General features: G+C 48.8%; 1 protein-coding gene across 2 annotated transcripts; it reads left to right on the top strand.

The window, feature by feature from the left end:
* Positions 1–15,819: 15,819 nt before the first annotated feature.
* Positions 15,820–70,364, top strand: TBX5 (T-box transcription factor 5). 2 transcript variants are annotated; one of them, XM_065904464.1, is made up of 9 exons: positions 15,820–15,926; positions 21,824–22,008; positions 23,674–23,768; positions 25,870–25,989; positions 26,832–26,979; positions 30,787–30,939; positions 39,789–39,880; positions 57,751–57,977; positions 69,782–70,364. In XM_065904464.1, the coding sequence occupies exons 2-9, from the start codon at positions 21,862–21,864 to the stop codon at positions 70,357–70,359; spliced, it is 1,560 nt and encodes a 519-aa protein (XP_065760536.1). In that variant the 5' UTR covers positions 15,820–15,926; positions 21,824–21,861; the 3' UTR covers positions 70,360–70,364. The 2 variants fall into 2 exon arrangements, with proteins under 2 accessions (XP_065760536.1, XP_065760535.1); XM_065904463.1 differs by lacking the exon at positions 15,820–15,926 and adding an exon at positions 19,588–20,105.
* Positions 70,365–70,916: the final 552 nt, after the last annotated feature.

Here is a 70,916-nt window from a genome sequence, read left to right as displayed (position 1 = left end):
CCCTTCCAATCACCAACTAGACTACTTATATGATTGAATGAATTCCAAAACATTTCTTAATTATGATTACCAATCAGTGTCTATACATTTTACCCACATGAGCTGTGAACGAAGTTGGCAGGATAGGGTATGCAGTGTCAAATACCAGGGATGTTTCATGGTTTGATCCTTCTGGAATCAGTGGTCAATGAAGATTCATGAAGGAGTGTGAACTTGGGCTGGCCCCTCTAAGCCAGAATGAGATGAGAATTTGGATAGGTAGGTAGAAAAAAAGAGAGGCTATTTTAAGCAAGGAGGAGAGGTTGAGGAAAAATCAGAAGGCCTTGTATTGTAAATGTTTTATGTCCATCTTCTTATTAGACTGTGCTGAGACCATTGAGAGTAGGAACTGGATCCTATTTAGCAACACCTGTTGCTAAGCTGAGTGCCTGCAACCTAGTGGTCGCAGAACATGGCAATAATTGTCAGGACCCATGCAGTTCTCAACTTAGTCCACTCAGATGACTGAAGCATAACTCAAAGTGGCTTAACTGAGAAAAAAATTAGAAGGAGAGGATTTTATTGGCTCATTGCATTGGAAAGTCTAAGGGTGTGTCGGCTTCAGGCACATGTGCATCAAGGACCTCAACGATGTCTCTTCGTCTTTTGGCTCTGTTTCCTTCTCTGTTGGACTCATTATTAGACCAGGTCTTTCCAGATAGTAGTTACTGGATGCTCTGGGTTTATAGCTAACCAGGGCTCACTTTCCCCCTCTCTCTATCTGTATATGTTCCATATATATGTTCTTATCCATAAACAGGAGACCATGACAGTATCCAGCTCATAGGTGGTTGTGAGGATTAAATTTTAGTTAAAGTAAGTGGCACATTTAGTAAAACGCCTGCTCAATGGCCATACTCAAATCCTTTTCTGTGTCTTGAACTTTGTGTTTCTGTGCCGGTATCTCTATTTACCTCTCCATGTGGACAGATTCCATCTGGTGGTTCAGACGGTAAAGAATCTGCCTGAAATGCAGGAGACCTGAGTTCGATCCCTGGGTTGGAAAGATCCCCTAGAGAAGGGAAGGGCAACCCACTCCAGTATTCTTGCCTGGAGAATTCCATGGACAGAGGAGCCTGACAGGTTACAGTCCCTAAGGTCGCCAAGAGTCGAACATGACTGAGTGACTAACATGGTCCTGATAATAATGGTAATAAATAGATTCCACCCTTTATTTGCAAGTAAAGACCCACATGAGCCTCTCCAGATCAACACTAGAGAGAAAACCAGGGAGGATGCAACTGATACAGAGTTGTCCAAGCCCCTTTTTCATTTGTGGTTGAGCAGCCTCACATTAGAATTTGTGCTTCTTGAGGGCCGAGATGTTTACTGATTTTGGTCACTATTGCAGCTTCAGCATGAAGAATAGTTCTGGACACACAATAGACACTCTGCCAATATCTATTGAGATCACAAGCCCCTGCTTGATAGCCCTGAAGGTTGGAATAAGATGGGGTTAGAGTGTTACATGAATTTCAGGTATAGCTCAAATCTCTTCCAGCTGGTCCAGAGAAATGGATGGAAAAGGTAGTCTCAGCTTTAGACTCATGGGGCATTAACCAAGTGCCAACATTTGAGCTGAAGCGGGGTGTAAAAGGAACAGCAGTGACTAAAGCTTAGCAAATGCAGTCTCATGGGTGCCTTGATCTGATTCACCACTTAGGTTTGAAATTACACTCAATTTCCTGCCTTCGTGCTTTTCTCCACGTGGTGTGCCAGGCACTCCTCAAGCCTTACTTATAATCCTCGAAATCTCCCTACAAGGTGGGTGTTCAAGTCTCATCACTTGGGAAATAATCTACTGAGGGCTGGCTTTTTTTTGTTTTTGCTTTCCATTAAAAGGCCTGAACGCTTTGTTGTGGGTTAAAGGAAACAAGCTTTCTCAGTTCTACACATGGACCACAGAGAGGAAGAAGGATGATTCTCGACACATCTGCTGGCCCTCTGTCGGTGGTGTGCTAAGTGATAAATATGAATATCTTACTTAATCCTCTCAGCAATCCTAGAAGGGAGGTATGAGTTGGTCCATTTCGCAGAAGAGGAAAATGAGGCTCAGAGAAGTTTAGTAACTCACCCACGGTCACCCAAGTCCACTAACGCCTTTCACAGGGCATTCAGCTGTGTCACAGGAGCCAGAGTCGGCACAAGAATGAAAGCAAGCGCCCGGGGCTGCTGAGATGTGAGAACTGGACTGTGGCTGTGTGAGCGACCACTTGCTTGGCCCTCTGCCCACCCAGATCCAAACAGACGGTAATGACTTTCAGCCAGAATGTAGCCAGAGGGATGAAAGGGCTTAGTTCAGATTTCCCAACCTGTAAGTCAGCCACCTTGACTTTTGGACCATTTTTGCAAATATAATTTTGTTTATTTATTTAGGTTGTGCTGGGTCTTCATTGCTGCGCGGGCTTTTCTCTAGTTGTGGTGCGTGGGGGCCATTCTCTGTTGCGGTGTGCAGGTTTCTCAGAGCAGAGGCTCCAGGGCACCCGTCTTCAGGAGTTGCGGCACGTGGGCTCAGTACTTGGGGCTCCCGGGCTCTGGAGCACAGGCTCAGTATGTGGCATGTGGAATCTAGTTTTCCAACCAGGGATCGAGCCTGGGCCCCCTGTATTGAGAGTATGGAGTCTTAGCCACTGGACGACCAGGGAAGTTCCCGGACCATTCTTTGAGCCATCTTCAAGATCCAGTGGGAGAGAACCTATAGGTCAATTCTGAGCAAGATCATCCCCTAGCTTAAAAACTTCCTGGGGGCCTCTTGGTATATTACAGCCCCCAATGGTTTGCTTTTCCTTTTTAGGGGTGTGGAAGGGGAAATAAGGCTTTTGATATAAATAAATGGAGACTAACATTCCTGTGAAAAGAGGATGTTGTCCTCGTGATCCATACAGGCTGTGCAAACATCTTCCTTTATTGAAATGCAAGTTGCTCCAAGTCCATTACAGAGATCTTGCAGATGGGTCAACACATTCACTTCATTATGTAAATCGAGACAGGGCTACTTGATGAACTATGGGGGTGGGGGTGTGTGGGCAGTGGGAAAACTGAACCGTGAGAGCCTGCAGCTGTGTTGTCCTAAAAACGATCCCCAGATCTCTCCAGGTGTTTGAACCAACAACATCTTTTCTTTGGGGTGTTGAGCTACTGGAGACATTTTGCCATCTTAGCTTCATTCACTGCCACAGGGCAGACACTTCCTTGGGAACACAGCAGGAGCTGATGTCTCATCTGGAAGCTTCCTCTTTCCAAAGAGACATGCCCCTCCTTTCCCTAGAGGCTTGAGTTGAGTGATCCAAGGCAGAAATTTAGGCTGATGTTTCTTGCTTGACAAGTGACATCTCCTAGACTGGCTCCAGGACTCTGACATAATACATTTCTGCTGTATAAGCCACTCAGTCTAGGGTACTTTGTTGTAACCTCCCTCGAAATAAACACAGCCCTGGAGGAGAGGGAGACACTGAGGATGACTCTGTGAATAAACCTAACCCAAACTCAACTGACCCTCTGCAGACGGTCCTTTCTTCAGTGGCCACATCTGTGCCTCTGGTGACCAAGGAGAGTTCAGGGTGGCTCATTTCAAACCTCTCCTTCACTAGAGCAAGTCAAAGGACGTGCCTGATTAAAAGTTAGGATTCCCTTTGCTTGGAAAGACCAGGTTGGAATTGTACTAGCTCATCTGGAAGTAGATGCCATACAATATGTTTACTGGCATCCATGTACAGATGGAAAGCATCATTATATAGATCTGTTTATTTTTAGTTACAAGTTAAATATCAGATACAGATTTAGGCCAATGGTTACACCAAATTCATCACAATAGCTAACATTTACAGATCATCCTACAGATCACTTGCCTGGTAGCTTTTCATGTATTATCTCATTCAAACTCTCCTAGTAATTCTAAGAGGGGACACGATTATTAACTCTTTTTACATGTGGGAACACTGAGTCTTAGCAATGTCAGGAGCTTGTCATTTTGGGCAGGCTTTCCCCTGGTGAAGCAAGATGATTATCAGCAGTGCTAGGCATTCCATCCTTAAAATTCTAAGTCCAGTAAACAGAGATCTTCTTTTTTTTAATTGAAGTGTAGTTGATTTGCAATGTTTCAGGTGTCCAGAATATTGGTTCAGTTTTATATATATATATATATATATATATATATATATATATATACACACACATAGGGGCCCACTCTAGTATTCTTGCCTGGAGAATCCTAGGGACAGAGGAGTCTGGCGGGCTACAGTCCATGGGGTCTCGAAGAGTTGGACATGAGTGAGCAACTAATATATATAAATTATCTTCCATATTCCTTTCCATTATAGGTTATTGCAAGACACTGAATATAGTTCCTTGTGCTATATAGCCAGAGACCTTCTTTTCTCAGTATTTCTGGCCAAAGTTCCACAGTAATCTCTGATTGGATAGAATTTGGACACATGCTCATTGTTGAACCAATCACTTAGCTGGGGGATGGAATATGCTAATTAGTGATGTCTTGGGTAATTGAAGCAGGAGTTGTTTCCTCTGGGGTATCAGGATGCTGTATACAGAGGAGTGAATGAATGCTGTCTACTCTGGCCTGATCATCTGGGCTGTGGAATAACTTGCCTTAGTGTTTCTCAGAAGAAGCTCACTCATCTTGCCTCATTAAACCCAGATCTGTGTGTTCCGCATTAACTAGGAAATTGCTTTGATGTAGACCTGACTTAACAGAAGTTCTCCCTTACTCTTTGTCTGCTCTAGTTCCATGGTTTGAAGCCAGAAGCACCAATCTATTTCTCATGCTTTAAATAATCAAACCTTGAAATTAAAACCCAAGCCTGAAATTTTGTAATTGGAAATTTAAAATAAATGCCATTTCTTTCTAAAAAAAATATTTTTTAAAAAATTTATTTTATTTGTTTGACAGTCCCAGGTCTTAGTTTCAGTAAAACACCTTTTCTTAAAAACTGGAATGTGGGAATAGTCAGGGGTGGATTTGGCGCAAGACCTCATATCAGCTACCTACTGCCATGATCGGACTATGTAACAAAGAACTATTAACACCCGTGGCTTACAACAAGAATGTTTATTTTTGCTTACAAAATTTTAATTAACCAATTAATTTAAATTAATTTAATCTTAAAATTGAATTAAAAATTTAAATTTTAGTTAATTGATTAAAATTAATTAATGCTTGATTATTTTGGCTGCAACTGGGTCTTGGCTGCAGCATATGGGATGTAGTTCCCTGACCAGGGATCGAACCCAAGCCCCCTGCATTGGGAACTCAGCATCTTAGCCACTGAACCACCTGGGAAGTCCCTCCATTTAGTCTTTTAGCCATTCACTCCATGAGCATTTCTTGATGGCCTGGGAGCTGGGGGACAACAATTATACATCTCCTGCCCCAGAATGGATGTATCTTATGGGAATCGACCTGGAAGTCAATGGTTACAACTTAAGTTCTTAAGCACCAGCAGCCCAGGGAGGACCCCTGTCCGATGATAATGAAATTGCAAAGGAGAGTCACTCCCTTCTCCTCAAGCAGGAACTGGGGCCAGTGGTCTCTGGGCCCTTCAGACGGGTCATGAATAGCTCTTGCCTCGTTCTTCTGTCCTTTCCCTGCCTCCCATGCCCCCAAAACCTTAATCATCGGAGGCCCAGCTCCTCCCTCCAGACACTATAGGTTGGTACTAATGCTTTCCAGGAGAGTAGCTACGCATATGGCTCTTGAGTCTGGTACGCATCCTTTTCTCCCTCTTCCTCTTCCCATCCCAGGCTGCACCTTCACTGAAGCCTGACTCTTCTCTTCTAGAAAGGACTGGGCTTCTTCAGAACAGCGCTTTCATCAAGCCCTACTCGAAGCCTCTGCCAGATGATTGACATACACTAAATCATATCTTCTTCTCTCAGAGGGGCTATCTGAGGCTGGTATTCTTATGAGTCCCATTGTACAGATCAAGAAACTAAGGCTGAGAGGGGTGAAGAGACTTGCTTGGTTGGTCCACAACCAGGAAGTGACAAGGTCAGCGTTTGAACCTACGGTGAGGCCTGGGAGCTGAGCTACCCACACACCCAGCTTCCTCTCCAGGCCCTTTCTAGCCCAGGTATCTGCACTCTCCTCAGTTCCTGGTCATAGTTTGGGTCTAGATTTGCTCTGAATATAATTGAATACAAGAATAAAAATATAATACAAGTGTCCTTCTCCATGAACCTGCAAGAGAGAAGTGGAGAGACTAGCCTAGAAAATTTGGATTGAAAAAGGCCCAGCAAATGTGCCTTGTAAGCTGATTTTTCTCTCAGCTCTCTGAATCTCCCCATCTCACTGGGAGCCCAGTTCTCCTCCTCTGGCTTCTGGGAGCCTCTACCCAGGGCAAAACACGAGGTCAGGGAGTGGGCAACGGGCCAGCAAGATCAGCTAGAAACAGCTCTTTTTTTTTTTCTGCCAGTGACGGGTCCACACCCAGGGCACATAAATCCTTTCTTTTATTTTTATTATTATTACAGCTCAGGGTCTAGCATGGGCCATAAACGGATTTAAGAGGCTGCAAGAATATAGAATTTAATATAGTTGGCACCATTAAATAGTGGCACAGCAAACCCACTTGGAGAAGTGTGACCCCCTCCCTCAGCACCACCCCCTCCCCCAGGTCTTCTCACCTTCCTCCTGATCCCAAAAATCTTTCTGGCAAAGGTTTTCCCCTCCCCTCCCCCGGTAGAGGGGGGAAGGGCAGAGGGGGATGGGGCAGAGGCAAGAGAGGAGAGTGCCTGCAGCCCCAGTGGAGAGGGCATTGGGCAAATGGCCAATTAGGGACACTTGGGGAGATGGGACAGAGCTTTCTAGATAAGCATGGTTTTTTATCAGCCTATAAAAATACCACTTTCACTTATCTGCTGGCTCCTTGTCCAGGCTCCTGGGAACAGATGGAAGGGGGCACTGAAGAAAGGCCCAGAGGACAAGGCAGGGACAGTCCGGGGTGGGGGCACTGGGAGCAGGGAGAGAGGAAGCGGCCCTGAAAGCCAAAAATATGCTGCCGGGAGGTTGTCTTCCCTCTCGACTCACCGCCCTTCAGACTTCTGTTCTTATGTTATTGCAGGGAGCAGGGATCCTATAGTCCTGTGCGTCTTGTGCATTTTAGTGGTTTCTTATATATGCTTTGTCTATGTCTTGGGTCTGAATGCACATGCTATGTGCATTCACATAAATCGATATTTATCTAGCACTGACGATGTAAAAAGGGATGGATGCTGTGTTGAATAAGGCAGTCAGGATCTCTGTCCTTGGTAGTTTAGAGCCTGTGGTGGACGTAGATGATAAACAAGCATGTAACAAAGATGATAGGAGGAGACAGTCATGAGGAGAGCTGGGATCAGAGGCAATAGCACATGCAAATGTCCTGGGGTGGGAACAAAGGTTGGTGCAAATGAAGAACTGAGAAGGAGGTGGATAGAATGTGGTGTCAGAAAGGGGGCAGGAGATGAAGCAGGAGGGGCAGAGAAGGGACTTGCCTTAAACATACAGAAATTAATTTTTTTTTTCTTTTTTGCACTGAGAAGCTTGTGGGATCTTAGGCCCCAGAGCAGGGATCGAACCTGGGCCCTTGGCAGTGAGAGCATGGAGTCCTAACCACTGGACTGCCAGGGAATTCCCAAAGAACCATTGACTTTTTTTTTTTTTAAAGCTATGTGGGTGGCATGGCTTGCAGGATCTTTGTTCCCTGATCAGGGATGAAACCCATGTTCCCTACAGTGGAAGCACAGAATCTTAATCGCTGGACCATGAGGAAAGTCCAGGAGTTGGAATTTTATCACAAACTCTTTGAGCTGCCTTTGTTATTATTTATTTATTTATTTTTGAGAGTTAGCAGCAGGAATGGGACATGATCCGATGCCTCATTTTTACCTACGGGCAGGTCGCTCAGGCATCCTTGGGGGCTGGACCAGACCAGTAGGCAGAAGGGTGGTGATGGCGTTCCTGGTGGGTGGTGGTGGTGGTAGGGTATCCAATAATCTTGCAGTGTGGTTTCCACAAGGAGCAGAAGATGGGGGTCCCAGTCCTAGCTCCGCTTCAAAATCTTTAGGGAATTTGTCAGTTTCCTTCCTGATCTTTGTGCCTCTAGACCTCGTTTTCCCCATATATAAAATCAGAGAGAGGGACTAGTTGTCGCTGAGGGCTCCCTTGGGTCCCACCCTCTAGACGGGTCTATGTCAGAGTTCGGGGTTTTCGGAGGGGGGTTGACAGGCAGCTTGGGCGGAGAGGGCTGCAGGGCTGAGGGTGGAACTGGAGGAGGCTTCTCCCTGCCTGATGCAAACCATCCCCCCTCCCCGCTCCCCAGCATCCTCTTCCCGATCTGGTGATTCCCTGCCTGGGGAGGGATGCTGAATCAAGAGCTTCTCTCTGGAGAAGGTGTTACCTTGGTAATGCCCCCTGATCATGCCCACAATGTCTTCTGCCAGGCTGGGCAGGCAGCCTACCCGACGGCACCGTGTGCAGGCTACAGGAACGGAGACGTGGGGTCCAGGGTGGGTATGGACACAGTGATGGAGTGCAAATCATGGGTGAATGGGTGTGAAGATGACAGTGTGAAAGTGTGTGTGTGTGTGCATGTATGCACACATCTGGACTGGTGTGTGACTCAGGGCGAAGGATTGTAATTGTGTGACTTTCTGTCCAGGACTGTGACCGCTTGTGCCTGAGCTAAGGTGCACATATGTGCAAGTGTCGACGTGCTGTGTGCACAGCCATGATTGTGTGTCTGTGTGTGTCTGACTCTGTGTGAATGTGTGTCTTTGTGTGACAGTGAGCATGAGAGTCAGTGTGTGACTGAACAGATGTGTGTGTGCCTGGGGGAGCTGGTGTGAGACTGAGGATGGGCGTGTGCCTGTGTGTTTGTGTGACAGAATCAGTGTGTCTGTATGTGTGTGTGTGAATGTCTAAGGGTGGGTATGGCCACTGTGGTGTGCAGGAAAATAAAAAAGCAAAATGCTGCACCAAGATGTGTAGGGGGTGACTCTCCCTGACGCGAGTGTATGTGTGTGTGTGTATGACATAGCTCCTGCTCCTATACATGCAGTGGGTGGTCCCGTGTGGCTGTGTGTGCTCTAAGTGACTCCCAAGTGGCTGGGAGTTGGGAGCGTTTTGTTGCTTGACCCCTTAGGGTCAGAGGGCCAGGACAGTGGCATCAGCCAGGGGCCAGGACGCCAGGCACAGGCAGGTCAGCTCCCTCCAGCACCGTGGGGCAGAAGTGGCCAGAAACCTGCTCTCCAGGCAGGGATGGCGGACGTGGGCGCTCACTAGCCCTGGGAAGGGCTGTGCCCCACCTGGACTCCAGGCGGATCGGCTGCGAGTGGCTGTGACCCTGGGCGGACTGGGATCCACCCTGGAGCGAGCCCCCCGGGGCCACGGCCTTGGTTGTTGTTCAGCCGATGGGTCGTGTCTGACTCTTTGTGACACCGTGGGCTGCAGCATGCTAGGCTTCTCTGTCCTTCATTCAGTTCAGTTCAGTTGCTCAGTCGTGTCCAACTCTTTTTGAATCCATGGACTATAGCACACCAGGCTTCCCTGTCCTTCACCATCTCCCGGAGTTTGCTCAAACTCAGGTCCACTGAGTCGGTGATGCCATCCAACCATCTCGTCCTCTGTCATCCCCTTCTCCACGGCCTTGGGGGACAAGGTAAAGGCCACTTGGGGGGGGGAACACCTGGGAGTGGGCAACCAGATGGAAACACCTGATTTCTTAGAACCAACTTCTGAGAACCAACACTTCCTCTTCCTTCTGGGGCTGGGGCAGAACCTGGAGGTGTGTGCAGGGCGCATGTGCACATGGTGGGGGGCGGGCAGGGTGTGTGTGTGTGCTGTGGGCCAGTGGGTGGGGCATGCTTGTGAATCAACTCCCCACCTCCTGAACTCTGCCTGCAGAGGAAGTGACCGCCCTGCCTACTGTCCAGGTGTGCATCTAGCACATTATTACACTTGACATTTCCAACCTGCCAGGAGTGGGGGGGGGGCTCCCCCGGAGGCCCTGGGGTGGGGGTAGGGTTGGGAGGGGACTTCATTTGCCACACTGTTCCCTCCACTTCCGCCCAGTTCCCAGGAAGTGACTGTGGAATTTGTTTCCAAATATAGACTCCGGTGGCCCAGGCTGCCTGTACACGGCCCCTCTGGCCTCCTGGCTGAACGGCCAAGTTGTGACTGCCTTCCAGGCAGCCCAGGCGCACAGACCTCCGCTTGGAACCGTTGGTAAAAATAATAATCATAAAAGTGGCCCATAAAAAAAGGAGGGTAGCTGAACACTGGGTTATGAGCCCAGGACACCAGTTGCCCCGCGATGATGTTTGGGTGGTGGCTGCCCTGCAGGCTACACACACACACAGGGCATTCCACAAGGACACACGGACTCACACCAGCCTGCGCCACACACACTCAGGACCCCAACGCTGGATACTCGAGAGTGTTTTCACATAAGAAGGTGCACAAAAATATGTATGTGTGTGTGTGTGTTCTCAGTGCTCCCTACAGGAAGGCCACACAATGACACACACACACACACACACACAAACAGCAGAGAGACACACATAGTCCCTCCTCAAGTAACACACTGCCATTTAGGGAGATTTAAAGATACTGTCCTCTTCAGCCACATGCAAGGAGACAGTCAGCCCACCTCTCCAGGTGGGGAGTGGCAACTCCAGCTTTGTTACAAGATGGAAACTGGGAAGGAGGTTGGGGGATGAGCTAGGACCAGCCCTTGTCTGTGCACAGATTCAGGTGTTGTGGGATCAGGCACCCACTCCTGGGTCCTGGGCATCCCTCAAATGCACCAGGAGCTGGTAACTCTCCTCCTTGGGGCAGCTGTTGTTGGAGAAGAACTGGCATGGCAGAGGTCTGGGAGAAAACGCAAACAACCCAGCTGGTGTCTGGTCCACCACGGTCCTGGAAGTTGGGGGTGCATGGGAGTTATCGAGGATCCTGGAGACATGGCAACCCAACAGAATGAGCATTTTCCATGGAGGTGGGAGGCATCGGCCATGGTGGCCGGCCATGGCAGCTGGCAGGTCCAGAGAGGAATCTGCCTGAAACTGAAGACCACTTGTGCCTGCCTTGGGGTAGTCGTGGGGCTTGGATCTCATTGGATTTCAGAGTTGCCCCATTTCTAGAGAAGTCCTTCCCTTCCTAACTGGGATTCGTGGCAGCCAGCGCTGCGCCTGGAGCCAGCTTGGGAGAGGTATGCTTTTGGGCAAATAGGCAGCAGGAAGAAGGGTCTAGAAGTGGGAAGGTGAGGCAGGCATGACTGGGGTGGCTGTAGGATCAATGCCAGGTGCAGGCTCCTCTGGATCCCAGGTCCGGGGTCCCTAAGACATCCGGGGCTTCCCTGAGACCCACCACTGGCACACCGTCTCCATCCTCAGAGAGCGTGGAGCGTCCGGGGCACCCCAGGCTGGCTCCACCTTCAGTCAACTGAGCCTGTACTTCCAAGCACCACCTCGCTGTTCCCTGGAGAAGCGGCTGAGGTCCCTTCTAGGGCTGTACCTAAATGTGGGACGCCTAGGGATGAGCAGGTAGCTGGGTGAATTTCCAGCACAGGCTGTGTGACTCTCCCTACCCTCTCGGAGCTTCATTATGTGTTTCCAAAAATGGAGCCAGGCACGTCTCCTCTCCCCCTCCATCCCACTCACCCTGTTTCTCTCCCTCCAGGGGACAGAGTGTCCTGGCTTGAAACTGTGTGGAATATGGGCCAGGGAACAGGAGGCTGAGGTTTGGAGAGGAGGAGGCAATGGATTCCCATCCTCCTCCCCCGCTCTCCCCATCCTGCGAAATGCTCGGGGGACCTGGGGCTGTGTGCCCAAAAGCCCTCTTCTGAGTCCCTCTGCCTCCTCCCTGAGAGTGGGGGAGAGGAGAGAGACACAAAAAGAGATCTAAGTCTTCTCCCACAAGTCAGGGAGCAACTGCCTGACTCTTCTTTTAGATGCTTACAAAGTGCTCTTTGCACCCTGCCTCCCACCATCCTGTTCCCTCCCTTTCCCTGACTTGTCTCCTAAAAGAGGAGCTCCTGGCTTCTGGAGTGTGAGTGCCTGGGTTCAGGTCCCCTGCCACTAGCCAGGAGCCACCGTCTCATGGAGCTATTTAGAAGGAGCTGAACTAGTGAGACCATGTTACTCCCTGGCCTGCCATGAACGTTAGCTCTGATGGCACCTCCGGTACTAATGACTTGAATGGCTATTTGAGCCTGTCTCCTGGTGATTGTGTGGACGTGAGCAGGACTCTTCTGAAAATATGAATGGAAAATGCTGGGGAGGAAAGAAGATGGGGTTTCGGGTGTGCTAAGGGAGCCATTGCAGGCTGTATTCCAGACTCAGATGGGGGAAAACTGGGTGGGGGCTCTGCAAGGCCAGCCAAGAGCTTTTGGGGACAATCGTCGCCCCCCCTGGAAATGGAGAGAAGTTTTGGCTTTCCTGAACAGCTAGGAGATGAATGAGGTCCACAGCAGAGAGTGAAACAAGGGAAGGCCAGACGGACCCAGAGCAGGAACTGATCTCCTCTAGAGGCCAACCATTTTCTGGCTCCCTCCATCCCGCCAAACCCCGCTGCCCAAGATGGTCAGCACCTCAGTTCTTTCTGAGAGCTTGCTGCCTCGGAAAGGAGAACAGAAAAGCCGCCCTGTTATTGTCCATCCGCAGCCCCACTAACAAGGAGGGGCATTTCCCTTGCCAGCAGTTTTGAGAAAGCACTGACTGCAACCTCCAAATATTATTTAATGCTCTTTATAGTACATCCACAATCAAATATTTTTCTCCTTTAAAAAGGAGTATAGTTTATTTTTTTTTCTCAAGATCTTGCAAACATTAAAGCTGCCCCACGTCTCTCCTCCTTCTTAGGAGACCTTATTCCAGGCAGGAGGAAGGGTTGCCTGGAAAGGACGTGGGGACCCTCCGGTGCTGATGGCGGTGACCAGTGAATGTTAAGAGACCCCAGATTCCTCAAAGCCCAGCCCCCCGCCCCTCCTCCATGTTCAGGATGCGGGCTTGGATGAGTGCATCCAACTCGCTGTGTGGGTGTGCATCTCGCGGAAGTCATTGCTCTCAGTTCAAAAATGGGGAGCTTTTGCCGGAGACCCCCGAACCGACCCGGCAGAGATTCTACGAAATCCTAGATTTTCTCCCCCGTTTAAAAAAAGAGAGGACTTTTTCAATCCCTGCCGTGTTGAATCCACAGAAGAGCCTCCGGAAAGCCCAGAGCAAAGGGCGGAAGCGCCTTGCAGGCCTCAGAGCGCTGCGGCCAAAGTGCCCGGCGATTGTCCTCCGGGCGCCCGGTGGTCGAGAGTGTTGGAGGGGGGAACTCCGGGGTTGCCATGGCGACCAGAAAACCCAGGACCCTTGCGGAAACAATTGCCGGGAACTTTTCCACTAAGAACCTGTCAGTCGCACCCCACGGCCAGCCTCTGTCGGTTTCACCCCAGTGTTTTCCGGATGTGACTGTGGGTGTGATGGAGTGAGATGTTCGGGGTCCCTACTTCCGGACCCTTCTGTCGGGGCTGCCCCCAGAAGCCAGAAACCCAGCACCAGGAGGCCAGAGGAGACCCGCGGCGGCACTCGCGGCCCTAGCTGAAAGGGAAGAAAAATTAGAGGTCTCGACCAAGCAATCCTTTCGGTGACGGATCCTTCCAGTTTGGGGGTTGGCCGCCCTCGTCATCCACACCCCCCACCCGCCTCCCTTCACCTCCTCAAGGTCATTACTAGAGTTTTCACTCGCAGCTCCAGGCGGGGTGGCCTCCTTCATTCTCCACCCCCTTATACCCCAGCACAGCTCCTTTTCCGGAAGTTTCTCCCCTAAAGAGAAGAGGCGGCTTAGCTCCGCAAATGAACTTGGTTATTCCTGCTGCATAAAACAGCCTTTAAGTTTCTCTTAAAACAGGTAGGCCCAAGGCTTGATAAGAATTTATTGGTCCCCCATAGCACTGGCCTGACTCACTTTGGCCATAGGGTGATGATGACCTGAATCACTGGGTTGACTGGGAGATAGCAAGCTGGGCTTTCTTTAACGAGTTCATTATTCTCACAACCGGCCATCTCTTTTTTTTTCTGCTACATGTTCTGCCTCTCTGCTGGTAGACAGAGAAAAACCATGTCCCTTCCCCCTTAAATAAAATGCTTTATGAAACATAGGATCGAATTCTTTCTGGTGGGGACGCTGGGCTCCAGGAGGCCGGGGCTGGCTGGAAAGAGGCCCCTCGGGCTGCCAGCACTGGAGGACTCCAGAGTTTTGTCTCTGGTTTTGAATTTGGCCCTTTGAGCAAGCTTAACACGTGTGGATTTAATTTCCCTTTCTTTCTTGCTTTCTTTTCTGCCCCCTCCCTCCTTGTGAGGAAACAAGAAAAATAGTCTGCCGTGTCGACAGCGCGACACCGTTCCTTTTGCCAAAGAAAATTTGTCTTTCCAGAGCCCCGGAGAGCAGCAAGCTCCCAAGTTTCCATTGCACCCTCCAGATGAGGGAGGGGGGTATCCAGACAGCCCCCCTACCCCACTGCCTGCATCCCAGACCTGGAGGTATTACCCTAAATCTCCATCTTTACAGAGCCAGAGCCCTGGAATGTAATCTGTCCCCCCCTCCCCTTCTGGGGACTGTGGGGACATTCTGACTACAGACCTGGTGGCTAAATGCAGAGGCCTTTCTGCACGTTTTTGGGCTGCATATACAGTTGAAGTTTTCAGGCTCAGAGCAGCCTACGGGATAGGGCTGGGGAGTGGGGGTTGTTCCAAGCTTTCTCAGCTCAAGACCTCACCTTTCTCTTCCACTGTGGACTTGCCAAATCAGAAGGGGGCAAGATCTGGGGCTCCTTTGCATCCTTAGTGTAATGCTGCCTTCTCCGATCTTCTGGAGCTTGGGAATCTCCACCACTGATAGCTCTGCTGAGTCTCTAGAACAGTGTTCCCACAGCCATTTCTTATTTCATTAACCTGTTGGGGGGTGGTGGTCGTCGTGGGGAGGAGTCTCATCCCCCAAATTTGAGGGAGTGGGGACGGACACTTCCAAAGTACAAGAAACAACATCAACATGCCTAATTGGTAAAGTAAGTAGCAGTGCTAATTCTTGGTGGAAATATTGGAGAATACCAGATATTCTGAAATAATAATAACCGCCAGTATTCACGAATTCTTCTGGTCAAAAGGCAGGAAACTGAGAACCGAAGAAGACATTGGGAAGGATGATACTAAAGTCCTGGAAAAAAAACATAATAAAGCCAGATTTAAGTAGGCAGCAGGCAAAATGACCCCTTGAGAAAGGAGAGATTTTCCCACCCTCAGTCTGACCTTTTTTTTTTTTTTTTTTTTTTCAAAACGAGTTGGTCAAAGTTAACTTTTGCCATCATTTCCACTGTTGTTACAATTCTTACTAATTTTCCCAGCCCTATCCGCACTTCTACCTACTTTCTGCCTTCCATAGAGATCTGAGTCAGGCGGGGACACGTCGGGGGAGAAACGGAAACGGAGTGAATTCTTAAGCGAGTTCTTTTCGGGGAGGAAAGAAATACGGTGGTTTGGGATGCGGCTTTCTTAAAAGTAGAAGGCAAGAGTGAAGGAAAAAGATCCACAGAGGACGCCCTGGTTTTATTGTTTTCGATTTTTAAACTGGGAAGCTCTGTTCTCCTAGGCATGGTAATATTAAAATCTGGGCAGGAATTTTGCAAAATGAGGAAAACACATTTCGGGAGAAAACCGAGCTGGGGGTGGTTCGGGAAAAGCCTCAGTGCTCCGGAAGAAGGGAGGACGGTTGTATCTCCAAGTGTCTCTTTCCCGTTAACTGTCCAGTCATTGGGCAAAGAATGGAGCTTCTCAAGCCTAGTTGAGGTCTCTGGTTTATTCTATCCGTGGTGCGGCCTCCGGACTCTCTGGGACAGCGGGTTGGGAAGGTGAGCCTGCGGAATCTTTTGTGAGTCGGCCTGGGTGATTGCGGGGCCCGCGCTGGGGATGCGAGAGAAAGGAACTAAGCGGAAAAGAGCTCGCTCCGCTCGGAGTTTCGCTTTCTCCTTCGGGGCCCAGGCCTCCGTTTCCGGCTCACCTCCGCCCAGAGGTCAAATGGGAACCCGTCTCCAGGTTTTGGGCGAAGGATTTCGGGTTGCGCTCTTGGGCATCCGCGGGCGCAAAAGCTGCACCCAAAGGGCCTTGCATTGGGTAAAAGATAATTATTAATGATTTGGGAAATGAAAGCGATGCTCGGGAAAGTTTTTGCGGCCTGACGGAGAGAAGACACGCGGGTTCTGTTTGCTGGAAGCAGCAGAGTTTGCGGCGCGCCCGCATCCGGCGCTGGAAACCACGGCTCGGTTTCCCCGCGGGCCTGACCTTAGCTCCTGAAACTGCTCGGTCGACTGCCTTCCTGCACATTTTGCTGCCGCTCCAGCCCCAGATGGACGGGGCCTGGAGCCAGGCCATGCTTCGGAAAGCCCTGGGGGCTGGGCGCGCGCGGAAACCCAGGCTCGAACCCCGAAGCTGGGGGGAGAGTCCAGATCCCGAAGTTTGGGCTCCCTCGGAGCCCCTCGGCGGGGAACTTACCCTTTCCGGAAGGTCGGACGCTCGATCGCTCCGAGTCTGGTAGGCCTACCTCTCCTCTCGGCGCCGCCGGGGGCGTCTATGGGGTGCGTTTCGCCCCTGAACCTAGTGCATTTCCAACTGCGCGCAAAGGCTTATGCGCATCCGCCATTGGGCTGTTTAGAAGCTATGTCCACTGATGAGACCAATAATAATAATGATCGTTATTACCAAACAAAATAGAGCGCCTCGTCCTTCTACAGGATCCGGCACTGCAAATTTTCTCTGCAGAAATCACCCTTCTCCACCCCCGTCCTTCACCACCCAATCGCACCCGCCCCCGCCGGGCCACGCTGGGACTAGCTGCATCCCCAGACCCAGCTAAAGAAGGATTTGCAGAATGCGGCTTTTTCTCAGGCAGAAACACTGGGGACGACTCTTCGTCCTAACGTCTCTGTCTCTTTTCCTCTCTGCGATAACCCAGTAATTGCTTCTATGCACGTCTGCAAAAAGGCACTGAGTTATCGCGTCCCAGACTTAACCAGCTATAGAGGCGCCTCAATACGCCAATGCTGAGAGCTCCTCCTGGGAAAATTAGAAAAAAAAAAAAAAAAAGATTCTCTCAACCTCCTTCAGGAGACCTCGATTCCTGCCCCCCCCCCGCCCCCCCAACTCGATTTCTTTCTAATCCTTGGACTGAGGTGGGATTCTCAACTCCCTTCGCCCAAAGCTCCCCTCCTCCCTCCCTAAGAAAATCGATCTTGGCTCTATTTGGGGATGATGTCCGCCACCCCCATTTCCCCAGAGAGCGTTGGATTTGTTTATTTCTTTATTTTTCCCCTGGCCCAGGCGTCTGGGACTTGTGGTTGAGCAGACCCCTGGCGGGAGTCGTAGGGGAAGTCGGGGATTCGAGAAATCAACATCCCGCCGCTGCCCCCCTATCGAGCGTGACAGCGCGCGGGCCGGTTGCGTGACTCGTGACGTCTCCACGTCCTATAGGTGCAGCGGCTGGTGAGATAGTCCGTATCGCCTGGTCCTCTCTTTATTTTATTGGGGTATGCCTGGTAATAAACAGTAATATTTAATTTGTCGAGGACCACAAACCAACTTCGAGCTGGGAGGTACCTTACTACCCTTGACAGACGCTGGAAGAAGGCTTGGCCTAGAAGGGGTCTCTCTTGGGGGGGTCCTTTCCACACTCTCCACCTGAACACACCCTTTCCAAAGAGGCGTCACTCCCCGCTTTTGCGCTGGAAAGAAGAGGCAGGATTTTTGAAGGTGAGTGTTACTCTGGGGGTGAGGGACAGGATTGCCTCAGCACTGGCCTGCCTGCCTTCCCCTGGGCTTACTGCGCCAACTTGGCCCCGCTGAATGCCTCCTCTCCCAGCCTCCCGATTTTTCGCTATCTAGATAAGAATGCACTCATTTTGCCTTCCAGTGTCACCTGGCACAAATGGATTCTCCCTTGAGTTTTCAAATCCCAATTTCGCTCAGTGACCCGCAGGATCTGCACTTCACAAACTAAGTGAATCTGGCCAGGCAATTACTCCGGAGAGTACAGATTCTCCCTCTCGGGAGGGGCCTGCAGATTATTTATGGGAATTTCTTTTATCCGCAAATCTCTAAGAATTTAAAGGGATTGGAGAGCTCTTTCTGGATTTCCCCTTCGTTTCTGCCAGAGATGCTTAGATGCCGGCTCCTCCTAAAACCATGTTTGTTTTCCATCTTTGACCAAGGGTCGCCCCCTGAGAGAGCCCAAAGTCCTCTGAGCTGACATCTTGGAAGGTGAGGGTGTTTTCACAAATAAATAAACTGTCTCAGGGAAAGGCTGTTTGAAAGCAAACCTGGAAGGTGGAGTGAGAACTCGAGCAACTGCTGGGGTTGGTTTGCTCGCTGGTTGCCCCGATTTTAGGGTTGGACAGTCCTCCACTCGAATTCTGCAGTGATGCGTCAGGCCTGCCGTGGGATTGTAGCTCCCAGGGGCCACAGAAGATCACACTTCTGTGGTCTCCTCGGTGGCCTCCGATCTCCAGGGTGGTTCTCCTCCCTCAATCCTTCTCCCCAGACCTTGGCCTGCAGGCCTGAATCTCTAGACGGAGCCTGAGTAAAGATCAGGGTGATGGAGATACAGAGGAGAAATAAAAAGGGGAACCCTGACATTTGTTCCAAGCACTCATTCTTGATTTTCCAAGCTGGGTCTGCTCAGGCTAAGACCTACTGACTGTGTTTACGCTTCTATTGACCTCTTCAACTCGACCCTCCAAATAATACATTTCAGACAAGGGGAGGGCAGAGAGAGGAGCCGAGTGGAGATGAAAACTCCAGCCAGCCCCCAGTGACTGTTTGATTATTTTAATAAAACTGGGCACTTGCCTGTGTACACCTCCAGCCAGGGAGGTCTGGTGGCTCTGGGAGTGGGGGGGGGGGCGCGGGGGGAGCCCAGGGTAATTTCTGGGCATCTTTGATCTCGGCCCCCATCCCAACGCACCTTCACCCTGCCTTCAACCTGGAGTCGCTGAGAGTCGGGGTGATGAGTGGGGAGGGGGGAGATGTCAGGGCGGCTAGCGACGGCAGGCTGGGCCAGGCGAGGTCAGGCAGCTCTCCTGTCTTGAGGTCAGCGGCAGAGAGAGAACGTGGGCCAGGCTGCAGAGGAGGCTCTCGGCGGGTGTGTGCACGCCTGGTGCGTTCAGACTCCGGTTCTCCGCACCGCCCGAGACACCGAGATTATTTCCCCGGGCAGAAGGCGAGCGGGTTTGCGATGATTTGTGCAGCCACCGAGCAGCGCTCAGAGAAGCCGAGATGGATGGAGGTTGGGAAGGGGGTGGAGGGGAGGGGGGTGCTCTCGAGGTCTGGGTTTGAGACTCGTGTTGTGATTTGAGTGTTCGGGAAATCTAATGGAAAAGGTGGTTGGGGGAGGGAAGTAGGATGGGAGAGGGAGGGGGGAGGAAGAGAGGGAGGGAGGGAGAGAGAGACAGAGGCAGGCGGCGTGCAGTGGAAGCTAGTTGGATAGGCAATTTCAGTACTCTGTAAGCATCGAGGCAGCCTAACGTCACTGAGCTCCGCTGAGTCGGCTTGTATTTCTGAGAGGGAGAGAGAGGGAGAGGGGGAGAGAGAGAGAGAGACTCTTACCTCGGATTCCGGAACTTTAACCCTGAAAGCCGAGCTCAGCAAGGACTTCAGCCATTCCCAGGCTCCCTCTTGTCTCCCAGCTTTCCCTCCCTGGGGGTGCAAGGGAGAACCGGGCACGGAGGTTATACTATTGGGGGTGCTCCGAGAGGCTGCTGTTCTGGCGTTCTTGAGAGCCCTGCTGGCGCCTGACAACTTGGAAGCCTGTAGGGAGAGCGAGCGCGCGGCGCAGGAGGTGTGTGTTGGATTGTGGGCAGTCGCTGCGGCGAGGCTCCCGCGGTGGGTGCTCCCTTTGTAGGCAGCAGTTGCCGCTGGTCCGGGGAAGCAGTCTCCCCCGTAGACCCCGGAGCCACCATGCCCGCGCCCCCGCCTCGCCGCCGGCTTCCCTGCTAGGAGTCAGAAGGAATGCGGTGAATGCACCGGCTTCACCGAGAGAGGTAACCGTTCCGCCGATGGCCCGGGAGGCCGGGGAGGGAGCCCGCCGGCCGAGGAGGCTCGGGGAGGCGCGCAAGGCGGCTCTCGAGCCTGGCCCAGGGATTCTGCAGGGCCTGGCTCGCAGCGATTTTCCGCGGCCCGGAGCTGCGCGGCGCGTGGAGCCGAGGAGGGAGCCAGGGCTAGGGGAGAGGCGTGGAGGCTTGCAGGACGTGCGGCCTGCTTCTGTCAAACCGCATCTCGTTCGGGCCCGCCAGCCCCCCAGCTCTCCGGGACCTCGGCCAGGGCTCGGGGTGGGATTGTCCTCGCGGCCGGCGGTTGCAGGGGCGCGCACGTGGGGACGCCAGCACTGCTTTCTTTTGTTGTGAGCCGGCTTCGGGGCTCCCATCACTGCCTCCCCCGAACCCCAAAGGCGTGGTGAAGGAGGCGGCTTGGGAATCGTACTTAGAAGCCGATCTCCTCCGCACCATTTCTGGGTCTCCGGCCACGGCAAATCGGGGGAGTGGGATCCAGCCTTTCGCTGGAGCGGCTGCTAAAATGGGGGAGGCATTTCTTGAGCCTCCTTCCCAGCGTTCCTGGGTTTTGAGGGAGGAAATCCCTACTTGGGAACGTAGAAGAGACTGGAAGACGATCAGAGCATGGGGCAGGCTCCTCCGGGCTTGAGCCGTTCTGCAGCTGTTATTTTGCGTGTTCCGACCTCACATGCCCGTAAGACCTGGGCCATCCGGCGCCTCGCGTCGGATCTCAGTGGCGGGTTCAACGCCGGAAGCTCAGGACTTATTCGGGAACCGCTTTGGCGTCGCCAGCCCCAAGCTTAGGCCTGCAGTTCCAGCGAACCAGGCCCGGCTGAAGCTCGGAGAAGCTCCCCTCAGCCAGGCTGCTCGACAAAACGCCCGGCTGGGGCTGGAGAGCCGAGAAGAACGAGGGGAACGCGCTCCGGAGGCCGGCGGCCCAGCGCTGGCTTCCGGGAACCCGGCCTCGCGCCTCCTTCGAACTGCAGCGCGACTGCTTTCTCGACCTTTCTGTTTGACTTCTTTTTTATTTTTCACGTTGCTTACGAATGGGGGGAAAGGGAGGACTCTTAATGTTAAAGGACTTCTAAGCTTAAGGCCCGGAACTGATAAAAGATGAACGTGAATGTTCAGGACCTGGCCTCTTCATCTGCGGATCTTTCCCCTCCTGTGTTTTTGATTTTTTTGCAAGAGGCGGGTTATTTCAGGCATCTTGGCCACTGCAGGGAATATTCCTATTGCCAGTTTTCATCAATAGGGCTCTGCTGGCCTCCTGTAATTTGACGAAGAGAAAAAATTCTCAGAAGGGCAGTAGGTTTGTGTTTTGTTTTGTTTTGGGTTCGTACCCAATAGCTTCCAAAAATACCCAGGCCTTATCTTTATTGGCTCTTCCAGAAGTCCAGACAAATTTGACGGGCAGCTCGCTTATCGTGGGGGAGCCTGCGCAGCGGAGATGCGGGCCTCGCCTCCTCCCGCTGTGACGCGGGGGCTTTCGCAAGAGGTTGTGCGTGGTCATAAAGTAATAGTAATGCTAAGAATAACGGGACCTTCTGCAGCCTCCTTTAGCGGGGGAAGGAGGTGCTGGGAGTTGGAAACCTCGAGTAGCAGCCTAGTAACTGGCCCCTCCTGTCACCAGAATTGTGCTTCCAACCTTCTCTGTTTCTCTCTGCGCCCCGCTCTCATCTGCCTGTCGCTGGCCTTCCCGTCCTCAGAGCAGGACCCCGAGAGGTCGCAGGGCCCCGGGATCACCATGGCCGACGCAGATGAGGGCTTTGGCCTGGCCCACACACCCCTGGAACCAGACGCCAAGGATCTTCCCTGTGACTCCAAACCCGAGAGTGCGCTAGGGGCCCCCAGCAAGTCTCCGTCGTCCCCGCAGGCGGCCTTCACCCAGCAGGTAAGAAGGGCCTCGGGGCCCTTTGCAGAAGCCAAAGCCCCTCTATTCAGGGGTTGAGGCGGAGGAGGAAGTGGGGGGGGGTGCCCATAATTACCCTTTTTCTTTTTATCCCCATTCAATTCCACCCTTCTCTGCCAAGCCTCCCCAAATGCCAGTGTATTTCTACCCGCTGTATTGTGACGATTATCTTTATGGCCATAGGATTTTTGAATTCGTGGAAATGGTTAGGGGAGTCATAAAGATCCGGCTCTTTGGGGCCAGCGAACAAGGGTCCAGATCCTTCCTTTCCTGCTGCACGAGGTGTAAACTCGGTCTGAACGCCTCATTAAGGGCCAGGTCAGCGGCCGCTTCAGGCCGGCATGAGCGATGGCTTGACCCCTCTTCAGATCTGCCGTAGCCTTCGCCTCCGCCCGCCTTCTCCGCGTCGCCGCCCCAGCCCCGCGCGCCGCATCGTTTGTCTGGCGTCCGGGGCTTGGAGAACTGGCGCGGCCCGGGCCGGCGGCGGGGAGCGCGCAGGGCTGGGCCGGGAGGGCGCGGGGAGCCGCGGGCTCGCCTGGCTGAAAGCTGGGCGCCAGCCGATCGTGAAGCCTCTGCGCCCTTCACCCGGGCGCCCTGGGCGCTCAAGGCGTCCTCTGTAGACCTTGATGATTTTTAAACAGGGTGTCAGAGGCCCGAAGTGGTTGTCTTGACCTGGAGAGATACTTGCATGTAGCTGAAACCCTTCTTTGGGATTTCGATGGCCTTCCTGGCTTTTCCATCGCCTCTCTCCTCTGCCCTTCCCATCTCAGGAATATATCCCTATATTTGTAGCGCGGCAGTGGGCACGCATTTTCAGAAACTTAGGTTTTCTTCCAGGAGAAAACAAATCTACCTATTAGACGTTTCCAAGTTATTGCAAAATGAAGACATATATATATATGCGCATCAGTTTTGTAAAACTTGTAGTTGATATCAGGAATGTTAAATCGCTGTGCCCATAATCAAAACAGCTTCAAGTGAATGAAGCTGGATGGAAGGAGGGCCTAGGAAGCATATTCATAGAGATATTTGAGATTTGATAATTAAATTTTGTTTGGGACTGTGGCAACCTATTATAATATATAAACATTTAAAAATTTAAAATTTCACCTATATCTATATATGCACCACCATGGTGAGGTTAAACACGCACATATAGTGTTCGCACATCTGTGTGTTTTTGTGTGAACATCTGGATGCCTACATTGGAATATCCTGAGTGAGTTTTTCGAGATTGAGGCTTTTTTTTCTCTCTCTCTCTCTCTTTTCTCTTTTAGCTGCCTCTTGGCTAAAGTGTGATTGGTCCTTTTTTTTTTTTCCCCTTAGCCCCATCCTCCCCATGCACATTCTGGAATGCCGTGATGGTTGGGGGGTTTTCCTCTAGCCTTATGTTGGTGGCATTAGAAGGAGACGGATCTGCACCATGCGGTTAAGACCTTCCCAGAAAGAGCACACACACACACAAATTCCTGGGCAGGGGCTGCTCCAGAGCCCAGACAGTGATAGGGGTTGGGGGCAGTGGTTCAGCCTATGAGCCCACTGGCTTGAGGGGAAAGGAGAAGAAAACTCTGTGTTTTCAGGGAGTGTGGGGAGTGAAGACTCATTGTCTCCAGGCCTTCTCTGTGTGACTTTTCTCTCCTCCTGTAGGGCATGGAAGGGATCAAGGTGTTTCTCCATGAAAGAGAACTGTGGCTGAAATTCCACGAAGTGGGAACAGAAATGATCATAACCAAGGCTGGCAGGTGAGATGGTGTCCTCTGTGGAGGAGGCACAGGGAACTTGTGGTAGAGATGAAGAAAGGTGTGGGCGATCAGAAAAAGGGGATAATAGAAACAGGAGAGACAGAGAGATGGAATATGAATATATTTTGTTTAACTCTATTGTGGTTAAAGAGGCATGGCGAATTCCTCCAGGGATCGCCATCAGTGTTAGGGAAATAAAGTACCTAAAAGATTTGATTCTTGAAACTGGGCATTTCTTCCACGTCCTATATAAGAAGCTTGGGAGGCCATGCTCTCTAAATGGATCAGTAATGAGAGAACGAGAGATGAGATGGGAGAGCCCACGGGAGAATGGAGAGGTGCTGAGACACACAAAGATGAGAGGGGAGCTTTGGGTTTCATGGGATCTCAGACTTGATTCCTCGCCCAGACCCTCCTTCCCATTCTCCCTGACCTTGGAGCGGTTCCAGGGTCGCACCCGATCGCCAAACCTCGGAATCGTTGAGTGTGTTCGCTACCTCTTTCATTGTTTATAGAAAGGAGGCGAAGCCTTTGAAACTGAACCGGGGCTCGGCCGGGCTCTATATACAGACACCGATAAACACGGCGGTTTCGTCAAGACACTCACCCCCAGCGTTCCTCTTAAAAGCTCGCAGAGTTTTAGCTGGAAATGCGAGACTTCTGGGGGAGGGGGTAGGAGGGTCGTGCTGCTCGGTGTTCCAGCGTCTGGGAGCGCGCGGGCGTGCGCCCCGGCGCGGGGACCACCCCCCACGGCCTTAGCAACGCTGGACTGGCCCTCCGCGTCCCTGAGGGGCACAAAGCCCCGGGCCTGCGCGGAGCAGGCGTGTGAAGCCGAGGAGCCGGTAGGCCCAAGCCACCGAGTGTGTGAAGGGGGCGGATGGAGCCGCCTCTCCAGACGCCCACCGCTTCTCCAGCCCAAGCCCCCCGCAATAAACTGACAACAGTGACATTTATTATTATTTGAAATTAAACAATGTCTGCTCCCCCGCTCGGCCCCAGTGAACTAGGAGGCGCGTTCTGTTTATACCAAAGAACTCAAGTCCTCTTCCCATTCCGCCGCCGAGGAAGGAGAGCGGCCGGGGCCTCCTTTCCCCCTCCCCAGCCTGAGCCGACGGGATTTAACTATAAAAGGCCTGCGAAGCCTTCTGCGCCTCCGCCTCCAGGCGCGCTCCCTCGGGCAGATAAACACCGCGAGGCGCGGCTCCGAGGCCCGAGGGAGAGGTCTCCCTCACCCCTTCCCGCCATCCCTGGGCGAGCCGGGCTCCAGCCACTGGTCCTTGCGTCCCGATCGGCTTTCGGGGCGGCCTCCATCGGACCAGGGAGTGCGCCTGGGCGCGGAGTGGGCGCGGGCACGGCGCATGCGGGGCTGCGGAACCTCCTTCCAAGCACCCGATCTCGCGCAGGGACCGGCTTCTTCCAAAACCAAATTTTCTTCGCGGAGGGCCAAAACGTTTAGACTCTCCACGTCAGAGTGCCAGCGCCTTGGAGAAGCGGTGAAGCATTTATGAATGAATTCCTGGCCGAGATTCGTGTCAGAGGTCACGCGCCGCGCCATACCCTGGGGGCAGAGGACGGGAGCCAGGACGCGCCTTGTGTGGGCACCCACGCGCGGGCAGCCCCAGGCGCACCCACCTGGGTGCTCACGTGACGCGCAGCTTCGCGCAGAATGGCCGAAACACCTGGCTGGGCGAAGCAGGCCACTTTTTCCCGCCCTTAAACCTAATAAGCATTTTCCTGCCCCCGAATAAAAAAGTAGGTGTCGGGTTCTGAAAGGAGCATTTAGCAAGAATCGAAATAGGGGGTCCCTTTCTGGCCCTCTTTGAAACCAGTCTCTAGAAGCTCTGTCCTCCTGGTTTCTATTTCCTCCAGCAGATAGGTGTAGTCCCTGCCTGCTTGCTCAGCGCCGGACCTTTCTCTTTCCATAACTTGGAGGGAAACCTGGGCTGGATCTTGGCAAGTGCGGAGCAGGGGCCGCCGTATCTCCTCCACGTTTCTTAAAAGATACGTAGATTCTTTTCATAAAAATTTGTAGATGCGATCTTCATAATATTTGCATTAATTCCCTGCCTCTGTCTCTCCGCCTCCGCCCTTTCTCTTCTAGGCGGATGTTTCCCAGTTACAAAGTGAAGGTGACCGGCCTGAATCCCAAAACGAAGTACATTCTTCTCATGGACATCGTTCCCGCGGATGACCACAGATACAAGTTCGCAGATAATAAATGGTAGGCAACACAGTGGCCGGGTGGGAAGGGTGGGGTGGACCGTGCAAACCCAACTTCTCTTTCCCCACAGAACCAATAAACATTGTTTTGAGCTCCTACCGTGTGCTAGAGGTTTTTGCTGCCCACAGCTCTGCATCCTCCTGATCTCGCCCTGAGAAAAAGAAAGAGCAGCTAGTAGCTCCCATTTTATAGATGGGAAAACTGAGGCTCAGAGGAAGTAAAGTGCCGATGTCTGTTGCTGGACTGGAGGGTTTGTGGATCTTTACACAGGGTATTGTTCCAAGCGTTGGAGCTATTTCTGGGGGGCATAAACCATTAACAGTTATTTTTTTATGAGTTACCTGCTTTGAACATGCCTGTTTTATGAAATTGCAAAATCCGTCCGGGGTATTTGAGTTAAATAGGCAGGAGAGGAGAGGTTCATTCTTTGGGTACTTTGCTCCCCTGGCTGCCAAGAGTGCAGAGGCTTGAGGACGAAGCCCCTTTGGAAAGCCCTCAAGGATTTTTTTTTTCCCTAGACTTTTTTGCACATCCAAGCTTTCCAGAATGCACCAGTTGTTCGTGGGCAGAGAGACGCTGCGAGATGGAGCCCTTGGTGTTGGGGAAGGAGTTAGGTGGAAGGCGAAAGAGCAAGTCAGTTGGTCAAGTGTGGGGCGGGGGGAACTCTCACCTGGACACCGGCTCTAGGCTTTCTGGGCATCTGGCATTGTAGGTGCCCGAGCAAGACCTGAGGGTCAGGCCATTTCCAGATCTGTCTCGTATTCAGCCGCCGTCGCTGGCTCCCGAGGCAGCCGGCTCCACGGTGCGCTAAGTCTAGCGGACGGCGCCTCTCCTTGGTCTAGGTCTGTGACGGGCAAAGCGGAACCCGCCATGCCGGGCCGCCTCTACGTGCACCCGGACTCGCCGGCCACGGGGGCGCACTGGATGCGACAGCTTGTCTCCTTCCAGAAACTCAAGCTCACAAACAACCACCTGGACCCGTTTGGGCATGTGAGTACCTCCCGCGGTCCTTTCTTGTATCAGCAGGTCCACACCTCTCTTTCTCACCTTCCCACTTCCCTTCCTCTTCTCCAGAACTTTCTCTTCTTGGCTCCCTGTGCCCACCCACGCTTCTTTCTTTGCTCCATTTCAGCCGCCTTGGCCTCTTTCTCTGTCTACCTTTTTGACCTTGCCTTCTTTCTCTTCCCTTTCCTTGCCTCTTTTTCATCTCTCTTTCCTTTTCTCTTATTTCTCACACCTTCTAATTCTTCCTGGCTTTCTCCACCTCTCTGCTGCTCAGACATCTGCCCCTGGCGGTCCTTCCTGTTGTCCGTTAATCCACGCTCTGGAGTGTGTCTTTCCCGGCTGGCTGGTGATCGAGCCCCCGGTTCTCCTGGCCCAGGGCTCACCCTGCATCTCTGATGCCAGCATCCAACCCATCTGCTTTTGCTGAGGGACGGGGGTTGTGGGGGTGAATAAGCTGTTCATTCCAGGCCTGGAATTCCTGTTTGTTCAGCCCCGTCTGTGATCAGGGACTGGGGCGGTCCTGCAGAAAACATGGGCCCTCTAGCTTGGTGAGTACTCAGCACAGATCACAAAGGCTGGACCACAGTGGGAGCCTTATACCTTACCTTTTGTTGTTGTTCAGCTCTTTGCTGTTGTGTCCAGCTCTTTGCAAGCCCATGGACTGTAGCCCGCCAGGCTCCTCTATCCATGGGATTTCCCAGGCAAGAATACTGGAGTGGGTTGCCATTTCCTTCTCCAGGGGATATTCCCAGCCCAGGGATGGAACATCTCCTGAAGGCTGGTGGATTCTTTACCACTGAGCCACCAGGAAAGCCAATGCCTTACCTACCTCCTTCCAAATCCTCTTATCATCGGGATGGTCTAGCTGAAAGGGAGACCCTAGACTCTCTGCTTCCTCTTTTACAGATGGGGAGACCAATCCCCCAGGGGCAAACTCTGGTACCCAAGCCCCTTTGAGCTTGACACTCGGGTTTATCTATTTGTTCCAGTTTCCAGCTTTTCCCTCTCCTCCCACCATGTCCAGAGTGGGCAAGCCCAGATCAGGCTCTTACACCTGGAGCCTGGATTGACCCTAAGAGACAGGGGCCGGGGGAACCCCCTGAAACTGCAAGATATTGCGGGTGTGGTCTCCTGCCTTCCAAGAGAATGTGTAGCTCCTAGCAGATTCTATATAGGGTATCACTCTTTCTTCCCCCAAAGAAAAATCAGAAGAACATGGATTTGGGGGGAAACATCCCTAAATCTCTTCCTTGGACATGATCACCAGGACAGAACACAGTCTCTGAATTCAGAGTTCAGAACCTTTAGTTTGCTGATTCCACCAAACAAGTGGGCTGATCCGTCTCAGGGCATTTGACCCTCAGAGCAGCTTAGAGAGGAGGATGGAAATACAGCATTTGTAACTGGGAGCTTACGGAAGGGAAGATGACCTGCCCGAGGTCACACAGCTTGTATTTAGGAAGGAGGATGTGAGGCTAGGTCTAATTCCAGAAGCGATTGGGGTCCTGCCACTCCGTCTGTTTAGAGAGAAGATCAACACATGGTCCCCAGTTTGGGGACATGAGGGGCCTGCGTGCAGATGCATTTGGTCAGGAGGGAGGAGGGTTTGTGAAGGTTCACAAGAGAAATCAGGTTCCTGAGGCCTTGGGGCTGATGCCCTGAGCCCACGGGGTCCAGTGGTGGAAGGGGACCACAGGTTCTTCACCGATGCCTTCAGTGCTGCTCTGCACGTGGTTGGTGTGAGGCCGGACTGGCCGCTAGGGCAGAGCAGAGGGAAGGAAGAAGGTTCATTACCTTTCTGCGCTGTAGGAAGGGTTGCAAAGGGGCAGAGGCGGGTGTTTTCTGGGCCAAATGCTGGGGCCTCCTTTGCGTTTAAACCGGGTATTTTGCCGGCAGGGTCCAGCTAGTGGTGCATCCAAGCCAGGTGTATTCTTCAGCTTGCGTGGATGTTGGCGCGCGCAGGCAGTTAGGTTTAGGAAAGCATGCTGAGGGAGGCTTTAGGTTAAGCGACGGAGAGAGAGGGGACCATTTTGTAAAGGACCTGCCTGCATCTTCCTGGGATGGCATCCTTCTGGAGGCTAGGAGCCCTTGGTGGGGGCCTCCGTGGATCCTTGGTCTGGGCTTCGTAGCTTTCCCTCTGCGGCCCTGGGTGTGCCTTTGGGGTCGCGCTGGGGTAGACCCCTAGGGAAGGCGCGCGCACAGCCCGGCGCCGGAGCCCCGCGCGCCCGTGCGAGTTGCAGGTCTTTCCGAGCCCGCGGAGGAGCTGCCACGCATTCCCATCCTAAACTCCGGACTCGGAATCCAAAGCCGCCCTAATGAAATTAAGGGCCATTAGATCGCCCTCGCGCTGATGTCTCCACACTGTCCCCGGCCGTCAAAGCAATTTGGCTAAGCCGGGACGATGGCCGCGCCGGCCGGGGGCTGCGGCGGCCCGTGGGGCCCCGCTGCGTCTCTCTGTCGCCACGCTGCCCGGGCCGGCGTCGCTATCGGCCGGGGAGGCGGCCGGGCCGCGGCGGCCGGAGATTAGAGCCGCGCGGCCCGGGGGTCGGGGAGCCGCGGGGTCCCGAGTTTTTTTTCGCCCCTCCCCCGATCGGGTCCGGCCGCGCTCCCCTCCCCCTCCTCCAGGCGGGTCTCAAGGGTTGGCCCAGGCACCCTGCCCCAGGGTTATCCATGCAAATAATCAGACACTGAGACTCCCTCTGCCGCTCAGTGTCGCGATCCTGGGGAAAAACCAGGCCAGATTTTTCAGCTCAGGAAACGCAGCGGTTAGCCCATTCGGTGGGCATAGCTCTAGAACGTTTTGACCAACATTAGCGTTACCAGCCTCTCGGCAGCTGCAAACTGCAAGGCATCAATCAGACAACAAACTCGGTTGTGTTAGTAAGGATGCTCCTTTTCTCTGGTTGGTCCTGCTCCAGAGAGTGGTGTCTGCAGACCCCTCTTGGTCTTCACTGTGGTGGTTGTAATCATAGTACAGCGACATCAGGGAGACCCCACTGGTCCTCGAGACCCCCTCCCCAAACATGGAGAAGGTAGAAAGGAAGGAGAAAAATATTGCCCATGAAGTAGGATGTCCCAGTTCTGTTTGGGGCCAAGTCTGGAGATAATTCCAGTGGTGGATCCTGAAATGTTGTAAAATTGGAGAAAGGGATTCTTGCGGGCACCCAGGCCCCTGTTCGATGTTAGGGGGGGCTCTTTCTCCCCCCATCTCATATCCCCTCCCACCATTTTCCTCTCTTCTTTATTGACTCCTCTTTGCACATTTTCCAAACAAAGGACCAAACTGGTGATTTTTCCTCCAGTTCTGCAAATGCTTGGTCTCTTCTTCTGCATCTCTTTGAACTTTCTTTTGGGGAGGGCGGAGAAGGGGTGGTTATTTGTATGTATATTTGTTTGTTTCTGTACTCCTTTCATTCCAAAATTGCTGCCCAGACTTCCTTGGGGGCACCAATTCCCCAAACTTGCTCCACTCGCATGGAGGGGGGCGGGAAGTGCCCTATGCAGACAGTTAATTTATTAAGCAAACTTTATTAAGAATTCTGATTTACTACCCCGTGTGCTTTCGGTAGATTCCAGGAATATTACCGTGGCTTTTTCAGATGGAAATTGTCATTTTTGAAATGTTTCTTTTTAATGAAATCACTGGCTCCTTTTCAAAAACAGGAGGGAAAAAATCAGACCTGTTTTTGAGAGTCTATATAAGGAACGTAATTTTGGGGTGGAGAGTGGGGTTTTATGGAAACAAAGGGGGTTTGATTTTTCTTACCATCTCGTTTTCTTTATTATTTTAAGATTATTCTAAATTCCATGCATAAATACCAGCCAAGATTACACATCGTGAAAGCGGACGAAAATAATGGATTTGGCTCAAAAAACACCGCGTTCTGTACCCACGTCTTTCCTGAGACGGCGTTTATTGCGGTGACTTCCTACCAGAACCACAAGGTAAGCTCAGGACCCAGGAACCAGCAGGCCTGGGGTCACTTACTTGTTTGCATGAATCCGCAGGGGGCTTCTGCTAAAACCTTAAGCCTCTGGGCACTTTTATTCCACCCTACAGTGGGCACCAACGTCTGTCCAGGGGCCTGGGGCAGGAACAGAGCTGCAGCCTAAGGATCGCAGCTGTTTGTACTGTATTCACAGGCGTGGCATGAAAGTCATACTCCCATACACTAGATGGAAATTGTCAAACCGTAGCTGACCACTTGGTATCAATACTTATCCTCACATGCAAGAAGAAGTCATCCCCCTGTAGTGGTGAAAGATCAGTGAAAAGTAAGGTCCCCGCACTGATTCGCTCAGTGCTCTTGGGTGGGGAACCTGGTGCCACCCTGCCTGGGGCCACCTTTTATGTGGGGGGCCGGTCTCCTTTCCTCCTCTACTTTTAACTTTTGGATGCATTTCAGCTCCCATCAGGGGAGGTGGCTGAGTTGCTGGAAACCTTGAGTTTGGACCTTCCCAGATGCTTTCTTAATTGTTTCAGTAATGACTGACCCCAAAGTACATACTCAAGCAAGACTGGCATTGCTAAAACAAAAGCAAAAGCTGAGGAACTTGTGTCACCAGCTGCCTGAATCGAAGCTCTGGGGACTTAAGTAAGATTCTGCCAAGACACAGCCTGGTGAGGGGAGACGTGCACAAGGCCAGCTCATTGTTTGGTGGCTGCAGTGTTGTGTAGAGGTGGGAAGTCGCAGATGGGTTGTGTCACCGTCCGACCCCCATGCTGTTTGAAATTCAGGCCCCAGTTCGGTCCTTCAAAGCTTGACGGTGATGCTAGAATAAGATACCTTCCTAACTGCAGATTGGGGGGTAGATGTCTTCTTGCTCGGGAGAAAGGGCTCATCTTGACGTGTCATGGATCATGCCTGTTCTTTAGAAACCTGAGTTCCCATGGATTCATTTTATTGGTGTGGGGAGGGCACGACTGAATGATTCCTAAACCTCGTAATGGAAAGATCTGGAAGCGGGAAAGGCAAGATATAGGGGCTGGGGAGGCATCGCTGCCCCCTTCTGGGGTGGTAGACTCTTGGAATATTGTGAAGTGGTTTGGGGTTAGGGGCTGTGGGAGGGGAAAGTGGTAGGGGGAGTCCACATTAGATCAGTGAGGGCGGGTCATGTGGACGATTTACGGAGGCGGACAGGGGGCTAGGGTGCTCTCCCCCTCTACAGCCCTCATCCCTCCCCCATGGGCAAGAGAAAAGTGGGGTGGGGGGAGGCTGCAGAGGCTGTGGAGCCAGGCTGGAGAGGCCAGGTTAGAGTGAGAGATGGGCTTAGCACCCTAAAGCCTCCAGTCACCCCTTGAAGGTCATTTCATGCAGACTGTGTGTCGGCTAATCCCCACCCCCAACGAAGCCAGGGCAGTTACGAAATGCTGTGGGTAATCTCCAAATTCAGATTGTCAGTGACCAAGCCAAGCTGTGATGGATGGTCCCTTGCAGGCCACACGGCCTGTTTGGGATCCCAGGCCTCGGGCAAGCTTCCTTTCAGCAGAAAACGCACTCCCTCCTACCCCCTAAATGTGATTACTTTTTAAAGGAAAAGAAGGGCTTTTTATTTTAATATTTTTAAAAAATTTCTTCCCACTTTAACCAATAAGAGAAAAAAACGGTAGGGTCAAGTGCCCTGAAAGTTGCTACGCTGTTTCAGGCTAATTTGAGTCTGGCTGCTAGAAACCTGTTTCCTCTATGGCTGCTGTAAACCTGTGTTTAACTTTGTGGTGACGGCTACAGGGGAAAAAAATGGAAAGAATAGCCACCGGAATGCTCAGTTCCCCATATGTGTGTGTGTATATATATGTGTGTGTGTATGTGCTTAGAGCTTCGTAGTCTTGACACAGGGTCCAAAAATATGTTGAATCTTTTTTTTTTTCTGCCAGGAAAACCCAGGTTCACCCAGAGAGAGGGGACAGGAAATGATAGACATATGAAAGTGGCCTGGTGAAGAAACACATGAGTGTTCAGGTCCTTTGGGGAAAATCCCCAAGCTTTATATATTAATAGTAAAGACCTGAGGGGTTCCTCAGGAGTGGGTAGATTTGGGGGACCACACAGTCTTTCTCTGTTTATAGCTTTGTTGAGGCATAACTGTCATATGATAAACCACACTATTTGAAGTATTCAATTAGCTGTTTGACATATGTGTATATCCATGAAACTATCACTGTAGTTACTTCTGAACACACTCAACATCCCCTAGATTTTATGTTATTTAAAGGTCTTCTTCAATGCATGTATTTGGTCATCTATGTGTGTGGAGTGCCTGTCCAATGGGGTGTGTATGTGTAAGTTTTGAACACAGTCTAGGAGATTGTGTATCTAAATGCTCATGGGTCCCAAAACATGAGTTTCCAAAGATGCATTTGAATATATGTGCTTTTTTTTTTTTGCTTGTTTTTTCCTTCCAGTTTTATTGGGATATAATTGACACACGCACTGTATGAGTTTCAGGTATATAGCATCACACTTTGACTTAACGTCATGAAATAAGGACCATGATCAGTTGAGTGATGAATATAGGTGTATTTGAGGATCACACAGGAATTACTGATTTTCTTCATTGGTTGAGCCAAGGAACCAGGCTGAGCTGTACATGCAGGGTTTTTTTTTTTGCTGTTTTTTTTTAAAGCCAACCTGGCATCCATAAGGATTTCAAGCGCTCAAGGAGATGACTTTCAAGTACTCTCTCCCGCATGAGGTTTTCCCCACTTTTTAGTTATCAAGTAACCAAAAACACCTATTTTCTTTGTCAGGAGGAAGTCTAAAGCAGTGTATTTTTCCAGTCGCATTCAGGCCCCTGCAGACATTCCCCACGTGGATATATGATGTGTGACTTAAATAAGCGGGGCAGTTGGGTTGACTGTGATTTGTGGACTCTGTTTTGTTACTTTATTGTCCCACCTGGATGGGGTGTTGAGACTCTTGGCTTTGTGGGTAAAAGCCACCTGGGCTGTTCCTCATTCTTGTGTAAGTGTTAGCGTCACAATCTGGCGGTAGATGCTTGAGTTCAAATCTATCTGACTTGGGCACATTATTTAACTCAGTTTTCCCCATCTGTAAAATGGGACTAAGAAGAGAATTTTTTTGTGTGTGTGTGGTTATTATCATGGTGGGGATTAAAATAAACTAATCCGTGGAACGGGTAATCATGCAGAGCCTGGGTGCAGAGTCAGCACAGGTGATGAGTCATGATTGACTTCATCACTGATCAGTTAACAGTAACAGGGCAACTCCATCCAAAACGCAGGTTCTGGAAAACTCTTGTCTATCCTATTTTAGAATCTGAAAAGCTGAGATTTTTAAATAAACTCTTATTACTGTGGTTGAAACACAGCTACAGCTACTTTGTGGACTCACTGGTTCATGCCCTGATTGTTCTGTCAGTCCAAGGACAGTTTGCCTGGCATTATGCTTTGGAAAGAAAAGCAGTCTATGTGATTGAATTGCCAGGACAATTTGGAAAAATGCGGTTGTTCAATTGCAAAGTCCTGTCCGACTCTCTGCGACGCCATGGACGGCAGCACGCCAGGCTCCTCTGTCCTTCACTAGCCCCTGGAGTTTGCTCAAATTCACCTCCATCGAGTCGGTTGGAAAAATGTGAGCCATGAAGTTTTGGCCCAGAGGGCTTATGCCTCCAGACTGATCTTTGCCTGCAGGTACCGGGTGGAGGCAGGTACATGGCCAGGCTACGTTTCTTACACTGCCATCACACACCTGTCTACCATGGGGTTCCTAATGATACGACGTATTTCCTGAGCCCAGCTGTGATCCCAAGCTGGATTTGGGGGTTATTTCCCCAGATGTTTGACAGCTTGAAAAAGATATTTAAACACTCGAATCTTCCCCAGCGACGCTCACTCCGTGAAACAGGTTTTTGTAAGGTTTGCGCTGCAGTTGTCAGCAGCTCCCAGGGCAATCCCTAGAAATATTTAGGTGTTAAAAAAAAGGTCACATGGGCATTTCATTTCCCTGCTTAGGTAACAATGGCTTTGTATGCAAGCATGTCTCTCCCTTCAGTGTTAACTTACTTTGCCATTAAAAGGCATTTTCCTTCTGTTTAAATCATTGTGTATAGAGCCTGTATTTATGAGGTATGAGCTCTCTGGTTGGGACCAGGAAATGAACCCCTAATAGAGAGACATAATTAAGATTTTTGGCCCTCGCGAGGGTTTTTTTTTTTTTTTCCTTCCCAAAAGCGAGAATTCACAACAATTATTCTCATTAATTTTTACAACCTCTGTCTCAGTGGTTGGACCTGGCATTTATATTTGTTTTTCTCCCGATCGGCCCCTCCCCCGGATATCCGGCTTTATGCTGATTTTGGAGGGAGTACATTTATATGACGCATGGAAGTCAGTTTCAGTGGAGCCTTTGGGTAGAACGCAGACATCCAGGTGTATGAGTTTGTGTGCCCGTGAGTGACTAGCTCCACGTTCGGAAGGGAATTTCATAGACAGGATTGAGGGGACTAGTATGAAATAAGATAGATATTTTCACAGGCCCCTAAGCTTACAGGTTAAGATTTCTCAGGGGTAACTCTTATGACCATAGCCATCTATCCTCAAATCTAGAGAGCGAGGTAGGTAGGTGAGATCCACACATCTCAGTGTATGTCTCACCAGTTCTGCGCATCTTCTGACATATTTTTGGGAGGTATGGTATAAGAACAAGAATTAGGCAGTAGTTATTCTGTTTGAGGTGCAAGGGATTTCAGAGACAGGGTTATGGTAAATGAGAGGACTAGTATGAAATAAGATAGGCATTTTCACCTGCATCTAAACTTACTTCGAGCAGAAGTTTTTTTGAGCAAAAGATTTTTGCTGATAAAGTACCAAAACCCACCCTTTTCTTTTTTTGCTCTGGGTAATTTTTTGTGTGTTTCTGTGGAATAGCGATGTCATGGAATAGGCATTAATTCAGCCCAATTGCCCCACCCCTATTGTTGTCTTATCCTCAGTATTTTCAGGGGCTGGCTTCTGTCTATGGATGGGTGGTTGAGGGGCATAGGAATCGGGATAAGGATTCCCTCCACCCTTTTTAAAAATGATCTAATTTTTACTCAACTTTTGAAAATCTCTCCCTCCCACCCCTCACCATTAAAAATGCTTTATGGTTTTATGGTTGCATTTTGCTGTCATAAAACTGGTGTGAGAAAGAAAGCCCCGCTAGGTGATGGGGCTGAGTTGAGGAATGCACATGTTCAAGATTGTTATCCAAAGAGATTTTGTATTTAAAAAAAAATTTTTTTATTGAGGTAAAGTTGATTTACAGTGTTATGCCAGTCTCTTCTGCTTTCCAGAGAGGTTTTACAGATGTTTATGCATACTCTGAAGAGTCGATTTGAGGTCAGAAAGTTACAGGAATGGGTTACCAGGTTAAAAAAAAAAAAAAGTAAGGAGAAGGGAACGTGTATACATAGACATGCCCATGCGTGGTTTAAAAGTTTTAAAGTTGATTTTATTTTTTTGGAACAGTTTCAGGTTCATAGTAAAATTGAGTGGGAAGCAGAGTCTTGTATAACCTCTGTCCACTTCCCCCCACCATGTACAACCTCCCCTACTAACAGCATCACCCCCACCCCCAGAGTGGGACATATGATACCACTGATGAACCTGCATTGACATCATCACCCAGAGCCTGCAGTTTGCCTTAGAGTTCACTCTTGGTGTTGTAGACTGTGTGGGTTTTTTTTTTTTTTCCGGTTGTGCCATGCAGCTCATGGGATCTTACTTCCCTGACCAGGGATCAAACCTGTGTCCCCTGCAGTAGAAGCTCCAAGTCCTAACCACTGGACCACCAAGGAATTCTCTAGATTCTGTGGGTTTAGACAAATGTGAAATGGCCTGTCTTCACCATGATGTATCCCACAGAAATTGTTTTATTGCCGTAAAAATCCTCTATGCTCCTCTTGTTCATTTTCCCCTTCCTCCTAACCCCTGGCAACTGCTACTCTTTTTGCTGTTTCCCTAGTTTTGCCTTTTCCAAAATGTCATATGGTTGGAATCACATAACATTTATTTTTTTATTATTATTTTTTTTTATATCCAATGCTACTTTCTTTTTTTTTTTATTTTTTATTTATTTGTTTTTTTAAATTTTATTTTATTAGTTGGAGGCCAAATACTTCACAACATTTCAGTGGGTTTTGTCATACATTGACACGAATCAGCCATTGAGTTACACGTATTCCCCATCCCGGTCCCCCATCCCACCTCCCTCTCCACCCGACTCCTCTGGGTCCTCCCAGTGCACCAGGCCCGAGCACTCGTCTCATGCATCCCACCTGGGCTAGTGATCTGATTCACCATAGATAATATACATGCTGTTCTTTTGAAACATCCCACCCTCACCTTCTCCCACGGAGTTCAAAAGTCTGTTCTGTACTTCTGTGTTTCTTTTTCTGTTTTGCATATAGGGTTATCGTTACCATCTTTCTAAATTCCGTATATATGTGTTAGTATGCTGTAATATTCTTTATCTTTCTGGCTTACTTCACTCTGTATAATGGGCTCCAGTTTCGTCCATCTCATTAGAACTGATTCAAATGAATTCTTTTTAACGGCTGAGTAATATTCCATTGTGTATATGTACCACAGCTTCCTTATCCATTCATCTGCGGATGGGCATCTAGGCTGCTTCCATGTCCTGGCTATTATAAACAGGGAATCACATAACATTTAAAAAATGTTAAGTGTATATATATTTTATTGTGAGCACACAAACTCATATATAGTGATTTTATATTCATGACAGAGTCCTGGGGTTAGAAGGAAATGCTATAAGACCATGTCTAGCAGAAAACAGAATGTTCTTACCCCCAAATGGACAGATCTGTACATTCCTTAATTATGCCTAGTTGCTCAAAGCAACTTCTTCATTTCTCGAAGTCTGTAAAGATGCTACTAGGGGGTAGAAAAGATGGCTCTGTGTGGATCTGAAGATGATGGAACTATAGGAAAAAAATCTGTTCTTGTTCTATTTTTCTGTTCATCTACTAGAGAAAGGGAGACTTACTTCAGTACCAGTTTATGTTAAATATGTCTGTAAAAGTGTCGAATTTTCCCTTGCAACAAAGGGAAGGTTGGCCTTCCCGTTTGGAACTTTCTAGGGATACCAGTAGAGAGAATTTGATACACTTGTTATCTTTTTATTGACTTGCAAGTGTTTCCACTTTGACATATAGAAAAGTGATATAGTATATTTATAAAATAGATTTAAATAAAAAGTGGTTTGATTTTGGGCATGTACACACTGGTCTATTTAAAATGGATAACCAACAAGTACAGCGCAGGGAACTCTGCTCAATGTTATATAGCAGCCTGGATGGGAGGGGAGCTTGGGGGAGAGTGGATACATGTATATTGTATGGCTGAGTCCCTTCTCTGGTCACCTGAAGCTATCACAACATTGTTAATTGGCTATACTCAGTACAAAGTAAAAAGTTTTAAAAGAAGAGAATCATTAAGAAGCCAGTAGAGGAAGAAGAATGAAATAATACAAATACATACAATCAATCCAAGTAAGACCAAAAATATGAAAGAATAAATAAAAAATTAGTAAAAACAGAACGTAATTATAACTACCTTAAATTTTAATCAGTAATTATAATTCAGTAGTTAAACTGAAAATGAACAAAATACTGGGCTTCCCTGGTGGCTCAGTGGTAAAGAATCCGCTTGTCAATACAAGAGATGTGGGTTTGATCCTTGGAGAAGGAAATAACAACCCACTCCAGTATTCTTGCCTGGGAAAATCCCATGGACAGAGGAGCCTGGTGGGCTACAGTCCTTGGGCTTGCAAAAGAGTCGGACACAACTTAGTGACTAAACAACAACAAACAAAAAGTATACTAAGAAGTTAAAAAAGTGGTTTGATTTAATAAAAATATTAAGCAGATTAGTAGACCAAGGCTATATAGGTATAATGATGATGAAGTGATTTTTGAATGACCTCTGATGAACACTGCCTTGGTGTCTGTAAAGTGATCTGATATATAAAAATTCAATTCACACACAGTTTTTGGGACATACTTCTGGCAAACTTCATAGGGATGTACTCTTTTACCTAGATCTGCTACTGTACACTCACGCTAACATAATATGTTGATGGTTTCAAGAATATGTGTTGATGGACCTTGAACCAAAAGACCCCATTCTGTCACTGAGTTTTATACATTGCAATGAAAATTTCCCAGAAGAGGATTCTTTCTTCCTTATATAATTAAAGAGGTTTGGAGCTGTTAGGTAGCTCTCATATATATTGTAATTCTATATGTTAGTCTTTATTTAATTAGATGCCCTCCTTTTCACTGGAGCTAGCAAACTCTGTGAAAACTATGAAATGAATGTGAAATGAGGCATAGTAGGATTTCGAGAGCAATAATCAAGTCCTTCCCAATGGAGATTGCCACGCTGTAGGAAACTGACATCGTGTCAGCATGGTACAATTTTCCAAGGGGGTGGAGGACCAAGTGTTGAGGCCTGCATTGTGTTTGAAACACAAAATGCTATGATTGAGACAAAAACGCCAATCTGGCTGGAATGATGCAGAGTATGACTCCATTTAATGGGCAAGCTGAAACCAGGTTTTTTTTCTCCCCTTTTAAAGACAGTCTGATCTAGGACATTTTTCAGAGCCTCCTTTTGAATGCAGTGGTGGGTCCCATTGACGTGACAGGCTTAATTTGCTTCTTTGGGTTGCCAGAGACTGTGTTTCCATGACACTTATCATTAGCTGGGTCCCCAGGTGGTTTTATAGCAACCAAGTGAACACGGAACTCTCTCTCTCTGCTTCCTACAGATCACCCAATTAAAGATTGAGAATAATCCCTTCGCCAAAGGATTCCGGGGCAGCGATGACATGGAGCTACACAGAATGTCGAGAATGCAAAGGTAAGAGGTGGGATCCTCGGCTCCCTGCTCTCTGCATCCCTTGCCCTTCAATAGCCCAGGTGAGCCAGCAGCCCTGGAAGGCCAGGCACAGAGAAATGGGGCCCTGTTGCCATCGAGAAATGAGAAAGAGCCTCTGGAATCCCACTTTCTGATAACCCTTCATGTGCACAAGTGCATGCTAAGTCACTTCACTGTCGCCCACCGGGCTTCTCTGTCCATGGCACTCTCCAGGCAAGAATACTGGAGTGGGTTGCCGCGCCCTCCTCCCAGGGATCTTCCGGACCCAGGGGTTGAACCTGTGTCTCCTGCAGCTTCTGCGTTGCAGGTGGGATTTTTACAGTGTAAACCAAACCCTCGATGTGGTTTCCTCTTTCAGACACTCCGGAGCGTGTAGATTTGGGGAAGACTGTGTATGAGGGAACTTGACTGTCTCCATCTGCCCAGGGAGCAAAAGCTACAATTTTCTCCTCTTTCTCTGCTGTCTTCCTCTCTAGTGAAGTCCTCTCTCTCTTTCGTCCCATAATTCACAGCCGATGAATGATTTTCTTTTGACAGCAGCTCTTGGTAAATGAAAGGAGAGTTAATGGCTTGATTTCCGTGGGGTGGTATACAAGCCTGACACCGCGTGGTCTCCCTGGCATGGGTTGGGGATGGTGGATTAGAAGCTGGTGATAAAAATTGCTTGGTCTTTTTACATATCCTGTGGTCTTGGTCGCTGATATGATGAATAGAAGGGGCTGCGGCAAATGGACATAGTGGGAATTTGGTCTGATTTGAAAGGATTGTACAAGCGTTGCCAATTTTGTCAAATATTCTCTTGGTAGGGATCCAAAATAACTTACCATATGGCAAGAGAATTCGAAATACATCTCGATCCTTTTGACCAAGAAATGTTATTTTTTTCTTCCCATTTTGGTGGGTTTAGCATTTCAAAATAAAATGAGGTCATTTAGGAAGCTTATCCTTATCCTTTCTGGAAAACCTGAAAAGGGAGAGTTGGGCAGATGGACACGTGGACTCATTCAAAGGAGGACAAGAGACCCAAGAAGAAGAGGGAGAGAAAGGTCCCACAGCTTTGTGGTTTAAACGTTGGGTTTGGAAATAACATGCTGTAGAAATCTTTTTCAGATAGAGGGTTTAGCAGATCTAATTTTGCATGCTTTTGAAAAGTAAATATGCCATTAAGTTCAGGTGGAACAGGTACACTAGACTCATATGAATTCCTGCATTCATAACTGATTTCTTTCATGACGGTGGACTTGTAAGATGCTTTATGTGGTGAAAGTAACCAAGTCCTTAAATTATTATTTAGAAACATTTTTGGCTTTACGTGTCTTCCCTTGGAAGTTGGAGTTGAATTTAGCCTGTGGTGGGTGGAAAAGTTGATAACAAACATCACTTGAAGGTGAAAGAGGCCAAACTATTTTCAGCTGTAGGCTCTCTCATGTGTTTGTTTATACGGTGTCTAAACCCCATCCTGTCGTAATGGTCATCTGGTCATCATGGCAGCTTAGCCACTGATGGGCGGTCTCATCTTGGTCATCCTGCAGGTGGGGGTCCAGGCTGTGCAGCTGGGGACAGAAGGGCTTTTTCCGTCCACTACTTCTTCCCTCCTTTCCACCAGGTCCAGGGCAGGTGGGATTATGGGTTTAAGGTATTGCAAGTAGCCCCCTCAGTCTTACCCAGTCACCTGGTGTCGGAGATGCTACCACCTCATCATGTCTCACAGTTCACCTCCTTTCTCCATCCAGGCTGCCTTTCCACCAGCAGCCTCACCTGCCCCAGCCTCCTAGCCTCCTTAGGCCTGACATCAGCTCTGTTCCCCTCCCAAACATGTCCCAGGCAGCTGCCAAAGACATCTTGTCTCTGTGCTTAGCCGCTCAGTCATGTCCAACTCTCTGTGACCCCATGGACTCTAGCCCGCCAGGCTCCTCTGTCCATGGAATTTTCCAGGCAAGAACACCAGAGTGGGTTGCCATTTCCTTCTCCAAGGGATCTTCCCGACCCAGGAATGGAACCGGGGTCTCCTGCCTTGCAGGCGGATTCTTTACCAGCTGAGCTACCCAGGGAAGCCCAGAGACATCTTTATACAGCACAAACAAGACACATTTCTTCACAGCCTCACACTCCTATTGCCCTCTGTGTCAGGTGCAGACGCCTTGCTGTGTTTGACCACGCCCCCCCAACCCGGCCTGGCCACTCCCCCTAGCTTTGCTCCTCACCGGAGTCCCGTCTCCCTCTCATTCAGGCTGAAGGGGTGGCTCCAAATCTGTCTTCTGTCCATTGTTTTTGGCCCCATGAACACCACGGTTGGTCTAACTAAGCTCCATCTTTTCCCCCTCCCCTTCCATCTCCTGCCCATCACCACTAAAGCCTCCTTGTAACTATTTCTCCTTGTAGCTGTTCCTTCCTCCAGGGAGCTGCTTCTGGCCACAGACTGCCTGGTCGGGTGTGTCTCTTCCTAGGAGCCCTCACTGCTTTTCTGGGTCAGGCCAGGGCCCCACAATTTGGAAGTTGGCTGGACAGATGATGGGCATGGAAGCAGAGACAGTGGGGGACGGACGGGTGTTTGAGAGCTCTCATGTCAGCAATACAGGAGTCTCTTCCTAAAGTTCTGAACCACGTGCCTGGTGAGCTATTTAGGCAGAGGACTCTGCTTAGGTCTGAACTGTCTGCCCTCACTACTCCCCAGGGTTATTGCACATTGGCTGTGGGCTTCTTCCCACCTAGGCACCTGGAGATGGAAGGAAGGAAAGGTAATTGGTCCTCAGTAGGGGTCAGCGATTGACATGTTGGATTGAAACGCTCAGCCTCCCAGCCACATGTGTCTTTGTGGCCACGTGAGGAGTTGCATTGGGAAACAGAGAGTTGGACTGACCACTCTCCAGGCTGGGAGAGTGATCAGGGCCATCCACCCAGTTCTCTGGAGCTGTCCCCTGGTGGGGAGAAGGAACAAAGCAGAGAGGCTCCAATAGGCTTTGGAGTCAGACAAACCTGGGTTTAGTCCCTGCTCTGTGTGTATACAGGTGACCATGGGCAAGTGATGTTACTGCAGGGAGCTTCAGTATCCTCATCTGTAAAATGGGCATAAGTAAAGATAGCTTCCCCTTTCGGGGGTTCTTGTAAGAACTATGAGAGAGAATGCCTGAAGGGTACTTGGTTCTTAGTCCATGCTCCAAAATATGATCTGAGTTGGGGAGAACTCCTCATTACTCCTAGTTTTGCCCTTGTTCAGAATTGAGTCTGGGCTGTGGTCCCAACTCCTAGGTCACAGTTGGTAGTGACAAGTGGGGAAGATGGCTCTCCGGAGACGGCTCTGATAACAGCCTGGCTGGGACGGCGGGCTCACTGTTGATCTTGTAATCCTGTTTCCTGTCCCCCACACACCCGGTGACAGCTGGCTCAAGCAGCAAAGCGGGAGGAATGAAATTTCCTCTAATTCCAACAATCGGAACGGAGGGAGAGAGGGAGGGGGTGGGGTGATGGAGGGTTGAACCTTAACTCTGCCGTGATCCCACATAAATAACTTTTGGATTGGCTTGGCAAATGTCTGGGCATGTACCCTCCTCCCCTCTCCTCACCCAGCAATCTGTGTTCGGAACATGTGGAGGGTATCTTAGTTATTTTCCAACGTTTATGTGTGGTTTCTAGTTACAGAAGCGATAACTGCTTATTCTGAAAATGGGAGAGCGAAGGGAAAGCAGGAAGAAGAAAATAAAATCATTTTGCAAATCCTGTCTCTAGCTGACTGATTAAAATATGTGCCCAGGTTATTTGGAAAGGTTAATCTGTGGCTTAAAAACATCTTATCCTAAAAAACCAGTATTTCCCAAATTGCAGTGCCCCCACCCCTGGTGGCAAATGAGATGACTTTAGAGCGTCCCCACAGATACCAGGCACATCAGGCTGATTTCACAGACAATACTGTTTAGAATAAGACTAAGTTCTCTTTTATTTACTTATTTCTTTGGCTGTGCTGCACTGCATTTGGGATCTTAATTTTGTTACCAGGGATCGAACTCAAGCCCACAAAACACAGAATCTTAACCACTGGACCACCTGGGAAGTCCCCAAAACTAAATTTGAAGGAAAGAAGGGAAGAAGGAAAAGAAAGAAGGAAGTAGGGAGAAGGGAAGGCGAGCTAAGGCTGGTTATTTGGGGAAAATACTCTTTGTGACCCCATGGACTGTAGCCCGCCAGGCTTCTCTGCCCATGGAACTGTCCAGGCAAGAATACTGGAATGGGTTGCCATTTCCATCTCCAGGGAATCTTCCCACTAACTAAATAGCAGAAGAGCTAGTATGAAGATTTGGCCAACATCGTCAAGGTGATATGCAAATCACAGAAATTTGGGAGATGCACCTAAATGCTCACCCTCATGAGAAAGCGCTTGCCTGGAGAATCCCAGGGACAGGGGAGCCTGGTGGGCTTCCGTCTGTGGGGTTGCACAGAGTCAGACACGACTGAAGTGACTTAGCAGCAGCAGCAATGAGAAAGCGTGGGCACTTCACTGTCAAAGCTGAATGGGAACTTCCTGGAAGCCAAAGGTCCCGTGGGGCCAAGGACAGGGCCACTCAGTGTGGGGAGGTGCTTTTATCGAGAGGATGGGAGTCAGGTTTTGCGGGATGCATGGGATTTTTTCTTTGAAGTCACTCTTGTTTTTTAATTTTTTAACTCTATTTTATTCTCAGCTGTGTCAGGCCCTAGTTGCTGCACGCAGAATCTCCACTGAAGCATTCAGGCTTCCCTCTGGTTGAGGTGCTCAGGTTTAGTTGCTCTGAGGCTTGTGGGTATCTTAGTTCCCACCCCAGGAATTGAACCCACGTCTCTTGCATGGGAAGGTGGATTCTTAACCACTGGACCGCCCGGGGACTCCCTAAGGTTATTTTTTTTTTGGCTGAGCTGAGTGGCTTGTGGGATCTTAGTTCTCCTACCAGGGGTTGAACCCCATGTCTCCTGCATTGGAAGGTCATTTCTTAACCAGTGGACCACCAGAGAAGTCCCGTGAATGGGATTTGAATCTGTTGAGAGGAAGGGCTTTCTGGGTTGGATCGGAGGAGTGTGCAGGGATCCACCTGTTTTGGGCTCTGGAGAAGGCGTCAGAATCTGAAGATCTCTGAAAGCCAGCTGCCATGGCACTGTCCCTAGGGAACACTGTCCCCAGAAGCATGGGGTTCTGGCGGTAGAAGGGACCCTGGGAGGCGGCATCTGGTTTAACCTCCCCGCTTTTGCAGAAAAGAAAACTGCAGCCCGGAGACTCATTTATTTTTATTTTTTTAAATTAATTTATTTTAATTGGAGGCTAATTACAATATTGTAGTGGTTTTTGCCGTACATTGACATGAACCAGCCATGGGTGTACATGTGTTCCCCCATCCTAAACCCCTCTCCCAGAGACTCATTTATTTATTCAGTTTTGGATCTGTTGCTTTCTTCTTCAGCGGACACCCATTCTTTCAGGGCTTACTCTGTGCCAGATCCTGAGGATGCAAAGGTGAATCCTTGCACCGAGGGCCAGGGTTCACCGATGCCAAAGCAGGCTCTGGAGCTGGGGTCTTGGCCAGCACACCAGTGAGCCATGGGGCTTCCCTAGCTCTATCTGCTCATCTGTGAAAGGAAGATAATTATAGCACCCACCTCCGGGGCTGTTGCATGGATGAGGTGAGCTAATATGGGTGTCCTAATTACTATGGCTATGCAATGAATGACTCCATTCCTAAATTTCCCGTCTACCGGCTGTGAAACCCTGGACTCTGAGCTGGCTCATCATCACTGCATGCGACTCTGAATCCAGCACAGTCAGAGCCCCAGCCCTTCACTTCTGACACCTCTGCACCCACGCAAGGGGGAGGACGTACAGGCAGCCTTGGTGCTCCCATGAGGAGCTCAGAGACCCTCACAGTGCTCTGGATTTTGTCCACTTAACAACCTACTCCCCCTCAGGAATGCTCCCTAAATACTGCTTAGGGTGGAAAAGCCAGGCATCGCTCGCTGTCACTGTGCCCAAGGGGAAGCCAGAAATGCCCAGGGAAGCACTTGGGTTTAGCTCAGGGTCTGGGGGTTGGGAAGGATGCCTCTGGGCAGGTGTTGATTGCCGTTAGGTGTTAGTGGGGATGGCTGCAGGTGTCTGACGGCCAGACAAGGCTGGGTGTCCAAGATGGCGCACCCCCATGACCGCAGTTTACACTGGCTTTTGGCTGGGAGCCTGTCTGAGTGGTCCCCTGGAGCGTGTGCATGTGGCCCATCCAGCCTGGACTCCCTCCATGGCGGCGGGCTGTCCTTGGAGAACCTTGGGAGGGCCTTTGCTCACTAGACCTTGGGAGCCTGTAGCATCTCTTCTGCTACTTTCTGTTGGTTGAACAAGACTCACTAATGGGCTCAGATTCTGGGAGAGCCAGGGATCCTCACTCTAGACAGAAGGAAGTTGGAGAGTGTGCCTGGGTGATTTAACACTGCCCTAGCTTGCCTAGGAGCAGCTGGCACCGTCCCTGGGCTGGAGTGATCATGTCAGGAGGAGATGGGATCCATTCCCTCTTGAAGTCTGAGGCCAGGTCAACAACCAATTAAGGTGCAGATGCCTGGTGGTGAGCATCTTCAGGATAGAAGGAATCACTGGTCTGCCCCAGCAGGTTGCCCCTGGTCTTTCTGGAAAGACAAACCCCAGAATAGGAACAGGCAGCAGCAAAGTGCTTCCTTGGGCACTTCTTGCTTTAATTCACACAGTGCGGCTGTGAGTCATGCCTGTCCTTTCCGGCATACAAGCATTTGTGGCACACAGTGGGGAGGCTGGCAGAGCCCAGTGGTGGCGGCTTCAGAGCTCTTCATGGGAGAATTGAGGTTGCCTCTTCTTCCTCAGTATTCTCGTGGCCTGTTGATGCCTCGGCAGGAAGTGATCTCCAGAGCTGGGGTCCCTGTAGTCTCTGGTTGGCCTGGAAGGACTGATGCCAAAGTTCCAATATTTTGGCCCCTTCACATCAGGTGAAGAGCCAACTCATTGGAAAAGACTATGATGCTGGGAAAGATTGAGGGCAGGAGGAGAAGGGGGCGACAAAGGATGAGATGGTTGGATGGCATCATCGACTCAATGGACATGAGTTTGAGCAAACTCTGGGAGATAGTGAGGGACAGGGACGCCTGGTGTGCTGCAGTCCATGAGACTGTGACGAATTGGACACAACTGAGCGGCTGAAAAAGAACAGCAACCAGAGAGCAGATTGGAGAGCCAGGAGCCCAGGTTGTTCCAGGTTGAGCAAGTAGGTTTTGTCAGTCCCAGGCTGGGGACATCTCTGCCCACCCACGTGAGAAACAGACCATTGTCCCCTGCCTCTGCAGGGCAGTTCGCTGCCACCTCCTCTTCCACCTTGAGGGTTAGGCTTCTTAATCAGTATCTAGGATCCCTTTGGAAAATTCAATTAAAGCAAGGAACTCTGAAAAACTCACACTATATAAATAGAAGAAAAAATGTCAAGCAATTTTGAGGAATTTGTAGGGTCTGGGATCCTTAAAAGGTTAAAATCCAGGACTTTCCTGGTGGTCCAGGGGCTAAGATTCTGTGATCCCAGTGCAGGGGGCCTGAGTTTGATCCCTGGTCAGGAAACTAGATCCCGAGTACTGCAACTAAGACCCGGCACAGCCAAATAAATAAATAAATATTTTTTAAAAAATTTCAGAACCTTTTTAAAAAAAAGTTAAAATCCTTCCACTGGAGCCATCCCTTCTTCTCCAGCAACCCCCACCCCCACCCCCGCCTTCCTAATTTTAAATGACTATTCAGCTCCTAACTTCAAATGGTCATTTTTCAAAAAGAAGGCTCAGTGCTCGTGTAATCTCATACTTGTGGTTAAAGCTGATGTGCTTAGTCACTCAGTCATGTCCGACTGTTTGCGACCCCATGGACTGTAGCCTGCCAGGCTCCTCTGTCCATGGGGATTCTCTAGGCAGGAATACTGGAGTGGGTTGCCATGCCCTCCTCCAGGGGATCTTAGCGACTCAGGGATCGAACTCGTGTCTCTTATGTCTCCTGCATTGGCAGGCGGGTTCTGTACTGTCTGAGCCACCAGGGCCGGACATCCCATAGGGATGTCCAGTTAATGAGATGTGATCTCCAGGACAGTGAACATTCTGGAGATGCCATTAACTCCCCACTCCTTGCTGTACTTTTGGCTATGCCTGTGGCTTCCCCCAGGAAAGTGTGAATTTATGTAAGACAAGAAGACTCTTTATGTTTGGGAGGCCAAGCCAGCCTAAGTTGTGAATGGAGGTTTGTCCCGAGAGGTCTCATCTTGGTCCTGATTGTCCATCATTCACCTTCAACACCATACCCACCCCTCTGCTCCCCCATTGAACCTGCTATTCAAGGACAGTGTCTGAGGGCAAATCCCCCATAAGCGTTGTTTCTCAAACTTTTGTCAGACATCACAATTAGCTGGGGGTGGGGAGGCTGGTGAAAAAAGCAGAGTTCTGGGTCTCACCCTTAGAGGTTCTGAATCAGTGGCTCTCGGGAGAGGGTCCGAAGCTGTGCTTTTTCAAGTTATTTGATGGAGGGGTCCCCTGGTCACACCTGGGTAATTTCTTGGCCCTACAAAATGAGCAAAGACTTGTAGAAAATAATGTGTGACCTTACCTTCTGGAAATGGAGCTCGTGGACTGAGCTGTTTTATAAAAAGGAACCCATTTCTCTACTTGGTGGCCAACTTTGGCTGAACATTAGAAGTCCCGAGAATGTGTCCCAGTATTGCATTATGAAAAATGTAAGATATATAGAAAACATGGAAGAATTGCATGATGATCAGTCATATACCCACTGATTAGGTTCTACAATTAATATGGCTATATATTTGCTCTATCACACATCCATCCACTGATCTATCTATTCACCCATCCACCAACCCATCTGTTTATCTATTCATCCATCAACACATACATACATTTAACCATCCACCAGTCTACCCATTCACCAATCCATCCATCCATCTACCATCTTATTTTTTTTAATTTACTTTTTAATTGGAATAAAATTGCTTTACATTGTTTGTATTGGTTTCTGCCATACGACAGTGCAAATCAGCTATAATTATACATATATCACCTCCCTCTTGGAGCATCCCACCCCTCCCCCATTTTTTTGGGGTGTATTTCACACTTGGTTGCATTTGTGAGGACTTTCATCCTTGTATTCTTCAGCAGGCGTGCCAATAATGCAGGTTCAGTCTCTGTTCATAATTCTCTATTTCAAGTAAAGTCTACATACTGTGAAATGCAAAGACATTAAGTGCACCGTTCACTTCTTGACAAATGTATATACCTGTGCAACCCAAGTCCTTATCATAATATAAAGCATTCCTCCACCCAGAGAGTTTCTTCATGTCCCTTCCCATTTATTCCTCTTCTACTTCCCCACCACAAACAATCAATATTCTGATTAAAAAAAAAAAACTGTCGGTTAGGTTTGTCTGTTACAGAATTTTATATAAAGGAAACCATACACTGTTTAACATTTTGCATGAGGCTTTTTCCTCCTGGGGAGAACTAGAGATCCTGGGACCCCTTTTGAGTAGCAGATGCGAGTATGGATTTCTCCCTAGAAGAACTGACAAAGCTCTAATGGTCTGGTATTTGGGATGGCATGGGGAGTGAAATTCAAGTGAAGCCCTTGCAAGGTAAGGATGTCTGCTTCAAAATATAATCATATGGTTTCTAAGCTGGGGTTTATGGAGCAATGTGTGGCCAATATATGCCAAGCCTTTCCAAGCGTTGTATTGTTTGACCACCCAAGAAGGGGATGAGTCTGACTATTCCCATTTTGCAGACAAGAGATGGAGGTTCAGAGAAGGGAAGGACTTAGCCAGCCTCACAGTGGCCAAGTTGGTGGCTGTATACCGTCAAAGACAGGCACATCCACACAACCTGACTTCAGAGTCGCAACTGGAAACGAGTTCCCTGATGTGAAGTAACATAGAGATTTCATGAGGGAACCCCTAGGTCGCCCACCAAAGTTGTCATGAATGCTGGGTGCTCTTGGCCAGTGAGGGCATTGCCTTTGAGTTTCTTTCTCTTGTTTTGGTCACACCATATGGCATGTGGGATCTTAGTTCCCTGACCAGGGATTGAACCCATGCCCCCTGCTGTGGAAGAGCAGAGTCTTAACTACTGGACCACCAGGGAAGTCCCAACATTTGAGATTCTTGGTGCTGCTCACATCAGACAGCCCTGTTAGAATCAATGGTGGGAATTCATGTCACTTCTTTGTGTCCCCCTGGTCTGACCAGCAACATGGAGCAGCTGGAATTCAGTGCTTTTCTCCACCTCGCTGGTGGGATGAGACCTGAGTCATAAAATGGTCATGAAGCACTTTGTAGATGAGAATGATGGGAGCGATTATTATTTGCTGAGCTAAAATCCCGCTTGGGGTGAACTGCCCGCATCCCTTGAGGGTCCACACACGTTAGATTAGAATCATTTCCCCAGGCGTATCAGAAAGTTAATAAATCGGGAAGGCTTTCGTGGGATGGGGGGAATGTCCTCTTTTCATTCTGATCGCAGATTAAAGTGCTAGTGAGAGGAGGAACTTGCTTGTGAGAACAGATTTTACAGGCCACAGCCTTGCCCCGGCGCACTGCCTTAGTCGTTGGAGAAAGGCCGCCAGAAACTGAGTAAGCATCGCCAGGGGAAAACAACAACAGAAACTCGCCCCCTCCTCAGCACCCCAGCGCCCCTGCCACCTGCTCCCGTGAAAAGGCCAATTCAGTCGGCTGCAGTGGAAAACATTCTCAGGGCCCTTCGTTAGCTGGCGGCCGGCTGCGATGCCGTTTGGCTGTGGATTTCAATATTCCCTTGTAATGTTTTACAACCCAGACTCGGCGACAATGGCGTCATTCATTGCATCCGCTCACGTGGAATAGAATGTGAGAGAGTGGTGGAGCCAGGAGAAGCTGGTTGGTGGCCCTGATACCCAGGGTAAACTGGGGTACTCGGGTCCCTGGTTGGTGTCCAGACTGGGCAGACTGTGTCTGTGTCAGCCGAGTGCAGTGGGATTTGACTTTTGGTAAAGCAGGAATGATGGACAGTTGGATCGGTAGAGGTTGATGTTACCTGATAAAACCAATACCTAACTCTGGTAGCCTCTAAGATGCTCTGTGAGACAGAAGTGTTGTGTTGCCCTAGCAGTGATGGGAAGGCAACAATTGCCTATTATCAAGTGTAAGTTGGGAAAAGCTTTGGAATAGCACTGACCCTGGGTGCAGCTCAGCTTTACCTCTTCTTAGCTGGGTGATCTGGGGCAAGTTGCTCAACCTCTCTGCGTCTCATTTCTTTTTCTGTCTCTAAAGTAAATGTCGTTATATGGATGAGACGGGATTCTTGCCAGGATCGAATGAGGGAAAGCGTGTAAGTCAACCAGTGCAGTGGCTGGAGAGCTGTTCCCGTGACCCGGTGGTAAAGAATCCACCTGCAGTGCAGGAGATGCGGGTTCGATCCCTGGGTTGGGAAGAGCCCCTGGAGAAGAGAATGGCAACCCACTCCAGTGTTCTTGCTTGGAGAATCCCCATGGACAGAGGAGCCTGGTGGACTGCAGTCCACAGGGTTGCGAAAGAGTCAGACGTGACTGAGTGATTAAGACACAGCAACAGTGACTGGAACAATAGGATGCACACACACAAAAAGACAAACAATGTAAATGATAAGGAGGAAGATGAGGATGAGGGACATAGTGGTGACGGTGAGAATGGTCACGCTGATAACGATGATACTGGTGAAAACAGTAGCCCCCAGTTGCTACTCTCTTCCCAGACCCACGAGGGCTTTTCAGCTGTCCCTTAATTCTCTGCTGCCTGTATTCTTGAATGATGCTGTCTGTATACTTGAATGATGTAGAGGAAAATAGGTCATCTTCTCCTCACGGGGACTTTAGAGGCTTTTGCTGTGTTGCTACTCACGAGTTCCTTTGACTCGTGCATTGATGAGCCCAGGAAAAATGATCCTGGGAATTTCCTGGTGGTCCAATGGTTAGTTCTCTCTGCTTTCACTGTTGAGGACCTGGTTCAATCCGTGCTTGGGGAACGAAGATCCCACAAGCCACGTGGCATGGTCAGAAAAAGAGAAATGACCCCAAATGGTGTTTGTTGGGACCATTTTCTCCTCTTTGCCTCTGTAACCCCATCCTGACTGAGAAGTCACTCTGCTCTTCCCTGCGTCGATTTTGACACCTGCCAGGTGGATTTGGGGATGTTGTATTGCAGACACCAGGGGAGACGTGCGTGGTTGCTGGTGGGGCTGATGTTTCAAGCTCCTCAGAGAGAAACATACTGAGAGGGACAAGTGGTTATTGACATAATATGCCTTTCCCACTTCTGTGAGTGTTAGTAATCAAAAGCAGGATTTGGCTTTTCCAGAGGGTAATTTTGCAATCTGGCAGTGCCGGAAGGGAGAATTCCACGGAGTCCATTGATACATTCTCTTGTAAATTCCCTCAGCCAACATTTTTTAAGAGTTATTTTCTTTAATTAAAAAAGTAACCATCCCCATTAAGAATATCAAACTAAAAAGAGACTTCCCCTTCCCTGTTGGATCTCTGACAGCCCAGTACTCAAACTAAGCAAGATCTAAATTGAATTGCCAGTGAGATTTGACAACATTTTTGTTTTATTATTATAATGATTTTTCTTCTTCTTCTTTTTTTTTTTTTTTTTTTTCCATTACGTAGCTTCAGCTGCCAAGCGAGAACTATAAAGCTAATTTCATTCCTTTCAGCCTCCTGGCCCCAGGGGGAGAGTCTGAGCAGTGGAGCTGCTCAGTGTGGCTCCAGCTTCGGTTCTGAAATGACACAGTCCACAGGAAAGCTGGGTCAGGAGACCCCAGGGTGTCATGAGGGTGTCTGTAACCTCATGGAAACTTGGCAGACACTCTGTTGTCCCCTGTCTGGTTCCTCTGACATGCTTTGTGATGACAAACAAAGGCAGGGGCCCAGAGTGGGAGATTGTCACACCCCTGAGAGGTGGGTGAAACGAGAGAGCAGTCTGAGGCTCCAAACCCCTGCACCCCTAAAAGCGTATTATGTTTTAAAAATGGAAAGAGGTCTAGGAGTAGGTAGGTAGGAAAGGTAGGAAATTGTCTCGAAGTAAATTGGAGACAGTTGGGTTAGAATTCTGATGGTGTCTCTTTCTAGTTCTGGGACCCTGGGCAAGTTATTTCATCTCCCTTGGCCTTGGTTTTCTAATCTGTAAAATGGGGATAAGAGCAGTCCCCACTTCAGAGGGTCACAGAGAGGATGAAGGGGGTGAATGCAGCATCCTTCAAAATGTGCTAGGCATTGTGTTCCTTGTACATGGGATAATTTCAGGTGTACTTTTAAAAAATTCAAATAGATAAGTATTTTTATTTTAATTGCATTAGAGGACCTTGCACCACAAACCCCTTAATGTCATGGCTGTTATTACTCAGAGTAAGGCAAAGCTCATTTAGGCAAAGAATTTATTTAAAAATGGAGTAAGGTAAAGAATGGTTGGTTCACAGTGAAACACACATCACAGCTCAGTTCAGGATTTCCTGATTCATATTTCTTCTACAGAGGGATTCTTATCCTGGTTAGGGCCTTGGGCTCCTCTGGCAGTCTGGGGAAGCTTAGGGATCCCTTCTCAGAAGACTCTGATTAAATGTGTAAAATCAGATGCATTGATTGCCAAGGAAACCCATTATATTAACACAGAGTGATCCAACTCTTTTCTAAATGGCGACATAGTAACATATGAACTTTATAAATGTCTTAAGTAGTGGGGACCTAGTAGCAGATCGAACATGACTGTAATTTTGAAGTCATCATGCGCATAAGCGGTATCTGGAGACCTGTGCAGCTGCAGCAAGATGGGAAGTTATTTTGTTTCTGTTGATGACAGTCGCTAGGGCTGCTAACTCAACTGTGGCTTGCTGCCGACACCCATCACAGAAAGAAATGCTGAATTCCAATTCGGGATTACTGAAAATAAAGACATCATTTTGAAAATCCAAGTTTACACCCCTAAGTTTTTCCCCAAAGTTGAGACCTCCACGTTCAGGAGACAGGCTTATGGCACGGCTCCCTCCCGAGAAATTTTATGAGCTGGAAGCGCGAGTCATCTTGTAACGGCGGTTATAACAGCTTCTACTATGTGCCAGACATTTTCTAGAGTTTGTTGTTGGATAATTTCAATGATCTTGAGAGATAACTGATGCTCAGAGAGATCGAGTGTCTTGTCTAAGATCACACAGCTGTTAAGATGATAGGTCTGATACAGAATGCACTTTTGCCTGAATCTAATATCTTTCTTCTTCCCACTATACCTTGATTCTTAGATACTGAAATAAAAATCAGAGTCCAGTGAGTGGGTTATCAGGGAAGGTAAGGTGTCTGGGGGACTCAGGGCTGGCTGCTGTGGTTTCTCCTGATCATCTCTTTACTTGCCCATTTTGCAGGTGAGGCTTAGCTAGGTGACCTGCTTTATCCTAGCTCACTGAGTTAGCAAGGATATCGGACTAGGGGTGCTGCAGGCTGAGTGGGGTGGAGGACCCAGTGAAAGGTATTGTGTGGAAAAGGGACATTTCAGGACTTTCCTGGTGGTTCAGTGGTTAAGATCCTGTGCTCCCACCTCAGGGGGCAACTTAGTTCCTGTTTGGGGAACTAAGATCCCACATGCTGCGGGGCCAAAATAAAAAAAATAAAGGACAAGGAAGCACTTTTTTAAAATGTTAAAAAAATCAGAATGGACATTTCCCTAGAAGTAGCAGCTTTTCTGGATCCACAGATGACGAGATCAGATTCAAATCCTCTTCTGTCCTCTCACTCCCAGGGACCCCTCTTGGGAGAAATGTGGGGGAAGCTTTGAATATCTTCTACTTCATTTTCCTTTTGCTTTCCAGCCAAGCAAGATCTTCCCCTGTGAATTTCACCTCTGTTTCCATTGCCTTTCATTGCCCAAGGTGGTGTGGAGGGTGGGGGACGTGGGCAGGATGAATGGAGAACCTGGAGGGTCGCATGTTGTCGTCCAGGAGACTGCGAGCACTTCCTTTATTTTGTGTGTGTCCCTCCTAGACTAGTCCTCTTGCTCTGTCATAATTAAAATTATGTTAATAATTTATATAATCTATTAACAATTAGTAATAAATATTATTTTCAACATGGAAATATTCATCTAAACTTCATAAATGCTGGTGGTGGTTTAGTTACTAAGTCATGTCCGGCTCTTGTGACCCCATGGACTGTAGCCTGCCACGCTCCTCGTCCATGGGATTCCCCAGGCAAGAATACTGGAGTGGGTTGCCATTTCCTTCTCCAGAAACTTCATAAATGCTTACTGTAAAAAGAGTCAACCAATGCAGATGTGCAAAAAGTAATGTTGTTTAGTAGCTCAGTCGTGTCCAACTCTTTTGCAACCCTTTGGACTATAGCCCGCCAGGCTTCTCTGTCCATGGGATTTCCTAGGCAAGAATACTGGAATGGGTTGCCATTTCCTTCTCCAGGGTGTCTTCCCGACCCAGGGGTGGAACCCAAGTCTCCTGCATTGGCAGGTGGGTTCTTTACCACTGAGCCATGAGGAAAGCCTGCAAAAAAGTAATAAGCTGATCTAAAAGTTCTCCCATAACCCCAGCTTCTGGAGGGGCCCACTGGGATCTATTTCATAATTTAGATCATGTTACATCCTACCTCTTTAACTTCGTTTATCTTGCACAGATTTATGAATTTATTCATAAACAGGCGGCTTATTATTTTCAAAGGTTGCATAAATATTCCATCATCTAGCTCTGTCAAAGTTGACTAAGCCATTAATGAGGACATTTAGATTGTTTCCAGTTTCTTCCCTTTGTTCTGGAGAAGGAAATGGCAACCCAGTCCAGTCTTCTTGCCTGGAGAATACCATGGATAGAGGAGCCAGGATGGGCTTCCATGAGGTCGCAAAAAGTCAGATGTGACCGAGCAACTGAATACTTTCACTTTCATAGACAATGCCGTGGAGAAAAATCCTCATAGTTACCTTCTTAGGAAAATCCATAGTAATGGGGTTGCTTGGTCCACTTTGTTAAAAATTTCAAAAATTCATTTCAAAAATGAATTTCAGGAATTCCCTGGTGATCAGGTGGTTAGGACTCAGTGATTTCACTCCCATGGCCCTGGGTTGAATCTGTGGTCTGGGAACTAAGATCCTGCAAGTTGCGTGGTGTGGCCAAAAAAAAGAGGGTGATATATTGCGTCCAGAAAAGATGGGCAGATCACCTTATCCACGCTGTATTAGTTACTGTCCTGTGCAAGATATCCTTTCTGATCCCAAACACTGGCAGCCCTCTTCCCTTAGTGGATGTGAGAATGTTATGGGTTGGGCTGTTCTCTTCTTTAACAGCCTGGATATTTCTGTCAGTTCTTCCTTTTACCTTTGAGCTTCTCTGCAAATGTCCCTCCTTCACTCACCTGGTTTCCTTTGGGGCTCTTGGTGATACTCGGCTCCACTTTCCTCCTTTCCAGGACAGGTTTCTGTTGAATTGTCTGAGCTCTTATGAGGACAAAAATAGGAATACCTGAAAGCTAAAGAGAAGGGAATGTGGGGGGACCTATCATAAGAGTGTGAGGGACCAAGAGTTTCCCTGGTGGTCCAGTGGTGAAGAATCCACATACCAATGCAGGAGACACGGGTTCGATCCCTGGTCTGGGAGGATTCCAATTGCCGTGGAGCAGCTAAGCCCATGCGCCACAACTACTGAAGCCTATGCACCCAGAGCCCATGCTCTGCAGAAGGAGAAGCCACTGCGATGAGAAGCCCATACACTGCAATCAAAGTAGCCCCCGCTTGCTGCAACTAGAGAAAGCCCATGCAGCAACGAAGACCCGGCACAGCCAATAAATAAATAAATAAAAATAATAAAAAAAAGAGTATGAGGGACCAGATTTAGAGCACTTTGGGAGAGGCTATCCATGTGGCACTGTATGCTGAGGTTTAGAAAGACTGTGATCCATATGGCATCTTAAGCTGAGGTTTAGAAAGGCTGTGGTCCACTGGTGGAGATGAGACCTGACTCTGGATCTGCCTCTCCTTGGATCACACGCTCTGTTCTCTGTCTCCTCTGTCCTCTTTCTTTTCCTCTTCCTGCCCCCCACCTCCCCCACACTGTGTTTCCAAAACTGTGACTGTCCTGCTGATGGCTGTCATTTGTTGTGACAAACGCCACTCTAAGGCTTTCACATGCATTAACTCATTTCTTCTCTCAACAGTCCTTTGAACCTAGATTTTGTTTATTATCCATTTTTTACAGGTGGGAAACCAAGGGACAGAGAAGTTAAGTATTGTCAGAGGCAACAAGTACAGCAATTCAAAAGGAAATTCTAAGGCACAGGCAGTAAACTCTTCAGATTGGGGTGACCTAGATTTTTCTGTGACTACCCTAGATAGTCAGCTGCCATTCTTGACTAATGTTAGGGAAAGACCACATCCCATTTTAAAGATGGAGACCAAGAAGTTAAGTCTCAGTGACTTCTCAGCTCTCTAGCATTTGAATTAGGGAATTCAAAGATATCTAGAATAGGGTGAAATATTTCAACTGACATGCGTTTGTTGATTTTTAGGAGGAATTCTGAACTGGGGGTGCTCATTTACCTTTCGGCATATGTATAGAACTGTTCATGAACCTACTTGCATAAAGTATAAGACACGAAAAGATGGTAACTAAATGTATATGTCCGTGACATAGGATGCTCTTGAGTGTAACTGTATCTCTCCATTCATCAAAGATTCCTTTGTTTCTTATTCTGTGATTATTTTCCCCCAGTGGATTCTTTGACCCTGTGGTTCAGACAATGAAAAGATCTCGATCACGCCATTGATCAATGTTATTTTCTATCTTCTCCCTTTCAGTAAAGAATATCCCGTGGTTCCCAGGAGCACAGTGAGACAGAAAGTGGCCTCCAACCACAGTCCTTTCAGCAGCGAGCCTCGAGCTTTGTCCGCCTCATCCAACTTGGGGTCCCAGTACCAGTGTGAGAATGGTGTGTCTGGCCCCTCCCAGGACCTCCTTCCCCCACCGAACCCGTACCCGCTGCCCCAGGAGCACAGCCAAATTTACCACTGCACCAAGAGGAAAGGTGAGTGCGACTGCCCTGCCCACCTGGCCACTTCTTTTCTTCTTCTTTCCCTTGAAAAGAGGAGATCCACCTAGCTACATGTACATGTATTTTTAAAATGTAAGCAGTGCACTGAGGGGCTGAGAGGCTGTAAGAGAGTCAAACCATTCTGGTACAGCTAAAGATTCCTTTGTCACATCTCTGCCACGTTCTAGCCCCTTCCTTGGGGAAGGCTTATTTGAAATGTCCAGACGCATTTATTTGTTTACACGTGCACACACACACAAATACAGAGTTTTGCTTTTACTTTTAATTGTTGATACCATACTGTACCTGTTTTGCAACTTGTATTTCTTAAAATTTTAGACTATATTGTACTTTTTTAACTTTTTATTTTATATAGGAATATAGTTAATGAAAGGGCTTCCCTGGTAGCTCAGCTGGTAAAGGATCCACCTGCAATGCAGGAAACCAGGGTTCAATTCCTGGGTCAGGAAGATCTGCTGGAGAAAGGATACGCTACCCACCCCAGTATTCTTGGGCTTCCCTGGTGGCTCAGCTGGTAAAGAATCTGCGTGCAATGTGGGAGACCTGGGTTGGGAAGATCCCCTGGAGAAGGGAAAGGCTACCCACTCCAGTATTCTGGCCTGGAGAGTTCCATGGACTGTATAGTCTGTGGGGTAGCAAAGAGTCAGACACAACTGAGTGATTTTCACTTTCATAGTTAATGAACATTGTTGTGTTAGTTTAAGGTGTACAGTAGAGTGAATCAGTCCTACATACACATGTTTTGATTCCTTTTCAAATTCTTTTCCTGTTTAGGTTGTTACATAATATTGAGTAGAGTTTCCTGGGCTCTACAGTAGCATACATTGTAGATGTCTTTTCATGATCCTAGAACAGCCTCATTCTTTTTAGCTGCTGAAAAGGAAATACTACCCCCAAAGGATAAAGCCAAGTTTATGTTGTCAGGGGTAGTTAAGGAGTATGCTTTCAGAGTCTTGGTTGTATTATAAGCCTACAACCTACACTCCAGGGAACCTCCTTGGAATTTGATGTGCTCTTTAGTCCTTGAGCAAGGTTTTTTCCAAGTGGATTCTGAGCTCTTCTTTCTTTTCCAGATCAATACCAAAAAAAAAAAAAAAAAAAAAAAGGTGGAGAGGGAGTAAAGAGAATCATGATAGATTTTTGTCTCCTGTGCATCCCCTCTTTAAATCTCCTAGGCTGTTGTCTGAGACATCTCATCATTTCCTTTGCCTAATGAGAAATGGATGACTTCCTCCTAAGCTATCTGAGTCCAGAGGGGAAGTTAAGGTAGGAAATTTCTGGTGGCACGTTTTCCAAGGCAGAATCGAAGGTGTGGATGTGGGCGGTGGGGCCAGGGAAACAGATTTGAGTCTCAGCTCTGCCACCAGCTTCCTGGATGACCTCAGGCAGGTGTCCTAGCCTCTCTGGGTGTCCGTTTGTCACTTGTAAATATGCTAAGTTCCTGAGAGCAGTTGGTGCTTGGTGAGCACCCCATGGGTGGAAGCTAAGTGAATCCCAGGAGGAAGTAAAGAAAAGGCTGCTCATTTAGGTGAAGGTTCGGGAAGACAGACATAAGGGGAGGGGACTGTGCAACCTCTTGCTTACGCCTGTGATTTTCAGAGTCAGACTAGTGAGATAAATCCGATCTTTGACATTTGCACGTGTTTATGATTAGGGGCAAGTTACTTAGTCAATGCCTCTAAACCTCACAACAAACCTCTGTAGATTGGAGCCTGTAGATTGGACCTGTCTCCTCAGCTTGGTGCGAAGAGGCTATGAAATCAGCGCTGAGTTGAATTAATAAACCAGCCCTGTTTTGCTCCAGATGGTCTGTGGCCCTGTCTTCTGAGTGCTCTCTGTTGGATCTCAAAGCCCCATCAGCCAACACGACGCCTTTCAAAGTCCAGTGGTGCCTGGACCTTCTCTTTTGACATGAGAACAGGAACACAGTTTGGCTATTTGACATTTACCAAAGTCACGTTTTGAAAGAGGGAAAAGCTGTCATGGGTCCAAACCTGGGGCTAGGGAGCTGACCCGGTGAGACCGGGCTTTCCAGACTTACCTGAAGCCCATCCAAACTCTTTGGATCTGGAAGGCCTGAGCAGCATCAGCCCATCAGGCCCCCTGGCCTGACTCCCAGCACGCCCGCTGCCGGATGGGCTGGAGCCCAGATGCCTGCAATATGCCTCTTCAGGCACAAGCAGGGGTTAAGAATGTTCTGTAGCGCACAGGTCCCGGTGTAGAGATGCTGTTTCATATTATATTTCAGGGAGCCCTGCCGGGGTTCCAGGCCACAACCTTTTCAGGAACATTATTAAGTAGGCACTGATATAAACCCGTTTTACAAATGGGGAACCTAAGGGAAAACTGTGAGCTGATGGTTCTTTTTTTTCTTTTAGTTAATTAATTTATTTTAATTGGAGACTAATTACTTTACAATATTGTAGTGGTTTTTGCCATACACTGACATGAATCAGCCACAGGTGTACTTCTGTCCCTCGTCCTGAACCCCCCTCCCACCTCCCTCCCCATCCCATCCTTCAGGGTTGTCCCAGTGCACCGACTTTGAGTGCCCTCTCTCATGCATTGAGCTTGGACTGGTGATCTATTTCACATATGGTAATATACATGTTTCAATGCTATTCTCTCAAATCATCCCACCCTCGCCTTCTCCCACAGAGTCCAAAAGTCTGTTCTTTACATCTGTCTCTTTTGCTATCTCACATATTGGGTCATTGTTACCATTGTTACCATCTTTCTAAATTCCATATATATGCATTAATATACCAGATTGGTATTTTTCTTTCTGACTTACTTCACTGATGGTTCTTTTTTTTTAAAGCTACTTTTTAAAATGTTTTATTGATTTTTAGTTACTTATTTTTTTTGGCTGCATTGGGCTTCATTGCTGTGTGTGGGCTGCTCTCTAGCTGCGGTGCACGGGGTTTCATTGCGGCGGCTTCTCTTGCCGTGAGCACGGGCTCTGGGGCACGCAGATGCAGTATTGCCGCGTGCAGGCTCAGTAGTTGCGTCTCCCAGGCTCTAGAGCACAGACCCAGTAGCTGTGGCGCACAGACTCAGTTGCCCTGTGGCATGTGGAATCCTCCCAGACCAGGGATCGAACCTATGACCCCTGCATTGGCAGTCGGACTCTCAACCACTGGACCACCAGGGAAGTCCGAACTGATGGTTCTTGAAGGCAGAGTTTGAACCCACGCCTGGCCTGCAGACTCTGCCTGGACTATGAACCACCACCCTTCCTGCCTTCATGACCTTTACTTATGAGCTGCAGTCTCCAAATTTCATCGTCCACTAGAGATTCTACTCTTGGGATTGGGTTCTGTTCGCTGCTGAAGAGCTCACAGGTTTGAATTAAAGAGTTCTTTAGATTAAATTGATGCCAGACCAAGAAGAAGAGAGGGTAGTTACAAAGAATCAGGGTGCTGTTTTAGGTTCGATATTCATAGCAGCATCCTTGGAAAGGCACTCCTGGAGGAGGCTGGAGGAAGGCTTTGAATGCAAGGCTGATGAACCTCTTTGGGTGATGGGAGCGGTTGTCCTGCACGTGGTACTTTGCTGAGATCCTCGCAAGAACTTGGGTTTGACTTGAGGTGGCCCCTGGGGAAGCTGGAGTCAGTGGCTGGCCCACTGCAGTCTCTCCCAGCAGCTGATACTTCCCAGCAGCGTGATGGTGGGTAACTTGCTTCAGCTTTCTGATCCTCAGCCAGCTTTTCTGCAGAATGGGGAGGACAATACTGCTTTTGCTGCAGGGTTGTTATGAGATGAAATGAGATCATCCCGGTGAACCCGGGATTGTGAGATAGGTGGAGGCATGTGAGAGCCTGGTACCTATAAGACCTCTACTGAAAGTGAGCTCACGGCCGTCCTGACTTTGGGAAATGCACACCATTGCAAGCAGTGCAGACATTAATGTGACTCGTTATTGACTTGTTTGATGGCAGTGGCGATCGAATGCTATGAAGGAGATGCACAAAGTGCTAACAGAAAGCAAAGTGGGGGACTTCCCTGGTGGCCCAAGGGTTGAGAATCCACACTTCCAATGCAGGGGACGTGAGTTCAATACCTGGTTGGGAAACAGATCCTGTATGCCACGGGGCAGCTGAGTCTGGGCACCTTGCTATAACTAAGATCAGACACAGCCAAATAAATAAATGGTTTTTGAAAGTTATTAAAAATAAAAACAGCAAAGTGGGTAACTGGACTAGAGTAGGGCATCGGGGAAGAATTTCAGTTGAGGTCTGTGGAGAGTGGGTGTCAGATATGAGACTGGGGAGTCAAATGGGTGTCTAGGCATAGAGAAGAGCATGTGTGCAGACCCTCGAAAAATGGGGAGCCCCCTCCCACTGGGGCAGTGGACATAAAACCAGTATGGTTTGCGCACAGAGCAGGGAAGAGTGATGGGAGAGAAGGCTGCTGAGGAAGGCAGGGACCAGCACAACGCCGGCCCTTGTGAGACACTTTGAAGGGTTCAGATTTTATCTTAACACTGACGAGTGGCCTTTGCAGGAGTTTGAACCCATGAGGGATGTGATTCTGGCTTTGTTTTGAGGCATTCCCTTTGCTGGGATCGAATTGATGCCAGGGATGGTTCATAGGCTATTGTAGACTCCAAGGTGTGTGAAATGGTGACGGCTCAGACCAAGGAGTGTGGAGAAGAGCTGGAGATGTTGGAGGAGTCAGGACGTCGTGACTGGTTGCAGATAACAAGGTGAAGGATTGCCCCCTCTTTGACACATGTGGACCCTGAGGCTCAGAGAGATGGAGTAACTAGTACAGTCACCCAGTGAGTAGGCAGCTCCACCCCCTGATTCATTCTGAGGTCTGTGCACTTGCGGTGCAGGGCTCATTTTACCTTGGCAGAAACCTCTGCCCCTCTTGCCTCCCTCCACCTCCAAAAGACAGCTCCTGGGGACAGAGAACATTCCAGCCAAGCTCCATCTGTCCTGCCTGCCTGCCTTGGAGACGACAAAAAGCAATTCATCATCAGCCTCCATTGTAAAGCGATAAGGAATCAGCCGAGGTTTCCTTCCAGTTTGGGACTCCCGTTAAGTGATAACTCCATGGGTGGCTTCTCCCCCACCCCGGCCCCTGCCTGCCCCACTATCTGACTTCCCCTCATTGTCTGTCTCCTTTCCAACCGGCCCAGGAGGCAGCCCCAGTGAAATGTCAAAGGACCAGGCCGGCCAGGGGGCCCCTTGTGTTTGGACCCAGCTGTCTCCAAACTATCTCTCCTGATGGGAGGAGCTAAAAAGCTGGGAAAGTGTTTTATCAACGCCACTCCATCACATCCAGTCCACTCGGGCCTGGGAGACCACTTGTCTGTCTTTCTCTCTCCTTCCCACCCTGACAGCCCTGCCCAACCATTGGAAACCAGAGGCGACCCAAATAAAGGTTTTAGCAAAGCCAGTTACTACACTGGATACTGAGAGGGAAAGGGGAGAGGAACTGGGTACCGTCAAGGGCTTTGCATTTCCTCAGCCTCCTTGGTTTTTAGAGCAGTCCCACACCCTTTCCTTCACTGGAGTCTCCCTGTAGTCTTTGAGTCACAGGAGATGCCTTCCACCCCCTTGGCAAATAGGAGGCAAATAGAGGCATAAGAGCTTGGGGTAGATTCCCAAGGTTATGTGGCTGGTGAGTGGCCGATCCAGGCTGCAGTCATCAAGTAAGCATTAACGGCACACTTACTTTGTACTGGGCACTGTGCTGTATGCTGAAGATAAGGGGAGCGAGATGGCAAAGGTCTCTATTCCCAGGAAGCTTGTATTCTCACTGGGGGAGACTGATAGCAAGCCAGTCAGTACATCCCATGGTTTTGGATAGTGGCTCGCTGAGATTCGAGCTGAAGTCTTTTGATTCCCAGTCTTCCCACAGTACCATCCAAGTTCTTTGTATTTTAAGGTTAAGAGCTAACAACATGTAGACAAACTCATACACACCAGTCCACCCTTTCATCCAATCATCTATTCATTGTCTGTCCATCCATCCATCTATTCCTCCACCCACCCATCCATTCATCCATCTATCCTTCCATATATCTATCTGTCCATCCATCTATCCATTCATCTGTCCATTCATCCATCCACCCATCCATCTGTTTATCCATCCACCCATCCATTCATCCATCTGTCCTTCCATGTATCTATCTGTCCATCCATCTATCCATGCATCTGTCCACCCGTCCGTCAACCCATCCGTCTTTTCATCCATCCACCCATCTATTCATCCATCTGTCCTTGCATCTATCTATCTGTCCATGCATCTGTCCATCAACCCATCCACCCATCCATCCAAAGGATCAAGGTTACAACCTTTTCATGAAGTCTCTGAACACAGTGGGTTTCCTGAAGGCTGAAGGGCTGGGGCCATCAGAAAGAGCACTGTTCAGAGTCATAAGGCCTGAATTAGAGTTCTCCTTCTGACTTGGCAAAGGTCACTCAGTTAAGGAGTGGCATTTTATCTCTCTGCCTCCAGTGTCTTTATCTGTGAAGACTCCCCACAATCTTTCATCTGAATGAACTCCATCAGCAAGCAAAGTGACCCATTTGGCAGTGATGACACTGTTTGCTCAATGGGATCAGAGATTTGAAATTAGCTCTGTGAGTTTCCTAGCTCTGGAGTTCACCCAAGTACCTTCCAGTATTGGACGACCTTCACAGAGCCATCTATCCAGTCTTCCAAGAGGGGAAAGAGAGTAGAATTGTATTACTTGGGCAGATAAGATTTGAATACTTAGCTTAAGTACAAGGAAAATAGAAACTAGACTGCTCTATTATTATCTCAATTCCTTCACATGAAATTTACGTGTCATCCCCATGTATAATGGGTTTCCGCGACCACTCGGTGGTAAAGAATCTGCCTTTGATGCAGGAGCCACAGGAGACTCAGGTTTGATCCCTGAGTTGGGAAGATCCCTTAGAGAAGGGAATAGCAACCCACTCCAGTATTCTTGCCTGGAGAATCCCACGGACAAAGGAGCCTGGTGGGCTACAGTCCATGAGGTCTCAAAGAGTTGGACACGACTGAAGTGACTTAGAACATTAGCACCCCATGTATAATACAAACAAGAATTGAGATTGGAATGGTATAGGGGTTTGCCCAAGGTCATGTAGCCAGTGAGTCAAGAGACATAACTCAGTGCCCTAAAATCTATATCCTGGATTCATCATTAAAGCCATTTTAGCCAGAATCAACAACATCCGGAAACACACCAGACACTAGGGTTTTTCACAGTGTGGCCTGGTGATTGGTGGTCAGAATCAGGAAGAGCTTTACTGTTATCCAAGGGACTCAGCTGGGCCTTGGACATTTGAAGTGTAATTGACCACCCGTATGCAGCTTTCTAAAATCGAGCTGTGGACTCATCTCATCAAGGACTTGACCTTTGACTGAAGCCCATTCCCCCAACTGTGCAAGATAAGCAGGACTCAGCTGGGACAGATGTGTTTGCTGTTGATCAGTTATCAGGCTCCCAATAAAAAGATAGAAGCCAAACCATCACGAAAATAAACACAGAGATTACATCCCAAGCATTTATCATGACCAGCATGAAGTTTTGATCCTGGCTTTGGAATTTCTTTACAGTGTGATGAGGACCAAGAGAAGCTGGAGATGCTTAAGTCCTGTTTCCATCAATAACCCAGCATCAAGGTTTTCTTAGGACTCTGCATCAGATCTTTGGAGTATTAAGCCTTGGAATGTGTAATTTTACGATTTTCCAAAATGTGGCTCTGGCCTTTTTCATATTATCCTTCCTTTTTTTTACTTGTAACCAATCTGGAAGGGGATCAGAAACTTGGGACTGGTTAGTTTGCCTTTTTTTTTCTCTTGCCAAGGGTACCCTGCAGCTGTACTTTCTATTATTGAAAAGGGGAACGCCCTGGTTAAATGGAAAACCCAAAGGTTATGATTCCAGCAACAATGGAAACATTCAGATTTATGGATCTGAGGGGTGGAGGGAAGGAATCGAAGGAGGAGGTGGCCAGGACAAAAAAATAAATAAGTGGAGTGTAGCAGTGTCCTTAAGATGCCCCCAAAATGCTAGGTTGAAAAGTGAAAAACATGGACCCTTGCTCATCTGGATGTCTTCAAACATCTGGATGGTTGGCATCATGTAGCTAGAACACCTGGAAGAATGATGATTTCATTTTTCAATTTTTGGGGACCAATGTTTGAGTATCCTATGAGTCCCAGATGTGTCCCAGAAAGAATTTAGCTGAAAATAAATGCTTGCTATTGATGGGTGCAACCTAGATGTGAAGATACATGTTTGGGGGGAGATTTTGGATGTACCGGGGGTATCACCTGGAGAATGATGAGAGTGGAGGTGTTGGGTGGAACCCACATCCAAGCTACCCTACTTGGCATGGGTTGTTGGTTTATAGTCCAGTGCTAAGCCGTAGGACTTACTGTGAGGAGAAGACGGGCTTGAAGCTTTACATGTAAGGACTACCTGCTCATCACAGTGTCAGCCTCCTGCTCTTACAGGTCCTACCCTCGTTCCCTTGCCCCTGGACGGGGGAGGATGGAGAGGGGCCAAGGATGTGCTCTGAGCAGGACCATAGCAGTTGACCAGCACTCAGTAGGGGCTTGGTCGGGGCCCAGTCGGCATTTGTTGGGTGGCTGAGTGAGTGGCATTGGCTAGTAGAAATCCAGAGAGCTGGAGGCAAGGTGAATTAGTCATGTCTTTGATCCCAGCCTCCATTCCTTCCCAACTGTAATGGCCTTGAGCAGATCACTCCTCTGAGCTTCAGTTTCTGCCTCTAAGAGATGAGAATGAGAACAGCCACCTTGAGGAATGATGGTGAGATTAGAGTTAGGCCCCTTAGTAGGTGCTCAATAAATTCTAGCTCTTATTTCCTTCCTTATTTGGTCCTGTGTCCTGCCATCAACCATCACTGTGGTCACAGATGTGGGAGTGTCCCAGGGTTTCATTTTTCTTCACACCCCAAACATGGCATATTTCCTTTTTTTATATAGACTTTGGTTGTTTTTTTTTTTTTTTTTTTTTAAGAGACTAGTATGTCCTTTTATTATAAAGAAGTTTAGGCACGAAAGATAGAGTGGTTTACCCACACCATACCATCATTTGACAGTACAGCTGGGAAAAGACTCTGTTTTCTAAGTCTAGTTCTCAATTATTATCGGCACATTTCTTAGTGTTGTTCATTAGAAAGAGATCGGAAGTGAGGAAAGAAAAATCTCCAGCTTGGGGAGTAAAATCCCAGCCAAGGAATGAATCCGTGTGAGGTTTACGCCTGGGTAGAAACCGCCTAGGACTGCTTCCCCTGAAGGAAACACCTGGAGGTGTGTTATTATGGATGAGGTCTTCTGGGACACAGGTGGTGTTACCCTGGCAACACGAGCTGCCCTGGGTGATGGATGCAGGAGATTTCCATGCTCGATATTATTACGCCTGAGCTGCCCAGTGAGGTAAGTATTGCTGACTCTGATTCAAAGGTGATAAAAAGGAATCCCAGAGATGGCAGATACCTTGCTAGTGTCCCACCGATATTAAGTAAAAGGGCCAGAGTCAGGCATGTCTAGGTTTCTTAACTGAGGTCTGCATTTTAGGGGGTCTTTGAGCCCCTTGATGTTGTCCACATCGCTTTTGTCTATACCTACAGTTCTCAAAATGTTGTGTTTCAGTGTTTTTTCCTAGAAGAGAGCCCAGCACTTTTATTAGAATCCAAAAGGGTCAGTGACCCCAAAGTGGTTAAGGAAGACCCTCTTTCAGCACAGAACTCTCTCTCCATTGCTCTGTATTAGGGATTAATTAGTGCCCACAGGAAGGAAGTGACTTGCTCAGCGAGGAAATGGTGACATAGTAATTGGTACCAACTCCACACATCCTCAGTGGGTCCTTGTTCACATGAGATGTCAGGAAGGGATTTGGGGATTCCTTTCCATTTTCATCCATGTATCCATCTGTCCACGCACTGCTCCATCCGTTGCAGAAGTATTTGCTGCATGTCTTACTGTCTAGCATGAATTGAAGAGCAGGGATTTTATCACGCGATTCCTCGGATTCTAATCCCAGCTGCATTGTTTATCAGCCACAGAGGACCACGGGCAAGTTTCTTTTGTCGTTGTCGTTGAGTCGCTCAGTCATGTCTGACTCTTGGCGACTCCGTGGACTGCAGCATGCCAGGCTCCCCCGTCCTTTGCTATCTCCCGGAGTTTGCGCAGGTTCATGTGCATTGAGTCGGTGATGCCCTCCGACCATCTCATCTTCTGTCGTCCCCTTCTCCTTCTAGTTACTTTATGACGCCGTGTTAGTTTCTACCGTACAGCGCGATGAATCGGCCATACACACACACACACCCCTCCTTTCTGGGCTTCCCATACTGTCTCGGCCTGTGTGTGTCTCCTTTGTCTCATCTGTAAGATGAGGATACTAAGAGAACCCATCTCATGAGTTTGTTGAGATTAAAAGGGTGACCTCATGAAGAGTACTCAGGACAGTGACAGGCAGTAAGCCCTGCATGTGTTTTTATTGTTATGGTTGATGCTCTTGTTATTGTTGTTACCAGGTATACGTTCCAGGTTCTGGAACGATAGTGATGTGTATTCCAGACCATGTGTTGCCTTCATAAAATTTACATGCTGGGGAGGAGGGAAGATAATAATAATAATTATCACTTATTGAGCATTTCCTTGTACCAAGCTCTGGACTAAGTACTTAACCTGTATTTTCCCATTTCATTTAGCGCTTCCCTTTCTATTTTTTTTTTTTTTTTTTTTTTTTTTTTTATTTTTTTTTTTTTATTTTTTTAAATATTATTTTATTAGTTGGAGGCCAATCACTTTACAACATTTCAGTGGGTTTTGTCATACATTGACATGAATCAGCCATATAGTTACACGTATTCCCCATCCCGATCCCCCCTCCCACCTCCCTCCCCACCCGACTCCTCAGGGTCCTCCCAGTGCACCAGGCAAGAGCACCTGACTCATGCATCCCACCTGGGCTGGTGGACCGTTTCACCATAGATAGTATACATGCTGTTCTTTCAAAACATCCCACCCTCACGTTCTCCCACAGAGTTCAAAAGTCTGTTCTGTACTTCTGTGTCTCTTTTTCTGTTTTGCATATAGGGTTATCGCCACCATCTATCTAAATTCCGTATATATGTGTTAGTATACTGTAATGTTCTTTATCTTTCTGGCTTACTTCACTCTGTATAATGGGCTCCAGTTTCATCCATCTCATTAGAACTGATTCAAATGAATTCTTTTTAACGGCTGAGTAATATTCCATGGTGTATATGTACCACAGCTTCCTTATCCATTCATCTGTTGATGGGCATCTGGGTTGCTTCCATGTCCTGGCTATTATAAACAGTGCTGCGATGAACATTGGGGTGCACGTGTCTCTTTCAGATCTGGATTCCTCAGTGTGTATGCCTAGAAGTGGTCATTATGACTCTTTCCATTTTACAGGTGAAGAAGCTGAGCTCAATTTCCCCACCTTCTAGAATTTATACAAAGCATCTTCTCTAACAATTGCATTAATGTTCTACTGAGGGAACACGCTAAAATTGATTTTTTAAAAAAGAAACTGGGCTCGGGTCGGAAAGGTCAAGCTGTTTGCTTAGGGCTCTGTGGCCTAAAGTCTTAGCCGTGACAGGCCACCCCCTTTATGATTGGAACGGAGGTTGAAGCTAACCATCTTTCAGACTTAATCCTTCCATCCTGGGGCCAAATGGCTATCTCAGCCTTGAGCTGTGGGGTGGCTGGTCCCTGGCCTCATGGGTGTCTGTCCTCCTGTCTTCCCACAGATGAAGAATGTTCCAGCACAGACCATCCCTATAAGAAGCCCTACATGGAGACATCGCCTAGCGAGGAGGACCCCTTCTACCGCTCCGGCTACGCCCAGCAGCAGGGCCTGGGAGCCTCCTACCGGACAGAGTCAGCCCAGCGGCAGGCCTGCATGTACGCCAGCTCCGCGCCCCCCAGCGAGCCCGTGCCTAGCCTGGAGGACATTAGCTGCAACGCCTGGCCCAGCATGTCCTCGTATAGCAGCTGCACGGTCACCACCGTTCAACCCATGGACAGGCTGCCCTATCAGCACTTCTCCGCCCACTTCACCTCGGGGCCCCTGGTCCCCCGGCTGGCCGGCATGGCCAACCACGGCTCCCCGCAGCTTGGAGAGGGAATGTTCCAACACCAGACCTCCGTGGCCCACCAGCCTGTGGTCAGGCAGTGCGGGCCTCAGACTGGCCTCCAGTCCCCGGGCAGCCTCCAGGCGTCGGAGTTTCTGTACGCTCACGGTGTACCAAGGACCCTGTCCCCGCATCAGTATCACTCGGCCGTGCACGGAGTCGGCATGGTTCCAGAGTGGAATGACAACAGCTAAGGCCAGGCCTGCTCCTCTGCTGCCGTTTTCCAGAGGGAGGGGAGAGAGGGAGGGAGAGAGAGACGGCCACAGGGAGAACCCCAAGGATGGAATGTCTCATTTCACCGCGCGTTCACGTCTGCACTTGAGAACTGCCCCTGCCCCCACACCCCGCCCCCAACACTGATGTAATCAGTCGCTTGAAACCACAATTCAAAAAATGTGACTTTGTTTTGTCTCAAAACTAAAAAACAAGAAGAAGAGATGAGTCCCTGCCGCCCCCCCACCCCCCACACTCTTCCACGACCACCGCCTTCCTCGACCGGCCACAATCACACCACCTCTAGGACGCCCTCTCTGATTTCTTCTTTTGGTCTCCAGAAAGTCCTGCCTCCTGGAGTGTTTGATCCTCATGCGTAGTTGGAGTCCTTCCCTGTCTTGGTGTTAATGTTGACATTGTTATATAATAAATAATAATATATTTTTTCTTTCAATTTTCTTAATGGGACCCAGTCCCTTATTCTGGGGGAGGTCTGAGACAAGTATGTTTCAAGATATGTACTTGTGGGGTTCCCCTC

The sequence above is a fragment of the Muntiacus reevesi genome, chromosome 13 (assembly GCF_963930625.1).
Source record: "Muntiacus reevesi chromosome 13, mMunRee1.1, whole genome shotgun sequence".
NCBI lineage: Eukaryota > Metazoa > Chordata > Mammalia > Artiodactyla > Cervidae > Muntiacus > Muntiacus reevesi.
This window is presented reverse-complemented; position numbering and strand designations above follow the sequence as displayed.

Excerpts from the sequence above, each read along its gene's own strand:
- TBX5 (XM_065904464.1), top strand. The coding sequence starts at position 21,862 with ATGGCCGACGCAGATGAGGGCTTTGGCCTGGCCCACACACCCCTGGAA. Across the intron at positions 25,990-26,831 it reads AAGTTCGCAGATAATAAATG|GTCTGTGACGGGCAAAGCGG; the intron begins GTAGGCAACACA and ends TCCTTGGTCTAG. Across the intron at positions 57,978-69,781 it reads CCACTGCACCAAGAGGAAAG|ATGAAGAATGTTCCAGCACA; the intron begins GTGAGTGCGACT and ends GTCTTCCCACAG.